Raw genomic sequence first — 72,089 nt, 5'->3', positions numbered from 1 at the left:
GCTTCCACAAGTATAATAATTAAAAATAATTTTATACATCTAAGTCCAATAAAAGAAATTTTTTCCACAAGTGTAATATGGATTTATAACATATAAAGTCATTAATTATTGAAATAAAATGTAAAAAAAATCATTTTCTAGTGATTTAAAAATATGAAATATATTGGATCATACTTAAAAATTATGAAAAATTTATCAAAATTTATTTTAAAACCCAATAAATATGATTATAAAAAAAAATATGCGTATCGGTAAATTTTTTACAAATTGTGCGAAAAATAAAAAAATTCACAGTTCCGGTAACCGCAACCGTTACGCTGCGGCCTTTACACCCCGCAACCGCAACCGCGTCACCGCCACCGTTACGGCGACTGCAACCGCTTTTCATAACCTTGCCTCGGCCGCTTTTGCAATATGATTGAGATTCACAGGTGTATCAGCCGTAGCGGTTTCTATAGCGATCGTAATGGTGTCGTAACGGCCTGTTACGCACCGTCACGTAACGGTTCTGAATTGCTTCTTTTAAAAAAAAAAGGTGAGTTAATGGGGGAACAGAGATAGAGAGAGAAGAGGGAAGATGGGGGAACAAGAGATAGAGAGAGAAAAGAGGGAAGATGAAGAACATGCTATTGATTTATTGAAACTGTAAGACCTATACTATTCTATTCAGCTGCTATCACTCAATCATTTTGTTTGTGTGTCTATCTATATATTGTTTAATAATAATAATAATAATAAGTGTAGTCATTATCTATTTGGCTTGATTAAAAAATATATATATATTTAGACTTTTATTTATTCTTTTACTTTTGTCATTGTTTATCTTATATATAATAGGTAGAGATTGATTTTTTGTATAATATAAAGTCATTAATTATTAAAATAAAATATAAAAAACTCAATTTATAGTGATTTAAAAATATGAAATATATAGGATCAAACTTAAAAATGTATAAAAATTGATCAATATTTATTTTAAAATCCAATAAATATGATCATGGAAAAAAAATGTGTATTGGTAAGTTTTTGTCAAATTGTGAAAAAAAATAAAAAAATTCACGGTTCCGATTACCACAACCGTTACGCTACGGCCTTTACACTCCGCAACCGCAACCGCACCACCGCCACCGTTACGGTGACCACAACCGCTTTTCAGAACCTTGGGGAGGAGCATTTTAAAGGGTTGGGTTGGGTGAGTGTTTGTAGTTGCTATGTATGGTTAATATAGCGACCCCGGTCTTTTCCCATTTGATTATTGTATCCGGACTTAGGTTCCGTATATTCTGTCATTGTATAATTGTTATTGTCGTCCTTTATTTTCTCATTTGGAGTTATAGGATGTGTTGGGCAGGTTTGTTTCAGGTTGGTTGGGTTCGTAAACCAAGTGTTGCTGTCCAGTTTTTGGGTTGGTCGCTCGAGTGAGGGCTTGGTTGCTCGAGCAAGGGTTGTATTTTGTGTCTGGTGGCTCGATCCAGTTTTTCTTCGCTCGAGCGAGCGATTGCGTCTAGTATAGACTTGAGGGCAGTGTTTCTTCGCTCGAGTGAGATTTTCTTCGCTCGAGCGAGCGAGGTGTTTGTTTTTCGAGTTCCTCGCTCGAGCGAGAATTCTGTCGCTCGAGCGTGCTCCTGGGTTGCAGACCTGAAGCATTGCATTCTTGGCTCGAGCGAGCTTTTCTTCGCTCGAGCGAGTTTTTCGTGTGTCTGGTCACTCGTGCGACCAATTGTTCACTCGAGCGAGCCTGTCGGGTTTATATACGCAGCAGCGGTTTTTAAAACATTTTTTTTACATCATTTTGATCCTAAAACCCTAGTTCCGAGTTCTCTCTCCCTCTACTCACCTTCTCTCTTAGGTTTCATCACCTTTTAGGGTGTTTCTACCCTAGTTGCTTTATTAAAAAGATAGAGTGAGTCGAGGGCTTCCATTTAATCTGAACGTTTGGTGGTTTGGAGCACTTTGGAATTTGGGTCTTCATCTCCGTCTTCTCCATTCGGGTTATTTTCTTCGAGGTAGGGATTTCCTACTCCATTTTATAAGTTTTGTTCTAAGTTTTGGTATTTTGATATGTTGGGGGTACTTTGGTAATTTTGGGAAAAACCCTAGTTGTATTAATAAATTAATTTGTATAATTAATTTAAGGAAATTGGGGAATTTGGTTAAATTCATGAAATTGAGGAATTCATTGATTAAATGGTGTAGTTGGATAATTTAAATCACTCGCCTATTGAATTGTTGATATATTTATTTCCAGCCTAGAAATAACTGTTTTGGGCTATCGGTGGAGGATAGTCGTGTTTGTTGTAGACATTGCATGTGGATTAGGGAAAATTGAAACTAATCAATTTGTTTAAGTCATAAATTTAGACTATTGAATTAATATAGAAAATACATGTATTGATTAAGCATTGCATATGCATCTTGTTCGGGAGGAGATAGGGGATGTACTCCACGGTTTAGAGGAAGATAGGGGATGGACCTCTAAACCGGATTTTGTTTGGGAGGAGATAGGGGATGGACTCCATTAGCATCACTATTATGTGTGCTTATTAAATTGAAGTGTTTTTGCATGTCATTGATACAGCACTAAAATGTGTATCAAACGGGAAGTATGAAGTGTTTTGATATGAGCCTGAGTCTCATTTGTTTGTTTGATATTGGAAGTAATGTGAATATAACATATATAGTTCACCGTTGTAAGTTTGGCCAGGTTCTGAGCCATATTGATAATAAAGAAAAGTGAAACGTGTCATAGGCATTAGTGTCATGAAACCATATAATGATGTAATTGATTATCTTGGTTAACCATCTATTGAATGCTATAGCTTTATTCAATGCTTATATTTGGTTTAGTATTTTCCTACTGGGCTGTGGCTCACCCTTTATGGGAACATCATTTTCAGGTCCAGGTGATAAGCTACCTCCAAGGACTTAGCTTAGAAGGAGTTGGATTTTGAAGACTATCTTTAGTTATTTGTTTTTATTTGATAAACATTCAAGCCTAGGGCTTTATTTGTATTTGAGTTAGAACTCATATTTTTGTGTCCAAGTGTTGGCTTGGAAAGATGTAAGCCCATAAGGCATTTAATTTGATGTTACGTGTAATGTTTTCATTTAGTAGTACTCTGATGAATGAGATAATGAATTGTTTTCTTTTAATATTGCATGTCAATGATATATATATAATGGGTTTATTTTGAGGGCGTTACAGTTAAGCAGAGCTGGGAGAGAAAACCAAACTGATTTTTGTTTAGGAGTTTGATGATGGCCTTGTTTGGTTTGATTTTGAGAAGCAAATTTTGGAGAAAATTTTTTAAAATTTTGTTTGGTTTAGTGATTTTGAAAAAAAAAAAAATCAAAATCACTTTCTATCTCTTACACATCAATTAATTACTTTTCTCTCTCCTCTTTCTTTCTTAATCACTTTTTCTCTCACACACATCTACTTAACTACAACAAAATATCAACTCATTTCAAACTCCCACACTCCAAAACTATTTTCAAAATATATAACTAAACAAATCCAAAAAAAATTTAAACTCTTTTCTCAAGATTTTTTTAAAAAATTTATCTCCCTAAAACAAACCAAACACACCCGATATGTTTCTGAAATAAAAATAATTGGAGAGAGCTCTAGATATGGCTGCGAGGAGGGAGGAAAAATAGTTATATATCTCAGACACACTACCAAAACTATTATCTGAGATATTTTAAGAATAAAATTAGACATTTAAGAGTGTCTTTAAAGTGTTTTTTTTTATTTGTTAAATTTAAGTAAAAATTTTATTTAATGTTGAGCATTTCTTGAATTTTTATCAAAGCATTGGTTGATTAAGAGGACGATGGAGAATGTCTGGACGATCAATCGATCAGTGTAAATTGTCCAAATTCTTAAACAGACTTTCTACAGTAAATTGTAAGAAGTGGACGTTTGACCAGTCGTTTGGTACTCCTACATACATGCAAAGCTAACGGCTATCTATAACAATTTGATAAAATATTCCAGACATTCTCAATTTGATAAAAAAAAATTTGAATCATTCTTAATTTTATATTGATTTGATGCTAACATTAAAGTATTAAAATTTAATTTTTTTTCATTAAATTTGAAAAAAGGATAAGCATTGCATATGCTCTAAGATCAATTTCAATGGTCATACTGTACAAAACTATTTTTTCCAATAATTTTTTTTAACATATTATATTTAAATTTTGCATCACTATTATCCATGTATTGTATCATTTCTTTTTCACTGATATCAAAATTTTATTTATTTATTTATTTGAAGATGGATAAGTTGTTATTATTTGTGCAATTTAATTTCTGTAATTATAATTTGTAGTCTTGTTGAATTTTTGTAATTTATAATAAATACATATGCTACATACTTTTTAAACTTTCAAATGCAAGTGATATATATATATATATATATATATATTTCTATAAAATGAAAGAGCTCTATGAAACAGGTTACTAGAATTTAGATTCAGAGGCTTCGTTTGAGAAGTGGGTTAGATTTTTAGTATTTTAATTTTTGACTAAATAAATAAGATTTTTGGTATTTTAATTTTTGACTAAGATCAAGTTTGGCATGATTGAAAAAAGATAAAAAGTCAAAAAGTCGCAATCCTATTTAAGTCACATCATCTTATTTAAGTCACATCGCCTCTCTAACACATCACTTCAAACCCAACCCAAACCCAACTCATATTTCATAAAAAGTCAAAAAGCACACTTATTTAGATCATCCCAAACAATAAACAGGTTAATAGAATTTTAGATTTTAGATTTTTGAGAAGCTAAAAAGTCTCATTTAGGTTAGGTTTTTTGATTTTTTGACTTTCGTGAAAAAAAACTAAACTGATTATATTTTGAATGTGACATTTTGTTTTATTAACTTTTTAACTTATTTTATCTTTTTGTAACTATTTTAACCTTTTAACCCCTAAAATCAACATGCCAAGTATCATGATCCGAACCCGCCCCTATGGATTAAGGTCATAATCGGCCAGTAATCATGAGATTACATACGGCCTCAAACGAGATTAAATGATATCTCCATATAAATAAAGGGGCCAAAACGGAAGCAAACTTAAAAATTTTGTCCAAAGAGCTGTGCTTACATGGCATGACAAACTCATTTCACAAGTACTCATAATAACTCACACATATAAACAGAGTTAACATCTTGTACATCCAGGAACTTTTAGACATGCAATCAGCCAACAAAAGTTTATATACATAGGAGATTCAACGTAATCGCCATGATAACAAAAAGGTAGAACAAAATAACAAAAACAAAGTCTCGTGTGTGAGACGTTCGGACTGACTTCACAAAACTTGGGTTTCTCTCGCATCCATCACTGACGCTAGGTTTGGACTTCTCTTTGCTCACCTACATACATATAAATAAGAGTAAGTAAAAACCCAGTAAATAATATCAAAGTAAAGAGGTTATATGAATAACATTCTCTAATAGATGATATCCTTGACAACACATTAAACGGCCTTAGGCCTATTCATATTTCTATCAAATATATCAAACGGCCTCAAGCCCATCATAACAAACGGCCTCTAGCTCATTACATCAAACGGCCTCTAGCCCAATTCATTCTTATCAAACAGATATAACAAACGCCCTCAAGCCTAAGTGTGACAAACGGCCTTGGGCCCAATGAAGATATACATCAAATGGCCTCAGGCCCAATTCATGTTCTTCACAGACCTTATATAAACTTTAGCATATGGAATATTCATTCATAATTCGACAAATCCCGGAAGCTTAAACAAACGTAGCAATTGGAAAGTAACATACTAAAATATCTTTATTAAGATATTACTCACAGTGTTCTATTGATGAACTTGCCCTTGCGCTTAACCCTACACATTTCATAATACAATAGGTCACAAGCAATTCAATCTGTTCTTAACTTATTTATTTCTTTTAGGCCTCTTCTTTATTCCTTTAGTTCATTTCCAATGCCCAATGCATGCCTAAGAGTGCTTAGAAATGAAAGAGAACGGAAAACGGAACATAGAACAACTTTTCAAAATTTCTGAAACAGGACTATTCGTTCGAGTGACTTGTGAAACTCTGTAAAAGTGCTGGTTGCATGAGTTTTACGCTCGAGCGAGACTTCTGACGCTCGAGTGAGGAGTCTCACAAAACAGGGTTCGCTCGAGCGCGAGGTTTGTCGCTCAAGCCACCGTGCAAATCTCTGCAAAACTTCTGGGAGCTTAAATTTCACGCTCGAGTGAGACTTTCTGCACTCGAGTGGTAGGTCGAATTTTAGAATTTCCAAAATTCTATTTGAAGTTCAAAACACACTCCCAAAGGTCCAAAGCTTACAAATTGGTACCAAACACATGGAAAGACTTTGTCTAACATGTGAACATAGTTAATTTGAAACCAACTGGCTAAAATCATGGTCCATTCCCCAAATCATTTCAAATTCTTCTTACCAATTTCAAAATTCATGCAATCGAACTTCATACCTTCATGAATCATGTATGCATGTAAAGTATAGACTCTAATTCCACCTCAAATGGTACAAATGATTCTCAAAGTCATAAAGCTCAACAAAACCATGCATGTATGTGTGATTTGGCACACAATTCTTCGTATTAAACATGCTACATGCTTGATTATGCAAATTCATGGCAACCCTCTACATGCATGGTTACATTGACTTCAAATTCATTATAATCAACTCAATTCTTGCTCTTAATTGCATATCTTGCTTGAATTCACTTAATTATGAATTTAAACTCATGAATTTGAGTTCAATTACTCACCTAAGAGCTCTAATCTCCCAAATTCTAACTAGTCCTTGAGTTAACCTTCTCAATTTTCAAGCTTCTTGCTTAATTCTCCAATTTTTGCCTTCACCCTCTCTCTAGAACCGTCCCTCTCTCTCTCTAGAGTATAATCTCAACCAAGTTGGAAGAAATGAGCACAAAGGAATAAACTTAAGTGTATATAGGCATATATATATATATATAAGCTTGCCTAATCAAATTGATTAAGGCTAAGTAATAGTGCTTTAATTCAATCATATTTAATCTAATTATTTTGATCCGAATCATTTTTTAATTAAATCTCACCGAAGGCTCTAAAAATCATGTAATCGCAAAGGCACAGACAATTTTAATTCCTGTCGCCTCTAAGGCCTCCAAATTTCAAATTATAACAATAAATTGGACAGATTTTCCTACGGTAAACATATATGACTTCACAAACTCATATAATTAAGCAATTAGCACTCAAAATCATATCAGACACATAATCACAAGCATAATCATGATTTATTAACATAACGCAGGACAGGGTTATCACACCAAGCAAGGGTAGAAACTGATAAAAAAAGAGGGAACAAAACATAATGCTGCAAAGTGAGATAGAAGTAGAGATGACAATAGCCTATTTGGTGTAAATTATTGAAATTTTAAATTTTAAATTAAAATTTTAAATAATTATTTTCTAAAATTTATTTTAAGTTATTTCTGCTTAATAAACTATAAGTTCTTATACAAACTCGTAAATTAAATTAAATTATAATCAGCTCTTTTGAGTTGTAACAGATACTCCTCAATATTTTCCTACTTGTTCCACCTATGCATCTCTCGCTTTGCTTCGCACGAATTTTTTTTGCCTTGATGAACAAATGAGGCTGGGGTGAATTTTGCTTCCCAATCCCATTTTAACCCGCCCCACCCGAATTATATTTATTAAATATGTTTATATATAAATAATATGTATATCATTTGATTTTTTAATATAATAAAATTAAACCACTAAAATAATACACTTACCATTTATTTCCAGTCATTTATTTTTCATCTTACATATTTTAATTTTCATTAGTTATAAATTATTATATATAATATACTCTAATTATTATTACTAATTTTATTTTTTAAATTATAAAATTAATCCACTATTACCCACACCAACACCAAGACACATAAATTACTTAAAATTTCATGACTCTGTGTGTTTTGAAAAGTTAGTAAAAAGTTAATTTTTTGATTTTTTTAATTTATTTTATATTTTTTAAAATAAAAATATAAAGTAATGTAACCTAAATTAAATAAAAAATTAAAAATTAACTTTTTACGGGATTTCCAAAACACTACACTTTCACTTTAGTAAAACATTTGGAGAAACGAACTTGAATGCACATATTTGACGTTGATATGCTTCCATTCAAATTTCTCTGATTGGTACAGTCGGTGAAACATTGGGTAAAAGCAAATAGTTTTACTTACTTTATAAAAAAAAAAGAGTATAAGGATCTGTTTCGTTGATTTTCAAAAATCGTGAGCCTTTTTTAAAAAATTAAAATTAATTTGACATAATATTCACCAACGAATATACTTCTGATTTTTCAGAAATTATTTATACCCAAAGAAATAGGAAATTTTTTGAATAAAATTGATTTTTATTGATTTATTATTTTTTTACCGAACCTGTCTTTATTTTTTATTTTTTTATTGTTATTGTAGAGAACATATTTACAATAGTGAACAAAACATAATATAGATTTTTAGATTAAAAACAAATATAATAAAATTTAACCATTGTGATGATCTGAAGTGGTGGCCGATGATTGGCGATGACTAGATGTGATAGGCCATGGTAGGTAGTGACGAATAATAGGTAGAAGGCTGAGAAAAATAAAAAGTTATTTTTGCAAACAAGTGTAATTATTATTTTTAAATAATTAATAAATTGTGTAAGTTGTTTACAAATTTTTTTTTTAAAAAAAAAAAACACTTTTCATTGTCATCATCGCCACAAATCTATCTATTCCTATCTTTGGTCACCACTACTACTATGATCTCTCCCAATTATCACATCCATTCACCATTTTTTGTGATAGTAAGCCTCAGTTAGGAATAGATTATTTTAGTAATTTTTTGTTTTTTTAGTTAAAATATGAGGTAAAAAAATTAGTATATTTAGGGTAACTTTTTGACCTTTTACAAAAAAATGTGCAAAAAGTAGGAAAAAAAATGAAATCTTTGACTTTTTTATATAAGTTATAGGTTTTTTGATTTTTTTAATAATTTTTTAACTTTTAAACTAAAATAACTACTTGCCAAACAAGGCCTAACTATCTCCTTTGGCCGCTAACCACCTAGGGGTGGTGGAAAAAATGATAAGGATGGTAGTTATGACAAAAAAAGAATGAAAGAAGGCAAGGATGATGGGATAGAAAAAGGCTTAGGAGATGGTAGAATAGGATATGACATTGGTTGCAAGCAGTAATATCATATATGTATATATATATATTATTAAAAGTAATATTTGTTCTTAATTTTTCTCTCTCATATGTGATATTGCACATCTCTCTTTCTTTTTTTTTTATAGGAAAAATTAGTTTAAGGTCTCTCCTTCATTTTTAGTAATGGAATGGATCCACAATATTATTTTGTGATGTCTAAGGTCCCTCAACCACACACTCAGATATCACAAAGAAATTTGACTCTCTCATATCAAACATCATCTCTCTCTCTCTACCTTCTCTATTTCATCTCTCTCTCTCTCTCTAAATCCAAACCTCACTTTACTCCCTTCAATGGCCACCGTCGCCATCACCACCGCAAATACCATCGTTGTCGGAGTCGATTTCATCGTCGTCGGAGTTGCCGCCGATGTAGATCGGCGCAGATCTCTGTCTCTCAATGCTGTCCAATGCCGGAAAATGATGTCCACGCAGCGGAATGTGTTTCGGTTGTTAGCGTAATCTACAAATCGGTACACAGGGTGATTTCGACTGTTAGATGCTTACATCGATTGCAGAAGGTTGGAGATTTATAATAGTATAATCTAATAATAAAAAAAAAACTCTTTAAATTGTTTCAACAGTGCAAGAGGTTTTTATAGCGATGTTTTTATGACTTTGTTGAATCAGTTTTTTTGGCCTTGGATAGTGATGAAACTTTGAAATTCTAGAATCACCAGTATATATGTCTATAATTTTTTTGGAAAATTATTGTGAAAGTTTTTTTAAGTTAATTTTCGGTGAGAAAATTTTGCAGTGTGTCCTTTTTTTGTTTCGAATCCGGTCTGCCATTAGAGTGTGAAAAAAGAACCTTCGGCTTCGATGAGGCAATGCTTTGGTAAGACTATTCCTACTGTTCTTTTTATCCGCTGAACATTCTACATTTGTTATGTTACTATTTTTTGTTCAATTTTCTCTGGTTTGATCAAAAATACAAAGGTTGCGTTTGGTAGAGTTTTGTAATTATGATTTGAAAGTATGAGTTGTATTTTGAGTTTGTGGGGTTTGGAATTATGATTTGAGTGTAGAAAATTTTTTTGGTAAAGAGTTTTGAAAATAGTTTTGAAAAAAGTTTTGATTTGAGTGGAGAATTGTTGATGTGACATTTGATATTTAATATAAAAATTTATAACTCATAACTAAACATACAACTCAAAATTATTTTAAAGCACATAAAAAAAATTTAAAAATTTCAGAAAATGTTTTTTTCGATTATATAAAAATTAACATATCAATTGCAAAAAAAAAAAATCACTATTCTGGTCAACCGGTCGGACGACCGATTAGGTAAAATTTTCAAAAAAAAAAATTCCGAAAAGCGCCGCTGAGACAGAGCTTTCTGCAGAGTTTTGGAAACGTGATTCCAAAACTCCTACCAAACATCATACTTAAATCAAGGTGTAGAATCATTATTTGAGAACACAACCAAACACAGCCAAATTTTCTCTACACAATTTTCTCTAGATAGAACCGCACAAAGCCACAATAATTTTTTTTTAACACAATTTTCTCTGAATAGAGTCACACAAAACTATACAAATTTTCTCTATACAATTTTCTCTAGATAGAGCCATACAAAGCCATACAAATTTTTTCTAACACAATTTTCTCTAGATAGAGTCACACAAAGCCACACAAATTTTCTCTACATAATTTTCTCTAGATAGAGTCACACAAAGCTGCACAAATTTTCTCTAGCACAATTTTCTCTGGATAAAGCCATACAAAGCCACACAAATTTTCTCTACACAATTTTCTCTGAATTTTTTTGGTACTCAGAGAAAATTGGTCAAAATAGTAGCTGTTCAATTTTCTCTAGTTTGTTGTTGTCTAAATGGCTTACAGTCTGGTTTGATAAAAAATATAGAGAAAATTATGAACAAACCAGAGAAAATTGGTAAAAAAACAAAGAGAAATTCTCTGGGAAGTCCAAAGAGAACTTTTCTGGAGGGAATTTCTCTGGAGAGAAAATCTATAGGAGGTTTAGAGAAATTCTCTAGGAAGTACAGAGAAATTTGAAGAAAATCTTTGGGAGGTCCAAAGAAATTCTTCCTCTAGAGAGAAAATCTCTGGGAAGGCCAGAGAAATTCTCTGGGTCGAATTTTCTCTGGATCGATATTGAGAGATCTTAGACATTATAAAAATATTGGGTGTCATTTATGCTATAAAATTTTAATACCAGGGACCTTAAAAAAAATTATTTATTTTATTAAAATGTCACATCAATATATCATTTTACTATTTTTTTAAAAAAATTTAATATTTAAAAGACTTCTATTTAATCTAAATTACCCATAAACAAAACTTAATAGAATTATGCATACTAAAAGTACTTACCAATTAATTTCATTATACTTTTTTCACTTTTTTTATAAATAAAATATTAAAATTATTTCTTATTTTTATGTCTATCTTATTTATAATATTAATTATATTTAATTTCTTAAATAATTAGAATCATTTTTAATTTTATAACAATTATTTCTAATATCAAGTTATAATCATATAAATTTATTTTATATATATATATTTGTTTATTTATTTAAGTTGCATTTTTATAGCACGAAAGGTTAAAATTATCAAATGAATATTTTTTTTTTGTGTTATAATTTAATATAATTTAAAATTATTATACGGATTTATTTAATTTATATTTTTATAGTATGGTAGAGTTAAAATTATTAAAATATACACAAATAATATATTTAAAATTATTATATGTGTTGATTTAAATAAGACTTTTATAAAACGATAGAACTAAGATTATGAAAATAAATAAATAAAAAATATTGTTTACCTTTAACTTTTTTTTTCTCTCTTCTATTTAGCGCATCTCCTTTTTTTTTCTTTTCTTTTTCTTTCTTTTTTTTTATATTAAAAGTCTAGATCAATACTCTTAGCAAAATTCTTTTTAAAATTTAATATTTAAAAGACTTTACTTAATCTAATTACCCATAAACAAAACTTAATAGAATTATACATACCAAAAATATCTTACCAATTAATTTTATTTTACTTTTTTCACTTTTTAAAAGAAATTAAATATTAAAAATATTTATCTTTATAAAATTTATTATATATATTCATGTACGTTACATTTTTTTAACACGATAGATCTAAAATTATTAAAATACACATAAATAATTTATTTAAAATTAGTATATGTGTTAATATAAGTAACACTTTTATGGAACGATACATCTAAAATTATAAAAATAAGTAATTAGAATCATTATTTAGAATTTAAAGTATTGCTTCTTTTTTTTTCTTTCCTCCAATTTAACGATTATTTTAAGTATTTTATATATTCAAAAATATAAATAATTTAATTAAATTTTATATAAAAAAAATTAAAACAAATTTGTTTAGCCTGTGCATCGCATGGGTTCACTACTAGTTAAAAAATATAACATTGAATTTATGTTACTTCTTGGTGCTATCATTTTATTGCAATTTATTTGTTATTAATAATAATAGTTTTTGAAATGTGTTTATGAACTAAGAATAGAGTAAATTATATTTTGACAGTCACGTGATATAATTTTTTTTATTATATGACTGACACCTCTAACACAAATTCAAATTCTAACAATATTTTTTTTTATGTTATATGGTAGTTAACATGGTATTTTCTATATAATTTTCAATAAAAGTTAGTTTTAAAAGTATATTATAAATAATAAAAAAAACTTGAAACATAAAGGGTTAAAGTTAAAAAAAATAAAATATAAAGGCCAAATTAAAAATAGGCAAATATCAAGAGGATAAAGTATAATTATTTTAAGAACAATAATTCCTGAAATTTGAGAAAAAAAATTACAATTCAATGGTGACAAAATGATTACAAATTTATGAGAAAGTTTAAGATTTTAATCATCAATGTACATAAAGTTTAAGATAAATTACAAATACACTCCTTAAGGTTTGATTAAAATACGATTTATTTTTTTAATTTTGGAAATTACATTGAAACCCTTGAAATTTTTAATTTCATAACCAATGGTCTTTTTTTTAATTAATAAGTCATCTAGTCAATTCACAGCTTTCAATGATATCCTAAATTTATTTTAATTAATAATTTAAATAATTTTATTATTGTATAGGAGAGCAGTTAAGAATTTTTTTTCAATTAATTTTGGGAAAAATAAAAATTTTGTGATAAAGGGATATTTGTAATTTTCTAAACTATCGACGATAAATTGTATTTTAAGCAAATTTCAAAGAGCGTATTTATAATTTATCTTAAATTTTACCATCAATCTAAAATTATTTTTCAAAATTTACACTAAGCTCTCGTTTGGGATGTTTGTTGTTTTAAGCTTTTTAGCCAATGAAAAAAAGTTGTGTTTGTGACAATTTGTGATTTTTTTTTAATTTTTTTTTATAATTGAATAGATGATTGTGTGAGAAAAAGTAATTGATTGATGGGTACGATGTAAAATTTTATCTGATTAGTTATTTTAGGTTTTTTTTTTTAATGTTTATTGAGTCTTCTTTTGTGAATAATTTTTTTTAGCCTGACTTTTTGATTATTTTACCCTAACTAAAAAAATTTTGTTTGTAATGAACTTTTGATTTTTTTTTTAAATTTTAAGAAAAAAAAATTAAAAAAATTATAATTTAAATATGATACTTTATTTTATTATTTTTTTAATATATTTTATATTTTTTTTTGTTGCAGGAAAATCCTCCCACTCTCCCGCAGGTCCAAGTGTCACGGCCTTGGATTTTCTGAACCAACCCTCAGTCTTTCCAAGCCAACTGTGCGGCCTTAGATGCTTATAGCAGGCCTTACTTGCACCTAAGTAAGCCTTTTGTGGAAGGGAGCCAGGAGAAGTTTGCACACAAGAGAGTTTTGAGAAACTTATAGAGCTCTTGGGGAATGCTTATGTTGTTATGTTGAATTGCTACTTGGGTGTACTTGGGTTCTTTTGGGGTTGTTTGGCCAAATGAGGGCCTCTCCCTTTTATAGGCTACAAATAAACATTCTATAACTACTAGGGTGGAGAGTGTTCTAGACACTTCCTCCTACTACATCTAATAGACTATTCTAGATTTACATGGATGGAGGGGATTCTAGATCCTTCCCTCATCCTCTCAAGGAGCCTATTCTAGAACATACAAGTATTATGTACATGTTACTAGAGTTATGTACAATTCTCTACAATACTCTATATTGTTCTAGAGTCTTCTAGGCAATTCTCCTGTAGCCTTTCTTCTTGTAGCCATTCTAGAGAGTTCCAGAACTCCCTAGCATCCTTTATGGTCTTCATACTTTCTCATGTCTTCCAGGAGCTTCCAAGCCATTTCAATAGTCTCATTTTCTTGAGATTTCCTCCTGTTGGACAATTTGGTCTGGTCAAGTTGGCGGGTCGTGACATTCTCCCCCACCTATGCTAGCGACGCCCTCGTCACGTCTCCTTCCTTGAAGTCGCAAGTTTTCTCCCTGTCTTGCGCCTTCTTAGATTTGCCTTGTCCCCTTGCCCTGTTGTAATATACATGGCTGACAAAAGTTTGAGTTTAGTATTCGGCTTACTTACCATTGGCACCATGTAAGGACCTCCGTCCATAATGCACATAGTATTTTTGCGAGGTAACAATGCTACATTAAACTTCCACAAGAATTCCATTCCTAGCACCACGCCACAGTCATTGACTTTTTCGCGCCACTTACCAAGGTGCAGCTCAACCCCTTGAGCCATGCCATCTTCGGGCTTTACCTTAGCATTTTCCACCTTCATCAATCCTTGACCCCCATCAAGGTTCAGACCACCCTTCTTGGCCTCTTCCGTATTGATGAAGTTGTACGACGCTCCGGTGTCGACCATGACTTGGGTTGCCTCTCCATCGACTTTGTCATCCCTGTACATTAAACCCTCATCCCCTTGGGTTAATGTAATAGGCTTTGACACGGTGGCACCAAGTTGTTGTAGAGATCCCATGCATGCTTGTTCTTCCTTTTCTAGTTCTTCCAGCATTGCAATGAGACTCCTCCTCTTAGGACAATCCCTTGCCCAATGTAGCTCATGGCAAAAGAAGCAGTTATGCCTGGGCTTCATATCCTTCCTCCAATCTTTGCCTAGTGTTGGCTTTCCTCCAGCTTCTCCGCTTCTTGGAACCTTAGAATCCTTAGCCTCCTTGGCCCATTTGCCCAAATCAGCAGTAATCTCCCTTCCGCAGTTCTCTTCCGTGCTAACAATCTCCAACATGGTGCACTTCCGTCCTTAAGTCACGACGCCTTCGTAACCTTTGGCTCTAATACCAACTGTCACGGCCTTGGATTTTCTGAACCAACCCTCAGTCTTTCCAAGCCAACCGCGTGGCCTTAGATGCTTATAGCACGCCTTGCTTGCACCTAAGTAAGCCTTTTGTGGAAGGGAGCTAGGAGAAGTTTGCACACAAGAGAGTTCTGAGAAACTTAGAGAGCTCTTGGGGAATGCTTATGTTGTTATGTTGAATTGCTACTTGGGTGTACTTGGGTTCTTTTGGGGTTGTTTGGCCAAATGAGGGCCTCTCCCTTTTATAGGCTACAAATGAACATTCTAGAACTACTAGGGTGGAGAGTGTTCTAGACACTTCCTCCTACTACATCTAATAGACTATTCTAGATCTACATGGATGGAGGGGATTCTAAATCCTTCCCTCATCCTCTCAAAGAGCCTATTCTAGAACATACAAGTATTATGTACATGTTACTAGAGTTATGTACAATTCTCTACAATACTCTATATTGTTCTAAAGTCTTCTAGGCAATTCTCCTGTAGCCTTTCTTCTTGTAGCCATTCTAGAGAATTCCAGAACTCCCTAGCATCCTTTATGGTCTTCATACTTTCTCATGTCTTCCAGGAGCTTCCAAGCCATTTCAATAGTCTCCTTTCTTGAGATTTCCTCCTGTTGGACAATTTGGTCTGGTCAAGTTGGCGGATCGTGACACAAGGCAGCGCCTCTTGAGGAGATCACCAGGGTGTCCTGTTGTCCGTTCCGAGTAAGAGACTATATGTCACGACCCCAAACCGCCCCTAATAGTTTGGTGCCGTGATGGCCAGTAATCCGTGATTACCGAAGGCCGTCTTCTAAAATATTAACACAATCAGAGTATAACAAACGAGGCTCACAAATGCGGAAGCAATAAATCAAAATACAAGTGGTCCATAAGAGCAGTGCATAAGTCCAATAAAATGGCATACATCTTTACAACTTGAATACAACAAACCAAAATACGTATTACATCTTGATCAAAAGGCTTCTCGAGTCGACATATACAAAATGACAATGAATACAAGCCAAGAAGCATGATTTTCAAGATTCGCCGACATAAAAGAAATAACATCGCCGACGCGAATACAAACAAAGCCGACAAAATCATGGTTCCAAAACAAGCTTTCAAAAACACATTCTAGGCGTTACCGACGTCCTGCTCATCACCTACATATATATAGAGAGGGTGAGCTTGGATACTCAGTGAATGGTACTAGTAATAAAGGTTTTACATGAATATAGCCGAAGTAACACATCAAAACTTTATCAAAACAAGAGATGAACCGTATTCATATATCAAGTCTTACAAGTCTCAAGGGATGCTCACTGGCATCGGGAAAACACAAGTCAAGCTTTCCGAACAAACAAGTCCACGCGGTAAACCGTCAGTGGCGAAACAAGGACTGCACGATCCGTAATCGATTAGCCAAAGGTACTGCGAAAGTTTATAGTCCTCCAGCACAAGGGACTTGTGTTACTTAAGCCCGTAGCTCTTTTTAACACGATGGTCTTGTGTTACTTAGGCCCGTAGCCCGCTTTAACACGATAGTCTTTCCAAGAAAGGACCGTATCCTTTTATACTTAGTGCTGCGAAAGTTTAGAGTCCTCCAGCACAAGGGACTTTTATACTTGGTACTGCGAAAGTTTAGAGTCCTCCAGTACAAGGGACTTTTCAACAATGACATCAAAACAAAGCTTATACTTGATACATCAAAACAGAGCTATTCATTCATGCTTAACAAATACTTTCGTCAAAACAAAGCAAAGCAAGATTTATCAAAACAGTATAACACAGCTTTATTAAAAATACCACTCACATAGATCTCCTCGGGTGTAGGCTCAAAACAAAGATCAAGGACCTCAAAACTCGAATCTAACGGTCCAAACCTTGAAGATCAAGCTTGAAAGATCTATTCTCACTCAAGAACTTCTCCTCCTTTCTCTTAGAGCTTCTCTCTCTAAAGGCAAAGATTTGAGACAAAATGATTTGTTTCTAGGTCTGTCGGCTGTCTTAACAATCAGCTCGGGACACGTGGCGTTACCGGGTTGGTTCAACTCAAAAGGTGATTGATTGATAAGACAAGTCTATGACAAAGCGTATGCAGCAAGCTAAGACAAGACACATCGGCAAGTAATGACATCGGCTAAAGTCAAAGCTTCGGCAACAGGGTAACAAAGACATCTGCTAGGGAGGACGACACTTGACTAAGCTGTGCCACACCTTGGCCGGGGTGTGCCACACCTCGGTCTAGGCCATACCTGCCCAAGGACAAGGATCACTAAGTGCAAAACATCTCGGTAAACATGCCCGAGGTGAAGATGGGGGCCGACCAAGTGGTTCTAAAGCATTCTAAGTACAAAGATTCAGAGGTGAACTAGGCTCAAGATGACCTCGGCTACACACCAAGCAAGGAACAAAAATCATGCAAGCAATACTTAAACAAAGCAAGACAAGTCAAAACTTGCAAAACAATCATAACAAGACAAGATCATGCATGGATGTATGCAAGTATGACAAGAGTAAGGTGAGGGTTGCTACAGTCTACCCCCCTTAAAGAAGTTTGGTCCCCAAACTTAAATTACCTTGCTCTACAAACAACTCTGGATAATGGATTCTCACATCCTCTTCCTTTTCCCACGTGGCTTCTATGCCATAATGCTCCTTCCATTCGACCTTTACCATTGGTATCGATTTGTTTCTCAACTGCCTCACTTGCCTGTCAATAATCCTCATTGGTTTCTCCTCGTAGCCCAAATCCTCATTAACCTAATCCCAGAATGATCAATTATATGTAGTGGATCTCGGATGTACTTCCTCAACATAGAAACATGAAACACATTGTGGACTTGGCTTAAATCTGGCGGCAAAGCAAGTCGGTAGGCAACGGAGTTAACCTTGTCAAGAATTTCAAATGGCCCAATATAACGAGGTGCTAACTTACCTTTCTTCCCAAATCTGGAAACTCCTTTCATTGGTGAAACTTTCAGGAATACATGATCCCCAACTTCAAATTCTAACTCATTCCTTCTCTGGTCGGCGTAGCTCTTTTGTCGGCTCTAGGCAGTTTTAATCCTCTGTTGGATAAGTTTAATCTTTTCTGTTGTTACTTGAATCAATTCGGGACCAAGCAGAGCTCTGTCTCCAATTTCAGTCCAACATATCGGCGACCTACACTTTCTCCCGTACAAAGCTTCATACGGCGCCATGCCAATGCTAGCTTGATAACTGTTGTTGTAAGCGAATTCCACTAAGGGCAAATGCGCTCCCCAACTTCCTAGGAAGTCCAATACCCAAAGTCTAAGCATATCTTCAAGTGTCTGAATTGTCCTCTCTGTTTGCCCATCCGTCTGGGGATGAAAAGCTGTACTAAATCTCAGCTCGGCTCCGAAGGCCCTCTGTAGACTCTGCCAAAATCTAGAAACAAATTTAGGATCTCGGTCTGACACAATTGACATCGGCACTCCATGAAGTCTAACAATCTCGTTCACATATAACAAGGCAAGTTGATCGGCGTTGAAGGTAGTCTTAACAGGTAAAAAGTGTGCTGACTTAGTTAATCTATCAACAACAACCCAAATCGAATCCATACCTTTCGGTGTCTTTGGTAAACCAATCACAAAATCCATGGAGATGTATTCCCATTTCCACTCAGGAATCGGCAAAGGTTGAAGAAGTCCCGTCGGTCTTTGATGTTCTGCTTTCACTCGTTGACAATGCAAACACTGGGACACGAATTCGGCTATTTCCCTTTTCATGTTTGGCCACCAAAACGTCTGTTTTACATCCTGATACATCTTAGTGTTCCCTGGATGAACAGCAAACTTGGAACCGTGAGCTTCCTGCAAAATTCTCCTTTTCAACTCTGGGATGTCGGCCACGCATAACCTTCCTTCAAACTTGAACACTTGATTTTCGATGGTATATCCTGATCTCGGCTTTGTGACAATCTCCTCGGCTACTTTCTTGAAGAATTTATCCTCCATCTGTCTTGTCTTTACCTCATCAACAATAGTCGGCTCCACTGCTATCATGGTCAAACATGCTAAATTTCCATCTGACTTTCTGCTCAAAGTGTCGGCCACGCTATTGGCTTTACCCGGGTGATATTGAATTTGCATATCATAGTCTTTCAACAACTCGAGCCACCTTCTCTGTCTCAAATTCAATTCCTTCTGAGTGAACAGGTACTTTAAACTCTTATGATCAGTAAAAATGTCACGCCCTACACCTGCCCCTAAAGGTTTGGGCATGACCTAAGCAAGACCTGTCATGAAAACTGGTGTACATACCGTACGGGGCCTTGTCGGAAGCATAAAATATTAATATAACAAAAAATACAAGCATATTCCATTGAGCTATTTCTATATGCCAGGATCTCATGCATTACATACATCATCAAAAGCGGATAAAGTTTAAAACTATATCCTTGGATATAGTGTATAACATATACATTTACAGTCCTAGCCCGATAATTGGGCATAACAAAAGGAATATAAAAGTTAAGTACAACATCCATAGGTGGCTCTCAAAAGCAGACCCATATCTTAGCAGCTTCACAAAAATAAATGGCCTGGTATGGTGCCTGAACATGTAAAGGTTGACAAAAGGGACAGCGTCAAAGTTAGGACTGACCCCCTGACTGATAACCTACAGAAACAGACATAATAAAGAGTGAGCCGAGCTCAATGAGTAGTAATACATAATGAAAGACGTCTGACTTGAAGCTTAAATACATCAATACATAAAATGATGTAGCATGCACATGATTTGTCTGATTCTGCATTTAACTCATAATGGCCCTAGGCCTATTCCCGTGACATAAGCTTGTGGCTAGAAGCCCTTGAAACATGATGGCACGAAGCCCTTGAACATATGGCACGAGGCCCTTGAACATATGGCACGAGGCCCTTGTACATATACTTGAAACTTGTGGCACATGGCCCTTGAAAATGTACTTGAAACTTGTGGCACACGGCCCTTGAAAATGGCATATAGCCCTTGTAAATGCTTTTCTTTACATATAACATTAACATATCTTAAACATGCATAAGAGCATTACATGCTTGAGACATTAACATGATTGCATAACATAACATAAGTACTACTACTCACAGTGTTGAGATGGCGTGTTGCTTCCTTCTGGAATGTGCCCTGCACACAAGTAATACATTAGTCTCTCTTTTTTTTTTTATAAAGCATTTCCTGAGTCTTACACCTTGCATGCTTACAACCACTTTAAAATCATCTGTAAAACATTCTAAAAATACCAGAGAAACAAGCACTCAAAGCTGAACAAACATTTAATTTTTCCTAAAAATGAGTCCTCCGCTCGAGCGTAACTTTGGCCGCTCGAGCGGACTGTAAATTGCACAAAACTGCTGAGAGGTGGTTTTTTCCGCTCGAGCGGGCTTTCCTACGCTCGAGCGGACCAAGCGAATTTTCTGAAATTCTGGACCTTCATTCGAGTCCCAACCAGGTATTCATTCCATTTTTACATACAACCCAAGGTTAGGTTAATGCAATATACTCACCTAACTTCACTATAACATGAATTCTACCTTGAGTATCATAAATTAAGCAAGATTAGGAGCTTTAAAAAGTCATCTCCCTCTCTAATTCCACTCTTGAATTCAAGTTCTTTCATATCTTTGAAACATAACACATGATATATACATAATTCCATGAAGTGATGATAGAAAACCATAGATTGAAGTATACTTTCATACCACACCCAAATCTAGGTGCCTAAGCAACCAAGTAAGAGAAACCCTCATCATTCATGCATGAATTAGACATGAATCAAACATACACATCAATACAAACTCTAAGTGGCCATAGCAAGAAGGATTTGAGCTTACCTTGAATTCAATCCTACACCTCTAACAATTTTGCCAGGCTTCCTTGTGGAATCCCTTCTCCCCCGATTTCTCCTCTTTTCCCCCAAAATGGTATTCACGTTTGTTTATTTTTGATCAAGGCTCCTAAAGGCTTAGATATATATATATATATATAAGTAAGGCATAAGTAAGGCATATAAGACAAAAATGGATCGTTTAATCATTCCAAAATTAAAATTTCACGAACATGCTTAATATTACCTAAAAATTATGCTGATTACGGATATATACTCAATTTCAGCTAATTAAGCTGTTAAGGCTTCCAATTTCTAATTCAAACGCGTTGATGGTGACAGATAGTTTCCTTGTGAGACAGATAGACATTCATAGACATGGATTTCACTTCCTTAATCATAATTTTTTTTTCACGGAACTACACAGTAAGCATTTAAGAAATCATGTACGAGGGTCGGGTTATTACACTCTCCCCCCCTTAAATAAGTTTGGTCCTCCAAACTTGGGTTACCTTAGGGTTGGAACAGGTGTGGGTATTGATGTTGCATTTCCTCCTCTCTTTCCCATGTTGCGTCGGTTCCGTAATGTTCTTGCCACTCAACTTTTACCATTGGAATCTCACGGGTTCGTAATTGTTTTACTTGTCGGTCCAAAATGCGAATTGGTTTTTCCTCATAAGTCAACTTGTCGTTCAACTCAATTTGATGGTAGTCAATAACATGTGACGGATCCGGAAGGTACCCATGAAGCATAGAGACATGAAACACGTTATGCACTTGACTCATATGTGGTGGAAGGGCAACTCGGTAAGCTACCGGACCCACTTTTTCCAGAATTTGAAAAGGACCGACATACCGGGGTGTCAACTTACCTTTCTTTCCGAATCTTGGGTGTCCTTTCATCGGAGTGACTTTCACGAAAACATAGCTATCCAAGTCAAATTCCAAATCTCTCCGTCGGTTATCAGCATAGCTTTTCTGCCTACTTTGAGCAGTTTTCAATCTTTCCTGAATAACGTGAACTTTTTCAGTAGTCAACCGAACAATTTCAGGCCCTAATAAGGATTTATCCCCAACTTCAGCCCAGCACACGGGAGAACGGCATGGTCTTCCATACAAAGCTTCATAAGGTGCCATGTCTATGCTCGAATGGTAACTATTATTATACGCAAATTCTATCAACGGGAGATGGGTTTCCCAACTGTCTTGAAAATCTAGTACACACATTCGGAGCATATCCTCAAGAGTCTGTATCGTCCTCTCGGATTGACCGTCGGTCTGAGGATGGAAAGCTGTGTTGTACTTTAATTCTGTACCCATTGCTTCCTGTAAACTTTGCCAGAATCTAGAAACAAACTTAGGATCTCTGTCTGACACAATCGAGACCGGAACACCATGAAGCCTCACAATTTCATTTACATAAATCTCTGCTAATTTATCTGCGTTATACTGAGTTTTTACTGGCAAAAAGTGGGCGGACTTAGTTAATCGGTCCACAATGACCCAAATTGAATTCATACCTCGAGGAGTCCGTGGTAACCCTATAACAAAATCCATAGTCAAATGTTCCCATTTCCATTCTGGGATGGGAAGAGGTTGCAATAATCCGGCAGGTCTTTGATGCTCCGCTTTTACTTGTTGGCATTGTAAGCACTTAGAAACAAACTCCGCAATCTCCTTCTTCATACTTGGCCACCAAAAATTCTGCTTTAAATCTCGGTACATTTTAGTACTCCCTGGATGCATTGAGAACCTTGAGGTATGCGCGTCCTCCATCAATTTTTGTTTAAGACCCATCACATTGGGAACGCATAGTCGGTTTTGAAATTTGAGCACTGAATCTACCACACTGAATCCCGGTTTTGGTTTTGTTTCGAACTCACCATGTATCTTCCTCAAAGTTTCATCTTCCATTTGGTGCACTTTAATCTCTTCCAATAAGGTTGGTTGTGCTACTATCGCTGCTATTAGGGCTTTTTGACCATGTAACACAAGGTTCAATTCTTCCTTATCCAATTCAATTACTAAGTCCTTTTGTCCTGTAACCATACTCGCCATATCTGCTGAAATCCCCATATTTTTCCGACTGAGCGCATCTGCAACTGTGTTGGCTTTACCAGGATGATAATGAATCTGCAGGTCATAATCTTTCAAAAGTTCCAACCACCGTCGTTGCCGCATATTTAATTCTTTCTGAGTGAAAAGGTACTTGAGACTTTTATGATCAGTGTATACCGCACAGGTGCTACCGTACAAATAATGTCTCCATATCTTTAAAGCAAAGACTACCGCTGCTAATTCCAGATCATGTGTGGGATAATTCTGCTCATGGAGTTTCAGCTGTCTAGATGCATAAGCGATGACTCTTCCGTTCTGCATAAGTACGCAACCAAGCCCTTTGTGTGAAGCGTCACTGTAGATCACAAATCCTTCTGTACCGGATGGTAAGGCCAAAACTGGTGCTGTTGTCAACCTTGTCTTCAATTCCTGGAAAGCAGATTCTCGTTCCTCTGACCATTCGAATGCAACTCCCTTTCGTATTAGTTGTGTAAGTGGCACAGCAATTTTAGAAAAATCTTGAACAAATCTCCTATAATAACCAGCTAACCCCATAAAACTACGCACCTCAGTCACATTAGTGGGAGTTGGCCAATTTACGACTGCCTCAATCTTGTGTGGATCCACAGAAACTCCTTCCTTTGTGATGATATGCCCCAGAAATGCCACCTCTAGTAGCCAAAATTCACATTTCTTCAACTTTGCGTATAATTTCTTTTCCCGGAGGGTTTGAAGGATCAAACGGAGGTGATTCTCGTGAGCATCTGCATTCTTCGAATAGATGAGAATATCGTCAATAAAGACCACTACAAAGTCATCCAAATAGGGCTTGAAAATACGGTTCATCAAATCCATGAAAGCTGCTGGTGCGTTAGTAACTCCGAATGGCATAACCAAAAATTCATAATGACCGTACCGGGTTCGAAAAGCTGTCTTCTCGATATCATCAGCCTTGACCTTTAATTGATGGTACCCAGATCGCAGATCAATCTTGGAAAAGACTTGTGCCCCCTGCAGCTGGTCAAATAGATCATCAATCCTTGGTAATGGATACTTATTCTTGATTGTAACTTTATTAAGTTCTCTATAGTCAATACAAAGCCGGAGTGTTCCATCCTTCTTCTTTACAAACAGAACCGGTGCACCCCACGGAGACACACTCGGACGAACGAACCCCTTGTCCAATAAATCTTGCAACTGCACTTTCAATTCCTTCATCTCAGCTGGCGACATTCTATACGGAGTCCTTGATATGGGTTGAGTTCCCGGTGCTACTTCAATGGTAAACTCAATTTCACGGTCTATTAACTGCCCTGGTAATTCTTCAGGAAAGACGTCCGGAAATTCACACACAATTGGGATCATGTCAATAGTTCCATTCACCACTTGCCCCTCCAAAACACTGCATAAATACCCCTGACCCCCTTTTTGAATTAATTTACATGCTTTTGCTGCCGAGATCAAATAAGGTGGAGAAATTACGCCATGCCCCTGTAAGGTAGACTCTAATTGTCCCGGAGGATGGAAGCTGACTCGTTTAGTTAGACAATCTATAGTTGCACCATATTTACCCAACCAATCCATTCCCAGAATAATATCAAAATAAGTCATGTCGAGAGGCAACAGGTTGGCATATACCCGGACATCCCCAAGTTCGAGTTCGCAACCACAATAAACAGAAGTACAAAGCACAGAATCTCCCATAGGTGAGGATACACATAACATATAAGACAGTGTTTCTTCAGTTTTGTCTAAGTTTTGTGCAAATAATTTTGACACAAAGGAATGAGTAGAGCCAGAGTCAAATAAGATAGAAGCAGAATGACCGTGAACCATAAATGTACCTGACACAACTGTTGCTGCATTCTGCACATCTCCTGGAACCAATGCAAACACCCTGCCTTGTCTCGCTATGTCTTTATTGTTGTTGGGTTTGACCGGCGCCTTGGTATTAGTGGTTGGTGTCGACCCTGCTGAGCTAGTAGCAGTCCTGTTACCATTTCGTTGATTCCTCTGAGGGCAATCCTTTATCAAATGACCCGTTTTTCCGCACTGATAACAGGCTCCAGACTTCCATTGGCATATCCCATGGTGCCTCTTTCCACATTCCAAACAAACAGAAATTGTACCCTGATTAGGGGCAGAAGTATTCGAAGTCCCTGAGTTTTGTTTCTTGTTTGGTGGAGTAGCCACTCCCTTTGACCATTGATTATTTTGTCTCTTTCCCTTCCATTCAGCAATCCGGTTCTGAGCAGCAAGGTTTCCCTCAGCTATAACAGCCCTCTCCAGCACATCTACGTAGGTAGGCAACTTTAACATATTGACTCGATCCAAGATGGCACCCCGTAAGCCCCCTTCAAATTTTCGTGCCTTTTTATAATCCGTATCCACCATATGCGGTGCATACCGGGCTAACTCTGCAAATTGGGCCTCATACTCAGCAACAGTCTTGTTCCCTTGTCTGAGAGTCTCGAATTCTGTCACCTTTTTGTCCCGCATGCTTTGGGGGAAATATTTATCATAAAAAAGCCCCAAAAATCTATCCCATGTTAATTCTGGATGGATTGTCCTCGTAAGCATCCACCACCTCCGTGCCTCGTCTTCAAGAGTGAAGGTCGCTAGTTGTACCTTTTGAGCTTCGGTGCAGGGAAAGACTTCAAATAACTTCTCTATGCCCAATACCCAGGCCTCAGCTTTCATCGGTTCTATTCCTCCTTTGAAGGTTGGCGGTTTCATCTTTTTAAACTCCTTAGTGAGGGTGATAGTTCGGTCTTCAGCATGAAAATCTTGCACTACAGGTGGGGGTATTGGTGGTGGTGGCGGCTGTTGGGGGGGCTGTTGCTGTTGTTACCGTAAGGTCTCTGCCATTTCCATGAGCATCCTTTCCATCCTATCCAGTCGTGCTGAGGTGGCATCTTCCACATCTTATGTCCTTGTTCTCACCATGATCTACACAACAATTAATTCAATACTATAGACATAATGCGACATGGTTAGTATTATCAGAGTACACTTAATGTTGCCATCGAACTTGTCTTATATGTTTAGGATGTCATGCATGAGGCCTAAATCCTTTCTAGACACCCTACAGCTCAATGGATCCGTGTGTGAGATAGCAACTCGTGCTCTGATACCACTGTCACGCCCTACACCTGCCCCTAAAGGTTTGGGCATGACCTAAGCAAGACCTGTCATGAAAACTGGTGTACATACCGTACGGGGCCTTGTCGGAAGCATAAAATATTAATATAACAAAAAATACAAGCATATTCCATTGAGCTATTTCTATATGCCAGGATCTCATGCATTACATACATCATCAAAAGCGGATAAAGTTTAAAACTATATCCTTGGATATAGTGTATAACATATACATTTACAGTCCTAGCCCGATAATTGGGCATAACAAAAGGAATATAAAAGTTAAGTACAACATCCATAGGTGGCTCTCAAAAGCAGACCCATATCTTAGCAGCTTCACAAAAATAAATGGCCTGGTATGGTGCCTGAACATGTAAAGGTTGACAAAAGGGACAGCGTCAAAGTTAGGACTGACCCCCTGACTGATAACCTACAGAAACAGACATAATAAAGAGTGAGCCGAGCTCAATGAGTAGTAATACATAATGAAAGACGTCTGACTTGAAGCTTAAATACATCAATACATAAAATGATGTAGCATGCACATGATTTGTCTGATTCTGCATTTAACTCATAATGGCCCTAGGCCTATTCCCGTGACATAAGCTTGTGGCTAGAAGCCCTTGAAACATGATGGCACGAAGCCCTTGAACATATGGCACGAGGCCCTTGAACATATGGCACGAGGCCCTTGTACATATACTTGAAACTTGTGGCACATGGCCCTTGAAAATGTACTTGAAACTTGTGGCACACGGCCCTTGAAAATGGCATATAGCCCTTGTAAATGCTTTTCTTTACATATAACATTAACATATCTTAAACATGCATAAGAGCATTACATGCTTGAGACATTAACATGATTGCATAACATAACATAAGTACTACTACTCACAGTGTTGAGATGGCGTGTTGCTTCCTTCTGGAATGTGCCCTGCACACAAGTAATACATTAGTCTCTCTTTTTTTTTTTATAAAGCATTTCCTGAGTCTTACACCTTGCATGCTTACAACCACTTTAAAATCATCTGTAAAACATTCTAAAAATACCAGAGAAACAAGCACTCAAAGCTGAACAAACATTTAATTTTTCCTAAAAATGAGTCCTCCGCTCGAGCGTAACTTTGGCCGCTCGAGCGGACTGTAAATTGCACAAAACTGCTGAGAGGTGGTTTTTCCCGCTCGAGCGGGCTTTCCTACGCTCGAGCGGACCAAGCGAATTTTCTGAAATTCTGGACCTTCATTCGAGTCCCAACCAGGTATTCATTCCATTTTTACATGCAACCCAAGGTTAGGTTAATGCAATATACTCACCTAACTTCACTATAACATGAATTCTACCTTGAGTATCATAAATTAAGCAAGATTAGGAGCTTTAAAAAGTCATCTCCCTCTCTAATTCCACTCTTGAATTCAAGTTCTTTCATATCTTTGAAACATAACACATGATATATACATAATTCCATGAAGTGATGATAGAAAACCATAGATTGAAGTATACTTTCATACCACACCCAAATCTAGGTGCCTAAGCAACCAAGTAAGAGAAACCCTCATCATTCATGCATGAATTAGACATGAATCAAACATACACATCAATACAAACTCTAAGTGGCCATAGCAAGAAGGATTTGAGCTTACCTTAAATTCAATCCTACACCTCTAACAATTTTGCCAGGCTTCCTTGTGGAATCCCTTCTCCCCCGATTTCTCCTCTTTTCCCCCAAAATGGTATTCACGTTTGTTTATTTTTGATCAAGGCTCCTAAAGGCTTAGATATATATATATATAAGTAAGGCATAAGTAAGGCATATAAGACAAAAATGGATCGTTTAATTATTCCAAAATTAAAATTTCACGAACATGCTTAATATTACCTAAAAATTATGCTGATTACGGATATATAATCAATTTCAGCTAATTAAGTTGTTAAGGCTTCCAATTTCTAATTCAAACGCGTTGATGGTGACAGATAGTTTCCTTGTGAGACAGATAGACATTCGTAGACATGGATTTCACTTCCTTAATCATAATTTTTTTTTCACGGAACTACACAGTAAGCATTTAAGAAATCATGTACGAGGGTCGGGTTATTACAAAAAACCTGACAAGAAGCTCCATACAAATAGTGACGCCAAATCTTTAAAGCAAATACGACGGCCGCTAATTCTAAATCATGGGTAGGATAGTTCTTCTCGTGGGGTTTCAACTGACGAGATGCATATGCTATGACTTTACCCTTTTGCATCAATACACAACCCAAACCTTTATGCGATGCATCACTATAGATATGAAACTCTTCATTACCTGATGGAAGTATGAGTACTGGTGCTGTAACTAACCTCGTCTTCAGTTCCTGGAAAGCTGACTCCCGATCTTTAGTCCATTCATACAGTGTTCCCTTCTTAGTCAATTGCGTCAATGGAATTGCAATCCTTGAGAAATCCTTCACAAACTTCCTGTAATAACCTGCCAAACCCAGAAAACTACGAATCTCGGACACATTAGTCGGCCTCGGCCAATTTACTACGGCCTCAATTTTGCTAGGATCAACCGAGATACCCTCTTCGTTAATCACATGACCCAAGAGTGAGATAGTAGGAAGCCAAAACTCACACTTGTTAAACTTAGCATACAATTTCCGGTCTCTCAAAATCTGTAAGGCAAGTCTCAAATGATTTTCATGTTCAGCTTTACTCTTGGAATAGATCAATATATCGTCAATGAAGACAACTACAAACTCGTCTAAATATGGCTTGAAGACTCTGTTCATCAAATCCATGAATGCAGCATGGGCATTGGTCACTCCAAAAGGCATTACTAAAAACTCGTAGTGGCCATATCTTGTCCGAAAAGCAGTCCTCTCAACATCTTCGGCTTTAACTTTAAGTTGGTGGTAACCAGACCTAAGGTCAATCTTAGAAAGGACTCGTGCTCCTTGTAATTGATCAAGCAAATCATCAATCCTAGGTAATGGGTACTTGTTCTTAATGGTGACCTTATTAAGTTCTCTGTAATCGATGCAAAGACAGAGTGTGCCATCCTTTTTCTTAACAAATAAAACAGGTGCTCCCCATGGTGAAGTGATCGGCCTAATGAATCCCTTATCCAACAATTCTTGTAATTGCAGTTTCAATTCCCTAAGTTCAACTGGGGCCATCCTGTAGGGTGTTTTGGAGATCGACTGTGTTCCCGGCATGATATCAACAGTAAACTCTATCTCTCTATCGACTAAGTGGCCAAGCAATTCGTTTGGGAAGACGTTGGGGAATTCACTAACAACTGGGATGTCGGCTAAATTAACACTCCCATTCTGATCACTCAGTATACTACACAAGTAGCCTCGGCACCCTTTCCGAATTAACTTACAAGCTTTAATGGACGAAATCAAGTAAGGTGGGGACACTACCCCTTTACCCTAGAAAATAACCTTGGCTAGGTTTGGGGGTCTCAGTGTGACACTTTTCGAAACACAATTAATAGATGTATGATTTGCGACTAACCAATCCATTCCCAGTATAACATCAAAATGAGTTATGTCCAAAGGCATTAAATCTACTCACAGTTCAGCATTCTCAATCACAACAACACATGCTCTATAAATGGATGCAACAATCATAGATCTCCCAGATGGAGTAGACACAGATAATACATAATCTAGGGGTTCTAGTTCTCTATTAATTTTCTCGGCAAACTTAGCAGATACAAACGAATGCGTAGAACCCGAATCAATCAACACATAGGCATTTTGGGAGCAAATTAGGAGTATACCTGACACCACTGTCTCAGCATTGTGAGTGTCCCCTGGTACTAGCGCAAATACTCTGCCCTGTCTCATCTGTCCTTTTCCCACATTACCCTTCTGGACGGAACCCGAGGTATTTTCACCTTTCTTGTTGTTATCAGCCTTTGTCTTAGGGCAATCTTTCACATAATGACCCAATTCGCCACATTCATAACAAGCTCCAGACGTCCGACGACAGACCCCGAAATGTTGCTTCCCACAATCCAAACACGTCGGCTTAGCACTACCTTCTCGCCTTAGGTTACCAGCACTGCCCATGTTCATCTTCTTCTTGGTGCCCTGCTATGCTCGGCGATCGTCATAGTTCTGTCTCTTTCGCTGGTTCTTCCCCGAGCTCTAGTATCGATTCAGGTTAGCTTCGGCCTGAATGGCTTTGTCCAACACTTCGGCATAAGTCGGCATATTGTGCAGGTTAACCCGGTCTTGAATCGGTCCGCGAAGCCCACTCTCGAACTTCCTGGCCTTCATGTATTCGTCGTTGGCCATGTGAGGTGCAAACCTTACCAATTCAGTAAAAGCGCGGTCGTATTCTGCCACTGTTCGGTTGCCCTGCGTCAAAGTCTGAAATTTGGTAGCCTTGCAGTTTCGAACACTTAGGGGAAAGTGTTTGTTGTAGAACAACTCTAAGAATCGAGTCCAAGTCAGATCTGGATTGTTTTCTCGAACCATCATCCATCATCTGCGAGCGTCATCATCTAACGTGAATGCTGCCAACGTCACCTTCTGAGCGTCGGTGCTAGGAAAGATCTCGAACAACTTTTCCATTTCTAAAACCCACGCCTCAGCCTTCATTGGCTCTATACCCCCAGAGAATCTTGGTGGTTTCATTTTCTTGAACTCCCTGATCAAAGCTATCGTGCCATCCCCATATAAGGCTGGCTGTGGAGGAACTTGCGGCACTGGAGGAGGTGGAGGCGGAACTACATTTCGGCCGTTGGTCTGCTCAGCCTGAGTCGACGTAGTGCTAGCGTACTGCTGTCTTGTTTGCCTCAACTCGCGGGCCAAACCTTCAACTAATCTTTCCAGTCTGTCCAGTCTGTCTTCGGCCTGATCCCGGCCAATTGGAGGTCTACCTCTTCTCATGATGCTATGAGCATGCAAAGTGTGACTTTAAAACAAATAAACAAATAACCACGTAGGCAAGTAACAAATAGGTATGTCAAGACAATGCACACCTCGTTCAAATAGCAAGTACCATGATGCAAATCCTAAAATCTTTCTAAGGAACTTGTGCTCTGATACCATTCTGTCACGACCCCAAACCGCCCGTAGTAGTTTGGTGTCGTGATGGCCAGTAATCCGTGATTACCGAAGGCCGTCTTCTAAAATTTTAACACAATCAGAGTATAACAAACGGGGCTTACAAATGCGGAAGCAATAAATCAAAATACAAGTGGTCCATAAGAGCAGTGCATAAGTCCAATGAAATGGCATACATCTTTACAACTTGAATACAACAAACCAAAATACGTATTACATCTTAATCAAAAGGCTTCTCGAGCCGACATATACAAAATGACAATGAATACAAGCCAAGAAGCATGATTTTCAAGATTCGCCGACATAAAAGAAATAACATCGCCGACGCGAATACAAACAAAGCCGACAAAATCATGGTTCCAAAACAAGCTTTCAAAAACACATTCTAGGCGTCGCCGACGTCCTGCTCATCACCTACATATATATAGAGAGGGTGAGCTTGGATACTCAGTGAATGGTACTAGTAATAAAGGTTTTGCATGAATATAGCCGAAGTCTTTCAAAATAAAACATGCCAGAACCATACGAATATTAGCCGAGATCTTTTCAAAGCAAACACATCAAAACTTTATCAAAACAAGAGATGAACCGTATTCATATATCAAGTCTTACAAGTCTCAAGGGATGCTCACTGGCATCGGGAAAACACAAGTCAAGCTTTCAGAACGAACAAGTCCACGCGGTAAACCGTCAGTAGCGAAACAAGGACTGCACGATCCGTAATCGATTAGCCAAAGGTACTGCGAAAGTTTATAGTCCTCCAGCACAAGGGACTTGTGTTACTTAAGCCCGTAGCTCTTTTTAACACGATGGTCTTGTGTTACTTAGGCCCGTAGCCCGCTTTAACACGATAGTCTTTCCAAGAAAGGACCGTATCCTTTTATACTTAGTGCTGCGAAAGTTTAGAGTCCTCCAGCACAAGGGACTTTTATACTTGGTACTGCGAAAGTTTAGAGTCCTCCAGTACAAGGGACTTTTCAACAATGACATCAAAACAAAGCTTATACTTGATACATCAAAACAGAGCTATTCATTCATGCTTAACAAATATTTTCGTCAAAACAAAGCAAAGCAATAACATAGCTTTATTAAAAATACCACTCACATAGATCTCCTCGGGTGTAGGCTCAAAACAAAGATCAAGGACCTTAAAACTCGAATCTAACGGTCCAAACCTTGAAGATCAAGCTTGAAAGATCTATTCTCACTCAAGAACTTCTCCTCCTTTCTCTTAGAGCTTCTCTCTCTAAAGGCAAAGATTTGAGACAAAATGATTTGTTTCTAGGTCTGTCGGCCGTCTTAACAATCAGCTCGGACACGTGGCGTTACCGGGTTGGTTCACCTCAAAAGGTGATTGATTGATAAGACAAGTCTATGACAAAGCGTATGCAGTAAGCTAAGGCAAGACACATCGGCAAGTAATGACATCGGCTAAAGTCAAAGCTTCGGCAATAGGGTAACAAAGACATCGGCTAGGGAGGACGACACTTGACTAAGTTGTGCCACACCTTGGCCGGGGTGTGCCACACCTCGGTCTAGGCCATACCTGTCCAAGGACAAGGATCACTAAGTGCAAAACATCTCGGCAAACATACCCGAGGTGAAGATGGGGGCCGACCAAGTGGTTCCAAAGCATTCTAAGTACAAAGGTTCAGAGGTGAACTAAGCTCAAGATGACCTCGGCTACACACCAAGCAAGGAACAAAAATCATGCAAGCAATACTTAAACAAAGCAAAACCAGGCAAAACTTGCAAAACAATCATAACAAGACAAGATCATGCATGGATGTATGCAAGTATGACAAGAGTAAGGTGAGGGTTGCTACACTATAACCTGGAAGCTTGTCTCGACCTCCCAAGACAAGCTACGCTTAAGTCAGGACTCGCACAGCTGGGGAGCATTAAACCCACACCAAGCTGCTGATTAGGCATCCTGAGGTCAATCTCCTAACAAACTGTGATACGCCCTGGAGATTGGCCCAGAGGGGAATCGAACCCAGGACCTAGGGTCTTAAACCCCAGGCCCTTACTAGGTTGCCACCCAGGTTATAGCCTCTTACTCGGACCTATTTTAACCATTAACCATCATCTGAAACACTATCTAAATAGGTTGGTGAAGCTAGTGGGTCTAAGGTAAGAAAAATTATTAATTGGTGTAAGGGCGAATATGTGATCATACACTTCATTAATCATAATTTATTATTTTTTTATATTTTTAATTATCAAATATAAATTTTTAAACTTTATTTCCTTTACTAATTATAATACTATACTATTCAACGTCACACAATGATACTCAAGATTCATCAATAATTTTTTTGGATTAAGATAGTTACGTAGTAGTAGAGTGGAGCAGGGTACGGATGGAGTCGTGCGTGAACAACTTTTGGGAGAAATTAGTCTTTGTTTAAGAAGAGTTACAATATTCTGATTTTTTTGATTTTTGACTATTTTAGTTCGATTTTTTTAGTCTCGTTTGATTTTTATTTTTAACTTTTTTTATTTTTGTAAAAGAAAAAATATAATAATTATGGTTTGAATGTGACATTTTATATTATTGACTTATATAATCAATTTTGTCTTTTGTGTTTTTTTAGTTAAAAAGTCAAAACTAAACATAGCTTTATTGGTTTAAGGGCACTACACCAATCAAGGAGTGTTTGGGAAAGGTTATTTTTTGATTTTTTGGACTAAAATTTACAAAATGATAAAATAGGTTAAAATAATCAATAAAATAAAATGTTATATTAAATTCATAATTATTTTACTTTTTTCCTCATAAACATAGCATCCAACTATAAAAAAAATTTAACTATCTTTCCAAACAAAAAAAATTTAATCTACTAAAATAACTAAAAATTAAAATAGGCTATTAAAATAGCAGTGTTGCTTCGGACCCCTGTACGGAACGACTCCCAGCACCCACACCTCCACGTGGGAGACTACCAATGGAGAAAAAAAAAAAACAATTTTTGACCAATCAAAAGAGACCCCAGCACCCCCACTGGGGGTCTTATGCATTTTCCTTAAAATAGCAACATCTCAAACACTCACATAATGTGTCATGTGGTGCCACATCAATGCCATGTGTCATGTGTTATGATTAATTACGATTGGTCGTGGTGACCCAACATCAATGAATAATTTCTCGACCCTTTTTGGCTCTAGATGAAACGACTTTGAAAAGACTAGATTAGATGAGTCGAGTCAACGAGCAAGAAAAGAGGAAAGAGAGATATTTTTTTTAAATTGTGAAAAAGAAAAAAAATACCTAGCCAATGGATATATCTATACATAGGGATGGCAATTTAAACCTGACTCGAGTTGTTTTTGAAAATTATTTCCCATAGGGCCAGGATTGGTAGTAAAAAATAGATCCCCGATGATTTTCGGACCGGGGACGGTGATAGGTGCCCCAACCCCAGCCCCGGCCTGGCCCCGAACAGTCCCTGTATATATATATATATATATATTTAGAAATTAGAGTTTGTTTATCTATCTCAACTCTCTCTCACTCTCCCTTTGTGTCTCGTTCTTTGTTCTTCTACCTCTCTCTACTTTGTGACTTGAGATAAGAAAAAAGATCTGAGCCTCCGTTGCCTCATCTCTTCCTCACCTTCACCACCGTCCTCCGTTGCCTCTTCCCCTCCTCCTGTAGTCCATTTCGCTCATCCTTTACCCAAATCTGTTGAGTATAGTTCAGATCTATAGTGACCTCCTCATGAGCAGTGAATTCGCCATCATCGTCGTGATACGGCGGTGGATCGGAGGCAACGTAGCCGTCGATCTCCCTCCCCCTTCGCTGTCTTTGGCGAGAGAAAGCTATTAGGGTTTCTGATCTCGCTGATCTCCTCTTCTCAATAACACCATGGAGATTCTGACATCACTGCGAGAGAAAGTTGTTGTGTTCATTTCTCTTTTTTTGATTTCTTGCAGATCTTACGAGTTGTGTTGATTTCTATCCATCTTTCTGTCTCCATTTTTTTTTTTTTGGGTAGTTGATGTATAGCCAACATTCATTGATGATTTTGTATTTGATGTATAAAATCTAGTGGTACTGAGTACTGATCTGTTGATTTTTGTGCTGATCTGTTGATTTTTGAGGGTTGGTCTGTTGGTCTCCATTTTTTTGTTTTGGTGTCAATCTATTTCTATAAATGATGTTGGTCTCCATTTTTTGTGTTGATATGTTGATTTTTTATTTTATTTTTTTAGACCGGGGAATTTTCAGGATCGGGGAAACCCGATCCTCGTTAGGAGGCAGGGATAATGATAGGTTCCCCGTTGGGGATCGGAGACTGAAAGTGTGGTCCCTGGTATCGGCCCGGCCCGTTGCCATTTCTATCTATACATTGTAGATATAGATATATTATACAGTATCTCCATCATTTCATCTCATATTATATCATATCATCTCATTGTCACGTCTTATGAACGTATAATTCTCATCTTACATTAAAAATTTTCAAATGAAACATATCCGCATTTAGAAACGTAATAAAATAATAATACACATATTATAATGATGTCCCATTTACTACAAGAAAAGTGAGCTTAAAAGACGGAAGTATTTGCGACGGCACACTTGCCGTCTCAAAAAGTGACTTTTTGCGATGACACAACTTGCCGTTGTGAAAAATGTGAGTTTTTGCGACGGCACAACTTGCTATTGTGAAAAATCTGAATTTTTGCGAAAGCACAATTTACCGTCGCGAAAAAGTAAAGTATTTGCGACGGCAGAAAATGCTGTCGCAAAAAAAGAGAGTATTTGCGACGGCAGAGATTGATGTCGTGAAAAAATAGAATTTTTGCAATGGCACCAATTACAGTCGCAAAAAAAAAAAAAAAAATGTGACTGTAATAGGTACCGTTGCAAAAAAAGTAAAAAAAAAAAAATATTGTGCCTTTAAGATGGCTTCGTATATATACAGTCACAAAATAGTTTGAATAAATGCAACGGAATTTTTCTATCGCAAAAAATAAAATAAAATAAAAAAAACGATGTCATCTTACTCTTTTGATATAATATGTCTTTTTTCACCCATTTTTCATCTTCCTGTCTCTCTGTCTGTATCTCTTCTCTTTCTCTCTCTCACTCATCACTCTTATCTCTCTGTCTGTCTATCTTTCTCTCTCTTTCTCTCTGTGTCTCTCGCCCATCTCTCTTCTCTCTATTTCTCTCATCTCTCTTCTCTACCTCTCTCGCTCATCTCTCTTCTTTCTTTGTCTATCTCGCTCATCTCTCTTCTTCCTTTCTCTCTCTATGTCTCTTTCGCTCATCTTTTTTCTCTCTCTGTCTCTTTCTTTTCTATGTCTCTCTCTCTCTCTCTCGTTCATCTCTTTTCGCTCTTTTTCTCTCTCTCTTTGTCTATCTCTCGCTCATCTCTTGTTTATCTCTCTTTTTCTGTCTCTCTCTCTATCTCTTTCTCTATCTATCTCTTCATTTTCTCTCTCTGTCTGCATGTCTATTTGTGTATATGTCTCTCTCTCTCTCTCCCCTACTGTGTTCGCCTTGCTCACTCTTTCCTTCACCTCTTCTCTATTTACCGAGTTCTGTCTTGATTTATTGATCCACTACAAGAAAAAGCACTTTTAGCGACCACTTTGTCTCTCTTTCACTCATCACTTTGTCTCTGTCTCTGTCTCTCTCTCTCTCTATCTCTCTTCTCTATCTGTCTCTTACTTATCTCTCTCTCTTACCACATATCTCCTCTATCACTTTCACCACTACTGCAAATGTCATTCTGTAGACGTCCCTGAACGTCTCGGGAGGAAATCCCCCGTTTTGTTCATTGGGCTCACTACAGTTCAGGACTCAAAGTCATGGTCCTGTATCTAATCTCGCAGAGTGCAATGCAAGACTGATGAATCATCAAAGAGTCCAAATCCGGCAAATCGTTTTTGAAAACAGATTTTTTTGAAAGAAGTGCCAAACATGGACTGCTTTGCCAGATACAGAGTCGCCACCTAAATATTTTATTTTGGAAAATTTAGGAAACCCTGACTCGTTGCCTAAGGCCACGTGTCCGCCATCACCAAAGTTGCCTCGGCTCGGGAACTTGGGTACGATTGGGGAAGGTCACTTCGTGAGCCCCGCTCGCCCGATCAAAGATCGGCCTCTACTAACCATGATATCTAATTTTGAAAACATTATGCGTTCTTATTCCAATTATAAGCCTAGATTTACTATGTGATGCACACAGCGTATAAGTATAGACTGGATCGCCTGAATTGGAACAAAACGTTTCATGTTTATTTTTTAAAGCAGTTTGCTACTCGCAAGTAGGCTAAAAATACAGATTTTGCCACCCTCGGGTGGGCTTAAAAAACATGGTTTTGCCACTATCTAGTGGGCTTAAAACTCACAGTCAATGCATTATTCCAATTCAGATAATCCAACCTTCACCCACAGGTATTCAGACAGTTATATCATATAAGCATATAGCCTCATGGTAAACATGCTATCATGGCAACATTTACACGCATGCAAGATACCAAAGTGTAAAAGCTTACCTAGTACTCCGAGCCAAAATAGAAACTAAGTTAGAAATCCATGCATGATCCTAACTATACAGAAATGTCTAATGCAACACATGCAAAAATACAACCACAATAGGCTCGGCTATTCTAAAATGACATGTGAAATGCTACAGCTAACAAGTATTCAACTCGGAATTGAAATACAAATGCAGTTAGTATGATACGCCGAGTCCGGTGCATGCAAGACAGATGAATGGATGCAAACATGCGAGCATAAGTATGCTAATTGAAACATGCCCTAAACTAATCATCATAAGCTGGTAAATAAAAAAGAGAAAGACGTGGGGTTGGAAGACATACATCACACATACGCACACTTATTACAATTGTGCCCTCGCTCGGAGGGTTCGAAAGAATAATACAGTCCGAATAAATAATTAAATATTACAAAGCCCTAATTAATTAACAAATTACCTAAGAAAGCGGATAAACTAGCATGCAAGCTTATGGACCGCTTCAGCTCTGTTCTGAATGATGAAAGATGCATGCTTGAGTTGCCTGGTTCGAAAATCCATCGTGATGCCCCGATTCGCCTCTGTTTACAATTAATCTCGGAATGCTATGCAAGGCTCTGGAAGGCTGTTGATTTCTGATTTGCTGCAACAGAGAGCAAAAAGGGGCACAGCAAAGTATTTTCACATATGCATGTATGACTACTTTTCAGGGAGTGTAGTCCTCGATCCTCGTGCCACCAATCACGCATCTTGATGCTTGATGGCTGATGAGTCGAATTGCACGACTCGATGTGAAATGAATGCACATGAAAACGCAACAAGACCTAAACTCCATCATGGGTAATCCGGAGTGTCGACGACCGGGAATTGAGACACGTTTCGTCACTCGGAGTACGAAACGTCTCTCGTTTCCCGTGCTTGGGCTAACTCCTATCCCAAACACAATGCAAATGAGATGGCATACACAATGCGACTAACATACAACCTAGCATACGCAATGCTATGAAATGACATACATAATGCTCTAACATGCGACCTAGCATATGCAATGCTATGGACCGAAATGGCATACACAATGCACGATGGACTTACACCAACATGAGTGGACCTCAGCCACACTCACATCAGTGGCCATATGATGGAAATGAGACAACCGAAACACATACAAACATGCACGATGCAAGGGATCGATCCTAAGGCATCGAATGTCACTCTACCAAAGCATGGAAAATAATGCAATATGGCATACAAACACACAAATTCTAGCTCTGAAACATGATACAAAATGGTCCCGAAACATGCAAGCATGGCACACAATGCAAGCTAGGGGGCCCGGGTACCAAAACTAGTGAAGTGCGTTACTCTAGAGGTACCCAAAACAATGCACTAATGGCAAAATCAACCCCAAACAAACCCTAGGCAGGTCTGAAACAGTGGGGAAATGGCCTAAAATGATGGCTCAGAATGCAACGAAATGGAGCTCATTCAATGGTCAGTAAATGATGCATACAAGCCCGACTCTTAAACGCATTTAAAGAGTATAAAACATGACAACATGGCATTCAAACAAGCTCTAAAATGTGATGAATAATAGGCTCAAAACATGAACACACCTCAGTATATGCATGGAATGGATCTCAAAACTCAAAGCTAAGCATGGACCTTGAACTACAAGCATGCAAAACTAACATCATTCAACCACAAGACCCAAAAATAGAGCTAGGGCAGTCCAAAATAAGCACATTATCAGTTTAAGGCATGGCCAAAATATGCTAGAATCAATGGCCTATAAAGCATGCAAAGAAAGCTAGTGAACCATGAGTTGTTCTACAACTATATGAAGCATATGAGGGCTCACCCAACCAGCCAAAAATAGAAGTATTTCATGCCGAAATATGCCCAAATAACCCCTGAAACTCAGTCAACACATGCAAGAATGATGAGCCCCTTTGGAAAGCCATGCGAGGGGTTATTCTACACATACATGATAGACAAACAAAAGATCAAAACCACCTTTGGAAATAAGTTATGACAGCCCTAAAACTCACCAAAAAGAGCCTGAAATTGGTCTAGGAAGCATGCAATGAAAGGCCCCTTTGAAAGGCCTTGAATGGAATTATTTTACACATGCATCATAGACATAAAATATGGCCAAAGAGGCTTCGAACAGAGCTAAGGCAGACCTCAAAACTCACATAATAGGGCCTGAAACAAGACTTCAAAGCATGCAAGATGGAGCCCCTTTGGAAGGCCAAAAAGGCCAACAAACAAGATAAGGAGAGAGAGGGTCACCCCTCTCTGATTTTAGGGTTCAAAGACACATCTAAGCCATTGAAAATCCATTGGATTTCAGTGGCTAAAAGGCCAAACCAAGGCCAATGCAAATGCTTTAATGCATAGCCCCAAGCATGAGGGAATGAAGCATACAAAGGGGAAGGTGACTCCAAACAGAAAAGTGACCTTAAGTAAACATGTTTATAAGCTCAAAAGGAAACTTTTTTAAGTTTATGAAAAATCTTGAAAATGCTCACAAGTAGGGCTAAGATATGATGCAAAACAATGCTTACAAGAGGAAAATGGTGTGTTACCCTTGAAGCTCAAGAAGACAGCAGCAAAAGGGGTCCAAACTCTGAGCTAAAACCAGATTTTGGAGCTCAAAATGATCCTCAAAGAACCTCAGCCCAATGGTAGTTGAGTTTGATCAAGGGTGCCTAGGCAAATGAGAGGTATATCTCAAAGTATAGCTCTTGCTATGCACACAAAGGCAAGAGAAGGAGAGAGACAGAGATTTGGCTCTGGAATTTCTATTGAGAGAGGGATTTTTTAGAGTGAGAAGCTCCCAAAACTTGCTTAGGAAGATTGTCCTTGAAAATGAGAGATATAACTCATATATAGCCATATACAAGAGTTGGTTCAAAAAAATCTGAGTTTGGAACAGCTGGAGGTTGTGGAAGACAGCTGGAGGATAAATATCTGAGTTTGGGACCTGTAGACCACTTTTCTTGTCGGCCAGCCTCTTTTTCTGGTCGGCCGACCACTTTTTCAGGAGAGGGTGGTCGGCCAGCCACCTTTTCGGGTCGGCCAGCTAGTTTAGGAAAATTCTGCTTTCCAAGTTCAACTTCAAATGGCCATAACTCCATCATATGAACTCCTTTTCAGATCATTCTTATGTCCAAATTGAAGCCCCGGAAGTTAGCTTTCCAATGGCACCAGCCTTGCATTAAAATTCCTCCTATGAAAAAAGTTATGTCTTTTTTGGTAAAGCCGCGCAGATTCGATCTAACCGGATTCATGCCGAACTTCTCCTAAACTAGTTTTCTTCTCTCCTTTCCTTTTTTCTTCAACTCCAAACCCCTAAACAAAGTGTTTTGAAAGATTTTTCAAAGATTTCATCTCTCTTTCATTCATTTCTACTTTATCCTTGCTCGGTTTACCAAAAAAGGCAACATTTGACAAAATGCGAGCCTCGGAACATCGTAAAAACTTTATTTCAAAAACATTTTGAAAGAGAGGGTTTTGAGGTCTAAAATCTTTTGATCAAGATTGTTTTGATCAAAAAAGGGGTATAAAGTTGAGATTTGACTCTGTCCTTGCCGAAGAAACTGAACCTTTCCCCTGCACACCTTTCTCCACCATGCAAACCATCAGTCGCGTCCAAATCTTAAAAGCGGTAAAAAATGGGGTGTCTATACATTCCACTACCACCATTATTACCACTGTTGCCACTCCACCTCTACGACTACCATCACTACCACCATCGCCACCACTTCACTACCACTATCACCACTACTACTACTATTATCTTTCATCTACCACCGCCACTCCGTCTCCTCTACCACTATCATAACTTCACCACTAATGTCCATCGCCATCACCACCACCACCAGCATTACCTCTTATCTACCACCTTCATCATTACTGCCGCTCCCTCTCCTCTACCACAAAAAATTAATACCTAATTTTTAGTAATAAAAAAAAATAGACCGCAGAAAATTATTTTTCATTGCCACAAAAAATTAAATTTATTTTAACAGAAAATATTTTTCATTAAAATATTACCTCTATTTCTACCAAATAAAAAAATAATAATTTTTTTTCATTAAAATAAAAATAAAACAAATAAATTTTCATCCTTAGTAACTATAATAAAAAAAAAAAAATCATTAACAAAAAAAAATAAATAAATATTTTAACAAAAAATTTATCGTTTTCCCACTCTTTAACTCCCCTCTCTGACGATCTCAAATCCTCAATCCTCAATCCCTTAAAACACAAAAATCCCCAAACTTCTCTCTCTCTCTTACGACTGCAAGCAGCGGCAGTGGCAGCAGCAGCAAGGGAGGACGACGGCGAGCAGCGAGTGACGACGGCTAGTAGCAGCAGCGGCGGTGACGAGGATTTCATCTAATTGATGTTCATTGATCTCCGACAACGACAATATCTATTCTCTTCGTTCATTCTTCGATTGATCTCCTCTTCTCCTTTTCTCTATATCTGAAACCTTCTCTGGGACTCTATATTTTGTAAATTGTAATCTTCTTTAATTCGCCAAAAAAATTAGGGTTTCTTTTGTTTGTAAATTAAGACGGTGTAAAGCATGATTAGATTCACAATCAGAAGAAATTGCCAAAGCAAATACACAAATCACTCACCCAGCAATCCATGAAATACACAAATCACTCACCCAGCAATCCATCAAGTTCCTAATCGGCAGAAGGTAAGTATCAAAAAAACTCTCTCTATTTATATTTGTATCCTTTTGTTTTCGTTTTTTTAATGGATTTAAAACTAATATGGGTGAGAATATTTTGGTATTTTTGATGGGTTTATGATTAATTTTGTTGGGTTTAATTCACATAAATGCTTTTTAACTCTTGGTTTTTTTAGTGGGTTTATGTTTTTTGTGCTAGTTTTGAATGTTGAGGCAGATGGTGTTTTTTTTCAACTCTGGCAATTTTATTCTGTTATAAGGAAGATGGTGTTCCCAGGAGAAAGCAGTATAAGGTGGTGATTTAGTATAATCCCTCTCCCAGTATAAGGTGGTGATTTAGCATAAGATGGTCCCTCTCCTAGTTTGTCTGTTATAAGGTGTATATTGGATGGTGTTCCCCAGAATTAGACCAATTCCTGCAATGTAGCTTCATTTACATTTTGCATTTTTTTGAGTAACAATTTATGTCTATATTAGCTTAGTAAGCAAATGTCTATTTCCTTTGTTATTGAGTAATACTGGTATTAGTTTTTGGAACTTGGTTGCCTCTTATTGCATTTTTATAATTTTCAGCCCTTAAACTCTGGTATTGGGCATTGTTAAGCTAATTTCAAGAGAATCAATACGCACCTCTATATTTTGTTCATATGATTACTTAGTGGAGAAATTTTTTGACCTTGAATTCTCGTCCACCACTAATCAGAGTTTTTCTCTCTATTTACTCAATTACATTAGTGGGTTTAAACATCACCTAAGTATTGTGTTAAGCTAATGAACCTAACTCTGTGTGGCTGGTGAAAAATAATTCCTCTACTAAACCCAAATAATTTGTATGAGGTCTTCATCATGCTACTGTTGTTGTGAAGGGTCTCTCACAGAAGACAACTGAGGAAGATTTATACCAGATCATTGTACTTTTCTACTCAATATTTTTAATTACTGCATTTGTTAATTCCTGTAGTTTACCACATTGGCTACATCTTATTATTTTTACCATCAATAGGCGGAATGGGGACCACTTCGCCATGTCTGCGTGGAGTTATCCGAAATAGTTTAATATAAAGGTTTTGTTGTGTTGTGTTGACTTAGGCAGTTGAATTATATTTTACATTAAGTATGATGTTCTAATTCAGTGTTGACCATGACATGTTTTTTATATGACAATTTTCCAGGTTGACTTGCAAAATGATGTATCCGTTTTTATTTTTATTTTTATTTTTATTTTCCATTTTTATATATATTATTTTTATATCATTATTTTTATTTTTATGTCCCCCACCCCTAATTGAAAGCTGAAAACTCATTGCACTATTCTTTTATTTTGCAGGTTGATTGCCTTCAGGTAGATGGTGTCTTACAGAAGGAATCTCGTATATTGTGCATCTACTAGGTATTCTTATAGATGGAATTCAAGTTCATATTTATGTTAGACAGGTCTTTAATATATTGCTGTGGTTTCAAAAAGCTTCTCTTTGATAGTGGTAATAGGGGGGGGGGGGGGGGGGGGGGGGAAAGGTTCTATTACTCCACTACGAGGAATTGCATTGTGAAATCTATTCTCTTATTCTCGAATGTCGAGAGTTGCATATCAAAAAAAAAATTAAAAAATTAAAAAAAATGTATTCTCTTATTCCCTCTAGCTTGTTGCATCTGGTACTACTTTATGGTCTTTCATTTCAACCTTCATGGTCCAAAATAAACCAATCTGACAAAGAAGTTGCTCTTTTTTTTTTTTTTTTTTGAATGAATTGTATTCACTATCCAATCCGTGGACAGGTGAGCATTTTGATTTGTTATTTTATATTTATTAGTGATGTTTATTCTTTTTGATGTTTTGTGTTCATTTTTGTTAGAGATTATTTTAGTATGTCTTACATTTCTGGAGCAGTTTCAGTTTAGAATTAATAGTTTACTCTTGTCTATCTTTGAAAATTGAAGTTTCATATATGCCTTGGTCTTGTCTTTGGTTACAAGTTGTCTGTTGTGGAGGAACTTCAGTTGTCTACCACCTTTAAAAATAACAGATAGTTCTATTTGATAATTGGGTGTTTCTACGGTACTTCAAGCATTGCTTAAAGATTGCTAGAAGAGGGTCATGCACATGGTAGCTGCCTTTGATGTTGTCTTTTTTAATTTTTAGTGATGTTCATCAATTACTTCTTGTTTCTTTTTTTAAAATTGTTTTAATGCTTTTATAATCGTAGTAGATTATGAAGATGGTTCTCATCACTGGGGTTTGTTGACAGGTGGGTGATCAGAATAGGGGTTATCTGTTGGAGCTTATGTTGACAAAGCTTCGTTGTGCAGCTGGTGAAGGCAATATACAATCATCTAGTGGAGGAAGTTCAGATACAAGCAGTGGGAAAACTGATCCTTCTCATGGTCTCCAAATTGTTGGTATGACTGCAACCTTGCCAAGTGTGGCTGCTGTTGCTGATTGGCTTCGAGTAAGTGTATAAAATCACATCTCCAAATAATCTTAATTGATTTGACTTAGGGTAAGAGGTGCAAACAAAAAGTTCAATGTATTTGTTGAATTTACTATATCTTATTTGTTACATAGTATCCAAATCAAGTTGATTTAGTTGATTTGGTTTAATTTAACATTAGATCCGTTGTGCCAATTTTGTATGGTGCTGAATCTTAGGACAATGAAGTTATGGGAAGTGGATTTGGTCATAAATGCATTGAAAAGTCAGTCTTAAGAGCATCAGTATCAAACTAGCTAAAATCACTTTTTAGCTAAATTAGTGATACTGTTCATCAAAAATGGACTGCATAGTCTCACCTCTCTCTCTTGCTAATATACGAGCGCTACAGTACCTCTCTGGTAGGTTCATTTTTTATGTCCCACGTGTTGTATAAGTATTTCATTTTTTATGTTCATACATTAACTGTACAGTGGCAATTCTTGTTCGTCTCTTCTTCTTTATTCCTGGTAGGTTCTGTATCTATCAGAATAATATGAATTTACTGTTGGGCAATTATTCTGAAATTAGTTGGTACCATGTTTTTACAAGAACTTGCTCTGGGATTTTTTGAAATTGGTCCTTGTAAATGTGTTTTGTGACTACTTTGATCCTTATTATATAATTTCATTATTCTTGTTGGTACGTGTTGGTCAACTTGAATCTGAAGAGATGTAGGATTGGTTAAGTGACCTCAATGGATGGCAAAAATCAGTATTTCTTTCCAGAAACTTCATGATAGGTTTCTGTCATTTTCCCTTTACAAAGGAAGTAGAGAAATGAAAACAAGCTATGAAACAGGATGAAATAGTTGGTTGTGTTTGTATTTCTCTACCTCTATGTTGGGTCTTCTAATTTCTGCATTAAATCAATCTGAAGAAACAGTTTAACAGATCCTGTTTTGGCTAGTCCTTGTTTGTAGGTGAACTTGAATTGCCTTTTGTAAGTCTACTACTGGTGATTTTGGCTCCTTATCAACTTATGAACCTAAGGTAAGTAATTGCGTAGTACTAGATAGTGGAGACTTGTTTTTTTTCTTTTTCTTTTTCTCCATCTTCTTTGGATATAAAAATGTATCTTTGCATTCTAAGCTAAATTAGTTGGTACCATACACACTACCATCAGAAGATCAGGTATAAAATGTGTCTTTGCATTCTAAGCTAATAATAACCATACATTAACTGTACACAGCCAAATATGATAGAGGCTAATTCCATAATTAGAAAAAGACAAAGGATTTTCCATTGCTAGCACGAAACTTGACACACACGACTTCCTAGGCACAAGAGACTTATGGAAGAAGACGGGACTCGAATCGGGTTCCCGGTTTGGGAGCTAGGGTCGGATTTCACTTTAGGCAAACTAGTTTCTTAAGAAACTTAGAATTGGAGGTGTTAACGTCCCAAAATCATCAAACGGCGTCAGATTAGCACGAAACTTGGCACACAAGACCGCCTTGACACGAGAGACTTGTAGCAGAAGACGGGACTCGAATCGGGTTCCCAATTTGGGAGTTAGAGCCGGATTTCACTTTAGGTAAACTAGTTCTTTAAAAAACTTAGAATTCAAGGTGTTAACGCTTCAAAATCACCAAACGGCGTCGGATTAGTACGGAACTTGGCACACACGACCGCCTTGGCACGAGAGACTTGTGAGAGAAGACAGGACTCAAATCAGGTTCCTGGTTTGGGAGTTAGAGTCGGATTTCGGTCTAGGCACAATTATTTACTTAATTATCTTTCTAATTGTATAGTAGTTAAATTTTTATGTTTTTTTTGTAATTAACATATTAACACATAATTATATTGTCATTAATTATTTTTATTTTTTTTTCTAGATATATTCGGAGTAGAAGTTTGCTTCTTGTGGATTTCATGCCTGTGAAGAATGCCACTAATTTTTGTTTTTGTACCACAGAGAATGCTGAGGAAAACTTTTAATTTTGATTTATGTTATTTTGAATTATGAATAACATTATGTATTTAAATATTATATATGTATTATGGAATATTATGTACTGGGTGAATTTTGTTGATGCATAGTTATGAATGTAAGAATATGTTTATTATGGAGAAATTATTATTTCTATATAGGAATTTTTATATTATTATGCAATTATTGATTTTTTTTAAAATTATTTTTCATTGAATATAGGTAATTTTAATATTTTTAATTAATTTACAATAAGTTTTTTTTTTTTTTTTTTTTTTTTGGGACGGCACCAAACTATCGCAAAAAAACAAGTATTTTATAATTTTTAATAAATATTACATTTTTTGCGACGTCACCACACCGTCGCAAAAAATCAAAAACTTTTTTTGCGACATAATCAATGCCGTGGCAAAAAAAAAAAAAAAATTTGCGACGGTAATTTTTACCGTCTCAAATTATACTTTTGGCGACGGTAAAACAGTACTGTGGCAAAAAGGTCGCTATTTTTATACATTATTGGCAACAGTAAAATGCCGTCGCTAAAAGTTTTTTGAGACGGCATAAAATGCCGGCGCAAAAAATCAAAATTTTTGTAGTGATTGTCAAATTTGATAAAAGTTTAACAAGACAGTACACAAATTTCCTATTGTCACATTTTAAGAAGAATATATTTGGTAAAAGTTTAATAAGATAATAGTGCACACATTAGAATGATGTCACATTTTAATGGTGTACAAATGAAACATGCTCACATTTAAAATCTTTATGAAATATAAGTGAAAGGATCTCATGGTGTATCCTTCCAAATTTAATAAGACTTGATAGTTTACAAGAAAATTCATGAGATTTTCTAGTACATATTTTTCTAAAATGAGACTTCTGGGTAAATTTTCCTAAACTTCATCAATTTTAATAATTTTAAAGTAACAAATTTTTTCATGAATTTATACATATTTTGTGAAGATCACACTGATTTGCAATTTTCTCTAAAATTTTAAATTACTGTTACATTTTATGGATTATTTGGGCTAGTTTTGGGACGTTTGTTAAAAATTGATTTGTTTTATATTTTTTTTTCAAAAAAATGTGTAAAAAAGTAGAAAGATGATGCGACCCAAAATAAATTAAAAACCAAAAGTTAGCTTTTAGCCATATTCCCAAATGAGCGGTTAGTCCCATAAATATTCTTATGAACATATTAGTCTCATCTTACATTAAAACTTTTCAAATGAAACATATTCGTATTTAGAAATGTAATAAAATAATAATACATATATTATAATGATGTCCCGCTGTCAAATTTGATAAAAGTTTAATAAGACAGTACACAAATTTCCTATTGTCACGTTTTAAGAAGAATACATTTGGTAAAAGTTTAATAAGATAATAGTGCATATATTAGAATGATGTCACATTTTAATAATGTATAAATGAAAAATGGTCACATTTAAAATCTTTATGAAATATAAGTGAATGGATCTCATGGTGTATCCTTCCAAATTTAATAAGACTTAATAGTGTACAAGAAAATTCTTGTGACTTTCCCGTACATGTTTTTCTAAGATGACACTTCTAGGTAAATTTTCCTAAACTTTATCAATTTTAATAATTTTAAAGTTACAAATTTTTTCATGAATTTATACATATTTTGTGAAGATCACACTGATTTGCAATTTCTCTGAAATTTTAAATTAGTGGTACATTTTATGGATTATTTGGGCTTGTTTTGGGAAGTTTGTTAAAAATTGATTTATTCATTTATTTATTTTGAAAAAAATGTGTAAACAAATAGAGAGATGATTTGACCCAAAACAAATTAAAAACCAAAATTTAGGTTTTAGCTATCTTCTCAAAAGAGCCCTTACTCCCATAAATATTCTCATGAACATATAAGTCTCATCTCACATTAAAAATTTTCAAATGAAACATATCCGCATTTAGAAACGTAATAAAATAATAATACACATATTATAATGATGTCCCATTGTCAAATTTGATAAAAGTTTAATAAGATAGTACACAAATTTCCTATTGTCACGTTTTAAGAAGAATACATTTGGTAAAAGTAGAATGATGTCACATTGTAATAGTGTATGTGCTCAAATTTAAAATCTTATGAAATATAAGTGAAAGGATCTCATGGTGTATCATTCCAAATTTAATAAGACTTAACAGTTTACAAGAAAATTCATGAGACTTTCTAGTACATATTTTTCTAAGATGAGACTTCTAGGTAAATTTTCCTAAACTTTATCAATTTTAATAATTTTAAAGTTACAATTTTTTTCATGAATTTATGCATATTTTGTGAAGATCACACGGATTTGCAATTTTCTCTAAAATTTTAAATTAGTGGTACATTTTATGGATTATTTTGGGCTTGTTTTGGGAAGTTTGTTAAAAATTTATTTATTTATTTTTTTTGAAAAAAATGTGTAAAAAAGTAGAGAGATGATTTGACCCAAAACAAGTTAAAAACCAAAATTTAGGTTTTAGCCATCTTCCCAAAAGAGCCCTTAGTCCCATAAATATTCTCATGAACATATAAGTTTCATGTCACATTAAAATTTTTCAAATAAAACATATCCGCATTTAGAAACGTAATAAAATAATAATACACATATTATAATGATGTCCCATTGTCAAATTTGATAAAAGTTTAATAAGACAGTACACAAATTTCCTATTGTCACGTTTTAAGAAGAATACATTTGATAAAAGTTTAATAAGATAATAGTGCACACATTAGAATGATGTCACATTTTAATAGTGTATAAATGAAACATGCTCACATTTAAAATCTTTATGAAATATAAGTGAAAGGATCTCATGGTGTATCCTTCCAAATTTAATAAGACTTAATAGTACAAGAAAATTCATGAGACTTTCTAGTACATATTTTTTCTGAGATGAGGCTTCTAGATAAATTTTCCTAAACTTTATCAATTTTATTAATTTTAAAGTTACAAATTTTTTCATGAATTTATAAATATTTTGTGAAGATCACACTAATTTGCAATTTTCTCTAAAATTTATCCTCTTAGCAGGATAGATAGATTATGTAGGATTATTATTGAAAGAGAGACATATAAGGTTTCGTTGGGCAATATGGGTTTTAGTAAAAAAAATGACTATAAATTGTTAAATTACACCTTTTGTTGTTTACACTTATTTTTATATAAAAAGTCAAAATATTAACTAAAATAATCAATTCTTAAACAGGGCCACTATATAATATAAGAGAAAGAGTGTGGTAGTGTTTGGTGTAATTTTTAAATTAACATTTGGATCAAAAAAATCAAAAAAGTATGTTTAATTAACAAATTTTCAAAATTATTTTTTTCTTTCTCCTCTCTTCTTCTCTTTTTTTTATTAATAAATTAATTAATCACTTTTTCTCTCTCATCTCTCTCTCCTCTCTCATTCTACACATCAATCAATCAAATTTTTTCTCATGTCTATCTATTCGACTACAATTTTTTTTTTAAAAACTATAAATTATTTCAAAACTCAGAATCAAATAAAATTTCAATTTTCAAAAACTTATATTTAAAAATATAACTCAAAATTCAAAACTCTTTTCAAAACTAAACCAAACGGAGCCTGTATGCTTGTGGAGAGACAGAGATAGAGGCTCTGTTTGGTTTAGTTTTGAAAGACAACTTTTGAAAAGGGTTTGCAAAATTTGAAAACTTGTTTAGTTGTATATTTTAAAAGGAAAATCCTTCGTAGCTCGAATCTCTTTGCCCCGAATAGCTCGACTGCCCAAAACGACATCGTTTTGGATATATATTTTTTTTCTTCCTCCTTCTATGTCTGAAACAGAGGACAGAAAGAGAAGAGAGAAGAGAGAAGAGAAAAGAAAAGGAAGAGAGAGAGAGAGAAGAGAGAGGAAAAGGGAATAGAGAGAGAAAAGGCCAATCGCCGCCTCCGATCTCCGATTCTTCTTCACTGCCCGGCCTCCGATCTCTGATCTCCGTCTCCGATCTCTGATCTCCGCCTTCGATCTGTGCATGATGATGATGTGTTGAAATTTTTTCAAATTTTTACATTTTTTTTTGGTTGATTTCTATGGTGGGTTTGTTTTTTGGTTGATCTTTATGTGTGATGATAATGATGTGTTTGGTTGATGATGATGCTCCTCTCTCTCTTTCTCCGCTGTGTTGATGATGATGTGTTGGGTGTGTTGGATGGGTTGATTTTTGGTTGATGATGATCTCTCTGCTCCTCTCTTCTTTTCTTCTTCCTTCTTCTTCTTTGTTCTTCACTCAATTATGGAAAGAACAAAAAAAAAAAAAAAAATCGTTTTGAATTCGGGCCAATTTCGAATTCGGATATTTCGAGCTACGTAGCAGAACTGATTTTAAAAATAGTTTTGTGATGATTTGTACTTTTTTTAGTTGAATATAGGTGTGAGAGAAAATTAATTGATTAATGTGTAGAATGTAAGAGAAAGAGAGATAAGAGAGATAAGAGAGAAAAAGTGATTGATTGATATTTGAAAGAGAGGGAGAAGAGACCAAATTTTTTTTTTTTTTTTTTGAAAGATTGTAAACCAAACATGTTTTTAGATTTTTCAATCCCAAAGTTAATTTAAAAAGTAAACCAATCACTGCGGCGTATTTTAGGAAATGAATTTTTTTGGCTTATTGACTTATTATGAAAAAAACATGCAAAAAAATATAGCGGTGATGTAACCCAAATAAGCCAATAAACCAATAGGCTGCCTTTTTTTTTTTTTTTTTTCTATCTTCTCAAAAAAGGCCTGCCAAAGAGCGTGTTTGTGGAGAGAGAAAAGAATAATACTTGAGATATTAAAATTTATATTAAGAATTTTACCAAATGTCTCACATAAATGCGGATCCCACAAAAGGGTGGAACCCACACCTATATATGTGACACATTTGATAAAATTCTTAGTAGAAAATTTAGGACCTCTAGTATTTTTTGAGGGAAAATGGGGTGTGTACTAGCACATGGTCATGTAGTGCTCTTGAAATATTGTGATTGGTGGACGGAGTAGGATTTATTATGGGTTCATTTGGGTTGGTTTGATGTTAGGTGATAAAGAAGTAGTTTAGAACGTGACATTTGATAATTAGGGTTCGTTTGGGTACAATTTTCTTAGCCAGATTTTTTTTGGCTTTTTAGTTAATTTAGTCTAGTTAAATTAGCTTCGTTTGGAAAGAATTTTTTAGATTTTTTGACTTTTTTATTTTTCTATGATAAAAATATAAAATGATTATGGTTTAGATGCGACATTTCATCTTATTGGTTTATTTATGGTTCGTTTGGAAAGAATTTTTTTAAACTGATTTTTTGATTTTTTGACTAATTTAGCCTGGCTAAACTAGTTCTGTTTGGAAAGAATTTTTTGATTTATTTGAAAGAAAAAGTGAAATGATTATGATTTTGATGTGATATTTTATCTTATTGATTTATTTAGTTTATTTTGTCTTTTTATATTTTTTTCGTCCCAACCAAAACCCAACCCACTTGCCAAACGACAACTTAGCTTTCGTTTGGGATGTGGGTTGGTCTTTTAGTTTTTTTACCATTTTAGCCTTGGGTTAAAAAGTTTCGTTTAGGATAGGTTTTTTGACTTTTTTGACTTTTATTAGAGAAAAAATGAAATGATTATGGGTTACATGTGATATTTTATCTTATTCGACTAAAATGACCTATTTTGTCTCATATGATTATTTTAGCCCAAAATAATATCCCAAACAAAGCCTTTTAGTCTATTTTACCTTTTTATATATATATTTTTAATTCCAACCTAAACCGGGCATAGTAGGTATTGGTCTATTTTAGAAAGTAGGTTCAAAGTTGATTTTTTTTTTAATTTTTTTTTTCGAAAAATATACACAAAAAAATAAAATAAATAAATAATAGAGAATTAATGTAAATAAAAAAAAACACTAAAAAGTAAAACTAGTCAAAATAGGCAATTTTCACATATAGTACTTAAAGATTTTTTAATAATTTAGAATAATATTAGTGATATAAAATATTTTATAAAAAAATTAGCTAATACTGGCGATACCCACACCTATGGGAGTTTTTTTTTTTAATATTCCAAAAAAAAAAAATTAGAGAATTGACTCACTTTTTAAACTATTTAAGAAATTAACCTACTTTTTGAAATCGCATTTTCAAAATGTGATTTTGAAATTAAAATTGCATCTTAAACATGCAATTTCACCTTAAAATTGCTAGTTAAAAATGATGATTTCAATTGAAATCACATTTTCAACATGCGATTTCAAGGTGAAATTGCATGTTGAAAATGCAATTTTGAAATTATAATTGCATCTTGAACATGCAATTTCACCTTAAAATTGCTAGTCAAAAATGATGATTTCAATTGAAATCGCATTTTCAAAATGTGATTTCAAAAGCAGGTTAGTTTTCTAAATAGTTTAAAAAACGGGTCAATTCTCTAAATAGTTTCTTTTTTTTGGAATATTAAAAAAAAAATTAGAGAATTGACTCACTTTTCAAACTCTTTAGGAAACTAACCCACTTTTGAAATTGTATTTTGAACATGCACTTTCAAATTAAAATTACATTTTCAACATGAAATTTTAATTGGAAATTGCATGTTCAAAATGCGATTTTTAGTCTACATGGACATATTTCAAGTCTACATGAACAACGACTTGCTGATGTGACAAGTTGAAATTGCGTATTGAAATTGTAATTTCAATTATTTGATTGAAATTGCATTTCCAACATGCAATTTCAATATAAACTCACATTTTGAAAATGCGATTTCCAGTTCACAATCTTCTGTTGCGTTGACATGGGAGGTTGAAGTTGCATTTTTAATATGCAATTTCAATATAAACTCTCATTTTGAAAATGCGATTTCAAATGTTCACAAATACAAAATTCGTTCTAAAAATAACATTTAAAATTGAAATTCAAAGGTTTACACTACTACAAAAATGTTTAAAGATCACACTTAACAAAATTAAAACATGACACTTTTAATGAAAGTGTGATTAAAACAATTAAATTAATATTTTAATCACACCTAATTTAATTAAGTATGATAATATTTTTTTTATCACTTTTTAATTAAATGTGATTATATATTTTTTTTAATCACACATTCTAAATAACATGTGATTATATATATTTTTTAAATTTTATTTTTATAAAGAAAAAATTGACCTTGAAACTCCATCTCATTCTCTCTCTTCACTCTCATTCTCACGACACAGGTAACAAAACTTCCATTTCTCTCTCTCTATTTTTCTGAAATCTGGTTCTTCTCTGAGCTGATGAGTGAAATAGTTTTGAATTCCGTTTTGAGAGCAAGCCACGTCTCCTCTATTTTACATCAGACAAATTTCTGTCCCAAATATTACTCTGCTTTTCCTGAGATGAGAATGAGATATATGAAATTCTACAGACCAATCTCTTGAGTGACTTTTCTCATTCTCACCACCACATTTCCTCAACCAGATTGTTTGGCCAGATCTGCTCAACCTTCTATGTCTGGTTCTTTATGATGTTGTTTTTGCTAAACTCTAAATTTTTTGTTTCTTTCATACTTTGGGGTTTGAAGTAGCAAGGAAACTCCAAGTAATTTCTGCACACAAGCTCTATTGCAGATAGCAACAAAATCTGTTTTTAGTTAGTACACTTTCTTTATTCAGTTTTTAGTATTTCAAGTTGATGGGTTTCTTCAACTTCAAAGACTTATGAAATGGTTTATTAGGATGACTAGAAAGTAGAATTTTGATGTTCCATCGGGTTTATTTTTTTTCTTGTCAATTCTATTATACTGTTTTATATTTTATATGGTTTCATGTTGCTGAGTGCGTTCTTGTTTCTCCTGTTGAAGGGTGGCGCAGGTCAACCACAAAATCTTGGTGTGGGTTATGACGCTTTTAATCGGCAGCCGGATTTCTGCTCATCCCCATTTTAGAGTTGCTTGCATAATCAGTTGTGGAAATTCTGGGAGGTTAGTAACTTAAAATTGGAATTAATTACTGACAATTCCTGCTATCATCCTAGCAGTTCATGTTTAAAATAATTTTATTTTGTTTTGAAAATCTATGTGAAAAATATCACCTTACCTATGTGAAATATATTTCTTCTTTTCCGTTTGGAGGACTTTCACATAGATTTTGATACTTTATGGTGCAAAATATGCATGTTTCGTCACTTTTTAATGTACATAACACATCAAATGCAAACATTGTTAAACTAAGTGTTTCCCTGGTTAGATTTTTGTAATTTATGTGGTTTATTTTTTGTCTGGTTCAACTAAATGCTTTGTTAGCAATTTTTGTCTTCTACTATGACATTCTTTTTTAAGAAATTGGAAAAGCATTTATGACAAATCACCTCGAGTAAACCATTTTTGCGGGCTGTGAATGTTTCGTCTTTAAATGTTAAGAATGCCATTTTGTAGTCTCATATTGTGGCTTTGATTTTATTAGAATCTTCCTTTTGATAGGCTGATATGAACCGAATCAGTAGGAAACAGTCAACACTTTACGTTGTGCAAGAGAGGTTTGAAAGGATAAACCAGCATCCAGTTATGTTTTAGCAACTATAGATGTCATATTATTTGGAATTTAAAAATGCTTGGGAGCACTAATTAGTGATGTGATGTTTTGGTCTTGGAGTTGTATTTTTTTTTTTTTTTACTTTTTTAATGCATTAGTGCTATTAGTGGTGATGTTTTTAGTGGGATGAATCATTGTTGTTTGGAATTTTAATCATTTACTATTACTGTTGTCTGCAGAATTCAGGGAGTCACTCATTCTTCATTGGAATAACTGAAGTTCTTAATACAAATCTCTTGATAGAACTAAGAGCATCTCCAATGGTAGTAGGCATTTTACCTATCTAAATATTACTATAAAGTATGTATTTTATTTTACCTATCAACTGTTTTATGTTTTTACTCCAACCATGCTCTTTATTTTAGCTATTTATCAAAATACTATTAATTTTATAGAATGCCACGTCAACAACAAAGATGGAGGGAAATGATCCTAATGATTGAATACATTTTGCCTAGCGTTGAAGGCTAGCTACATGTAGCTAGTGAATATGAGTTGAGCCAAAATGCCTAATCATATGCCTAGTGCATTGGAATTGAAAAAAGTGAATCACACTAGGCATTTTAACTAACAAGTATTAGAGCATCTCCAATGGTAGTAGGCATTTTACCTATCTAAATATTACTATAAAGTATACAGTTTATTTTGCCTATCAACGATTTCATGTTTCTACCCCAACCATGCTCTTTATTTTAGCTATTCATCCAAATACTATTAACTTTATAGAATGCCACGTCAGCAACAAAGATGGAGGGAAATAATCTTAATGATTAAATACATTTTGCCTAGCCTTGAAGGCTAGCTACATGTAGCTAGTGAATGTGAGCTGAGCCAAAATGCCTAAGCATATGCCTAGTGCATTGGAGTTGAAAAAAGTGAGTCACATTAGGCATTTTGACTAACAAGCATCATATGCCTAGTGGGTTGGAGATGCTCTTATATGCCTAGTGCATTGGAGATGCTCTAAGTGCTGATGACATAAAATATGTCAACCAAAGGTTAGTAGTTTACTCCTTGAGATTAATGCCTTCAGATAATGACATTAATTTTTGGATTTTTTAAATAATTTTTGGATTTTTTAAATATTATTATTATAACCAAAAGCCATGCTTCTGACAATTCATGTATTTAAAAAATCTTAAAATTTAACTATGTAGAGCCAGCTACATGAACAGTATTAAGTAGTAAATAATAATACAAAAATAAAAATCCATATTCTGTTTTTTTTTTTAATCATTCCATTTTACTTAGGTTCATATTGTCTGCTATGTCATAGACCATCATAAACTCAACCTGCATTCTCTTTTTGGCATTCCTCTTTAGCTTGTACTACTGCATGCAACTATTTCAACCCTCTCTTATATAAATGCACTCATTGAAAGGTTCAACTCGATTTTGAAATTAGTGAAAAGTGTGTATTTTTCTTTTTCTTGTGCCCCATGTGCACTTTGTTAGCAATATCCTTTTAGTTATTATATAGAATAATTTCAGTTATTATTATATAGAATAATTTCAGTTATTATATTGAACAAAGTAAGGGCTCTAGCACGATGCGATTTATGCTCCATTTACATATTCTAGTAGAATCCTCTTATGCAATATTGTTAGCTAGTTAGTGTGTTTTTTTTCTTCCTTCGAATGGTCCTTGTTGTATCACATATCTCAATATTTTTGTAGGAGCCCTGGAAAAATTTTAAGCATTACTGTGCCAACTTTTGAAGCCCTCACTCAATTTGGGACTGCTACCATCATTACTAAAAATATTGGTGAAGTGGAAGCATCATACAGCCTTACGGCACCCCCAATGAACCTTTCATACAGCCTAACTGTATCTTTCATGTTCTTTCATGCTATAAAAATATTTCAGTATCTTCCATGCTGAGCCCTATTGCTTGCATGTTGAGTGAGTTTATTTCTCTAAGATGGATTCAGTAATAAGATTTCCTAGTTGGGTAAAATGTGAGGACTTGCTAGATTAATTGTATGCAGTACTAGATTTCGGAATTTCATTTTCAGGAACTATATTATTTCTTGATATTTTCATCTGGTAAATGGGAATAGTTAGTATAATGGAACAATTTTCACCTACAATGTGGAACAATTTGATTTAAAAATATATATATATATATAGATTTATAGAGGAGTCAGATTGGCATTATTGAGGTTGTTTAAATGCTTCTATTTGAGAGTGACTGGATTTTTTCTTTTTCTTTTTCTTATTCTTATTCTTGTAGAATTGTAACATCTGTCAAGGATTGATTTAATTCATTGATTCTTAATTCACTTTCATTGAAGCCAATCAAACACCTAGTTCAGCTACTACAACATAAAAGTTGATTTATCTTTATCTTTTCAGTCTGATGTGAAAATCTTTTCTAAGACTAGAACAGTCTTTACAAATAATTCATTTATTCATATATTTTTAGCGGTCTCTGAATTAATGTGTTTTTATTTTTCAAGTCAGAAATTACTTGGAGAGATGCAAAATATGATCAAGGAATTCAAGAACTTTGTACTTTAAGTTTTTTCATTTTTTAATATATGTAATCATAGTTAAAAACCTTTTATTAATTCCTTTGTATATACTTTTGAATATTCAACTAATGATTATCCAAATTAATTGAACCATGTGTTGTATTTCAATATTAAATGTAATGTTATCAATCTTAAGTTATGTTGTATGTCGTATCATATTTTTTAATATAAAAATGTGTTATAACATTTGATGATGCAGTTATGATGTAAGGGGTTCCAGACAGAACGGGTCGGAATGATCCACGCTTCTCGAGCCGGTATTCGGGTGATCAAGCCCATCAGAGAACCTGCACAAGAGTTCAACGGGGAACGCGGAGTCCCCTAGCGAACTCTCTGACGAGCAAGTTAGAGAGAAGTGGAGTGTAGAGATGGAATAGAGATAGAAAAGCTTAACCTTCTACATGTTTTCGACGTCTGCTTATATCCTTTGGTAATCATTGCATTGTCTCTTTCGACTTGTCACCTTGGCCGAAAGTCTATGCTGTAGCTTACCTTGTTCAGGATGAGGGCGTGTTGTCCCGACGGAGAAGGGTTATTGCAACAAATACTGTGAGGGGGCCTCATTAATGGCGATATGCAGTGACAATAACTTTGCAGATCTTTGTCTACTGATGTGGCTTGTCCTTTTCTTGCCATGTGTCTTGATGTCATTGGTTCTAATTGCTACATGGGGCTTCGACAGTGCTGGGCTTCAGCGTTTGAGATATGTGTTGGGCCCTAAATGGTGGGCTCTAATCTTTATGGGCATACCCATGTCAACATTTATATTTTTATGAGTAAAATGAAGTAAATGATAAACATTACAATTGACATAGTTATAGTTTTATGTAGATAGTTGATTCAAAGAGTTGTAAATTAACATAGTTGTCACCAACGATGTGGAATTTCAAAAGAAATACATTAAGCCTCACATATTTCATATAATGATGCTAATCTCCCTTTTAGTAAAGTTAAATAGATCGAAACTAATGTAAATATTGTGTAAGTACAAAATAAATACCGTAAAATATGCAATTTTGTTTTAAAATGATGATAATATATTTTTTTTATCCATATAACAAAAAAAATTATTGATGAAAATTAAGTATTATTCAATTAAAAAACAAAAGGATGAAAATTAACTAGTGGTGATATAACACATTTTTGAATTCTTGCATCCAGACCTTGATCCCTGTTCTTTGGTTAGATATGCTATTTTTCAAGCCAAACTGCTCTTTAATGGTTCTACTATAGTCCTAAAGATAACAAATCAACTAATTACCATTCATTAATTTTATTTACCGTCTTAGAACAACGTTGAAATTGTCTTTTTAATGCTTTATATTGTTCTCTAGTGTTTGATTGCTAGCTGGTGAGGAGAATCATATTTTTCCTTGTAGGGCTCACATTTGCTGATGAGTGGGAAGTAACAAATAAACCTTTGAATTTCAATTATAAATGTTATTGTTAGAATGAGCTTTGCAATTGCGAAAATTTGAAATCGCATTTTCAAAATGAGAGTTTATATTGAAATTGCATGTTGAAAATACAACTTCAACTTGTCATGCGAGTTTATATTGAAATGCAACAGAAGATTGTCAACTTGAAATCGAATTTTCAAAATGCGAGTTTATATTGAAATGTAACAGAAGATTGTCAACTTGAAATCGAATTTTCAAAATGCGAGTTTATATTGAAATTGCATGTTGAAAATGCAATTTCAAGTAGTTGGAATTGCATTTTTAACATGTTGTGTGGGTGATTTTCTGACCACACCGCTCGCTTAGTAACCAGCTGGAGAGCACCGGCAGAATAGATGGCACCTGGCTAATCTGCAACAGCAAGAGAAGATTCCGGCAGTGGTTCGTCCACCCGGGGGCACTCCGACGATTAAGTCAGTATATCTCTCAAAGATAAATCAAGTGCTAAACTCACAAGCTTGAGTATCAAAAGCATACCTTAGACCCATGGCGGTGCCTCTCTTTTATAGCCAACATAAACCTAGTCCCCATAGAAGCCTAACTTCTATGGACTCAGGATTACTGTTAATCTTGGACTCCCAGTAAGATTAGGATAAACTCTCTAAGAGTCTTATCTTAATACAAACTGAAGTCTTCTCTCATTCTAAGACTCTTGCCCCTCATCCGCTTATCTCGGATTCTGATATCTTCAGAGGTAACCTCGGCCTATCCGAGATGTCCTCGGCATAACAACCAGGATACGTGGCACCTCGGCTGACACGTCGGCGTCACCTTGGCCACGTGTTGGTACTCAGAAAATATATCCCCACAACTGCCCCTAGGTTCTATTACCTCGGCATTGTGAGGTGATGGAACCTACACTGTTCGTTCATTCGTGCCCCTCTGTTCGAGATCAAACTCGTCGACCTCAAAGTTCCCTGGACTTTACTGTCCACTTCTGTTAAGTATCAAGCTTCATGCTTTCCAAGCTGCTCGAGATCACACCTCCTAGCCGAGGTTCTTGTTCCATTAATTTGTAAACTCCAAGAGCTTTGCAACTGCTCCACTCACATTCTTCGGTGGGTTCTCGACTTCCAGTCATCTATTTGACTCCGGCGATCTTCATATCGGCGTTCATTTCTCTTGGTAGGTTCATAAACTCTTTTATTAAGCTCAATCTTTCATAACTCTTCTGAATCCGTTTACTTGCCCTTTGTTGTCTTCTATTTTCGTTTGTTTTCAAGTTTTGAATTGTTTGAACGCCTGGCACTGTTCTGTCCATATCCGCTTTCTGTTGCTAGCATTGTGTCTGGGTCATTACTTTCTTATTCTTCATATACTTACTTAGTGCCTGTGCACTTGGCTTTATTCTTGAACTTTGTCGTCTTCTTGACTCTGATTTTTCTCTTTTTTCATTCAATCCTCTGTTTTTTTCTCTTTCTAGCTCTTTTGCTTAAATCCGTCATTGTTCCAAGCTTTCAAGCTCTGCAACTGTTTTCGTTCCTCTCCTCCGGTGAAGCTTACGTCATTCTGTCATTTTCGCATCCGTCGTCAGACTTCGACAATTCTTATTCCGGCTTCCCTCTTTCTAGTAAGCCACTGTTCCTCCTGGTTTTATTTCTTGCTGCTTTCCAAGAAGCTCTGCTTCTTTGTTAATCACCATTGTTGTTTTACCCGTTGTTTCCAAATCATCTTCTTGAATACACACTGTTCACACATCTGTTGATTTCTGCCACTGTTCTTGGCTTAACACACCTGTGCAATCTTTTTGTCTTGATTTCCTGATAACTTCATCACCATTCTTGATTACGAATTACATTCTTGTTTCTGTTTTCTGTGTCTTTTTCCAGATTCTTGCTTTCAATCCTTGCCTTCAAACTCCGAGGTGCCAATCGCCGAGAAAAGCTTTGATCAAACTCTTCGGGAGATCGATACTGAGCTCGAGGCCGAGAAGGCTACTGAGAAGTCTTCCCAACTGTCTTCTATATCCTGCCATTGATGCTGAGTAGTTTTGTTTCCTTCTTTTATTCCTTGTACCTTGTACCTTATACTTTGTCCTTCTTTGTATGCTTTTAATCCGGCCGACGTGCCATTTTTGTAGTCTGAATAATTTATTTTTCAATATTCAGGCCGAAGTGCCTTCTTTCTTCTTTAAATGTATTTTTCTAATTTCTTCTTTTGAATGAATGTCTTCTTTTTTCTGCTCTTGTATGATTCTACACTTAGAATAATTTGCATGTCTTCAAAGTACACCTTGACTGTGCAATCTCTTCGGGTAAAATACCTCTGTCACAACTTCTAATCTTCCTCATCTCGGCCTTGTCCTAACACTTGAAAATGTTGTAACAAATATTCTCACAAGTGTTGCTTAGGACTTGTCACTTTCTCAATGTCTTCTATCAAGACTTCAGTTTTCCATATTTCAAGTTTTGACAACCTGGTAGTCTCGGCAAGTACGCAGATATTGCTTGAGCTTGACTTTAACTTGTAAATTTTTCTCAAAAATTTCAACAAGTGTTTTTAACCATCATCCTTTATCATAACCTCGGCTTAATTTCAGCTTGTAAATTTTTTTCGAAAATTTTAACAAGTGTTAAACCATCTTCCTTTCGATACGACCTCGGTTTAACTATAACTTGTAAATTCACACAGAATTTCAACAAGTGTTTAAACCAATCTTCTTCCGATACGACCTCGGTTTTACTTCAACTTGCAAATTCACACAGAATTTCAACAAGTGTTAAATAATGATTTCAACTTAACTTCAACTTGTAAATTGTCCACAAATTTCAACAAGTGTTAAACAATGATTTCGGTTTAACTTCAACTTGTAAATTCACACAGAATTTCAACAAGTGTTAAATATGACCTTGGTTTAACTTCAACTTGTAAATTCACACAGAATTTCAACAAGTGTTAAACATCAGCTCGGTTTAACTTCAACTTGTAAATTCACACAGAATTTCAATAAGTGTTAAATATCACATCGGTTTAACTTCAACTTGTAAATTCACACAGAATTTCAACAAGTGTTAAATATCACATTGATTTAACTTCAACTTGTAAATTCATACAGAATTTCAATAAGTATTAAACATCATCTCAATTTAACTTCAACTTGTAAATTCACACAGAATTTCAACAAGTGTTAAATATCATATCGGTTTAACTTCAACTTGTAAATTCACACAGAATTTCAACAAGTGTTAAACAATGATTTCGGCTTAACTTCAACTTGTAAATTGTCCACAAATTTCAACAAGTGTTAAACAATGATTTCGGTTTAACTTCAGCTTGTAAATTGTCCACAAATTTCAACAAGTGTTAAACAATGATTTCGGTTTAACTTAACTTGTAAATTGTCCACAAATTTCAACAAGTATTAAACAATGATTTCGGGTTAACTTAACTTGTAAATTGTCCACAAATTTCAACAAGTGGTAAACATCATATCGGTTTAACCAACTTGTAAATTGCTACAAATTTCAACAAGTGGTAAACATATTTTTCTTCTTTCTGCCCCCTGCATGGCTTCCACATACTCCTTTGCGAACCTTATAAAAGGTCTTCAACCTGGCTAGCTGCAGTCCAACCTTGTGTGTTTTCTTTTTTTATCTTCTGGGATCTGAGATCTGCTTACTGAGCTCTTCTCTTCTCGGACTTAAGTGCCGAGACCTTGTCTACTAGAATCTTGGACTCAGGTTGAGCTCTTCTCTTCTCAGACCTACTCATCTAGGCCGAGATCATGTATTCTAGGATCCGGGATCCAGGATTTGGAATCCAGGATCTGCTCACTTAGGATGAGTTCTTCTATACTTGAATGTTATCTCCTTAGGAGCGCTCATGCCCCCTGTCTTTACATTCCTTCTGGAAGGGTCTTCGTTCCTCCGCAGATATCTATCCTTCCATACCTAGAGGTCATCTTTGTTGTAGTATCCGCTTTGATCTGTTGTCTTTGGTGCGTCACCTTTCGGGCCGGCGTCTTTCACTCCGTGACTCTGGTCACGAGTTTCTGTGTTGCGGTCGTCCCCTTTAACGTCGAGGTTGATAGGTCTCCCACTCCCAGTAGGAGTGTTGTCTCCAATCTGATCCTTCTGTCCGTCATTGGCCATCTATTCTTCTTTCTTTCATTGGCCATCTATTCTTATTTCTTTCCCACAGACGGCGCCAAATTGTGTAGGTGATTTTCTGACCACACCGCCCGCTTAGTAACCAGCTGGAGAGCACCGGTAGAATAGATGACACCTGGCTGATTAGCAACAGAAAGAGAAGATTCCGGCAGTGGTTCGTCTACCCGGGGGCACTCCGACGATCAAGTCAGTATATCTCTCAAAGATAAATCAAGTACTAAACTCACAAGCTTGAGTATCAAAAGCATACCTTAGACCCATGAGGGTGCCTCTCTTTTATAGCCAATATAAACCTAATCCCAATAGAAGCCTAACTTCTATGGACTCAGGATTACTGCTAATCTTGGACTCCCAGTAAGATTAGGATAAACTCTCTAAGAGTCTTATCTTAATACAAACTGAAGTCTTCTCTCATTTTAGGACTCTTGCCCCTCATCCGCTTATCTCGGATTCTGATATCTTTGGAGGTAACCTCGGCCTATCTGAGATGTCCTCGGCATAACAACCAGACCACGCGGCACCTCGGCTAACACGTCGGCGTCACCTTGGCCACATGTTAGTACTCAGAAAATATATCCCCACATATGTAATTTTAACTTGCCACATCAGCGAGTTGTTGTCCATGTAGATTTTAAATGTAGACTTGAAATCTGTTCATGTAAACATGAAATCGCATTTTGAACATGCAACTTCAAGTTGAAATTGCATGTTAAAAATGTGATTTCAATTTAAAAGTGTATGTTCAAAATACAATTTCAAAAATGAGTTAGTTTCCCAACTAATTTTAAAAATAGGTCAATTCTTTAAATTTTTTTTATTTTTTTATTTTTTTTATTTTTTATTTTTTAAAACTCATGGAACCACACCTTTGTAAATGTTAGATAATATTTTTAATCTGTAGTATGACGTAAACTTGTCAAGGGCCGGTTGCATTGGTATTTGGTGCCACGTGGGCCCACACCAAGATATGGAGTAAGGATTCTCTTATTATGGGCTAGTTTGACCTGTACTAAATAAGTCAAAAAGTCAAAAAATCACTATCTTATTTAAGTCACATCATCTTATTTAAATTACATCACATCTCTAACACATCACATCAAACCCAACCCAAACCCATCAATAAGTCAAAAAGTGCACTTTTTTAGGACATCCCAAACCAACCCTAAATCTTTTTCTTTTCTTATTTGGTGGGTCATTCAACTCACTTTTAGGTTTAATTTTAATGATATGAAATATTTATATTTTAAAATTTATTGAATATATCATACATATAAAATATCAAATTGATCGAATTAAAAATCGTTATTAAAAAAAATTTAATAAATAGTTTTATTTTTTAATAAAACTTTTAGTTCAATAATTTGAACATGTGATTTTTGATATTTAATCGATTTAATTTTTTACAAATATAATATATTTGACAAATTTTAAAATATAAATAATTTAAATCATCAAAATTGAACCTAAAAATAGACAAAATCACCTATCAAATTGGAAGTCGAAAGGATTTTGCCCAAGATGTGGACCATCTCAACAATCAACCACAACACCAAGTTGGGATGGATGGTCGTATATCTTTAGTTTTTATTTTTTTAAGATAAATTATACTAACACGTTTGAAGTTTCTATTTAATATAAAAGTTCTTCACATTTTTGAAAAATCTCTTTTTGAGATTCGTAATTTCATTAAAAATTACTCCTTGAATTGTTGATGTTATACTCTAAATTTTTTTAAATAACTATTTTATCCTTTTTCTTATCATTTTTTCTTCTTATCATCATAATTAGATTCTGTAACTTTTCATCATTAAATTCTATTTGAATATATTCTTATTGAATGATGATATATAAATATAAATTTCATATAAATTTTCACACACAATGATATAGCTTAGTGATGACCTTTCACTTTAAAAACAAAACACCTATAAACATGATTTATATTTATAACATCACTATCACAACATTTTTATGATTTTTTTTTTGGTATAAGTTTTTATATATGAATAGAATTTTTTATTTTTATTTTCACCATCATTTTTCTTTCTCATCTACTCACCCACATATATTACAGCATCAACAAACACTATCATTTACATTCATTACAATATTACTGATTTTTTTTAAAATATTTTTGTATTTGGTGAATTGAAAAAAATCACAAAATATTATACTTCTTAAGTATATCTAGATTAGGTGTATCTAAAAAATAAAATGAAAAAATTACTTAAAATATTTTTAAAAATTTAGTAAAAAAAAAATAATTTAATTTTTTGGTATGAGTTAAACCAATGAAGATGATTATTATTTCTCTTGAAATGACATGAACACAATATCATTATTATTTTATTACTTTATATGTATAATAGTTAAGGGATAAATATGTCATTTTAATCTGACAGAGAGGTAAGTGTAATTTGTTTAATGTCAGGAGGAATCTGTATTAAAAGAAACCTCAAGGGATGTTAGTGTAATTTACCTTTTTTTTTCTTTTTTTTTTTTTAACACCTTTTTAAGGGGTGTTTGGATATAGGGTATTTTAGTTTGATTTTTGATTTTTTATGAAAAATATGTAAAAAACTAACAGGAGTAATGCAATTGAATATTTTGACTTAATGATTATTTTAGCCTTAATCATAAGTCTTGTTTGAGAATTTATTATTTTAATTAATTATTTTAATTTTTTATAAAAAAAATATGTAAAAAAATTAAAAATAATATGATTACTTATAATAATTTTTTGACTTATTAACTTAAAATCATAATTCTCAAACGTTTTTGACTTATAGTTCCCAAACGGGGTTTTAGTATGAGTCGCGCTTCATTTAATTTTTAAACGCAATAAAATATTTGATAGGCTGTTAAATGGGGTTGGGGCACTGCTGTGCCCTACTCTCGGTCGGATTATTTTGAAAATTAAAATTGTTTAAATTGTAGAATTTATTGGGTAAAGTGTTCATGACAAAAATCAAGTTAATTAAAAATTCATAATTATATAATCAAGGCCTTAAAAATACATGATTTATTATTACATTTTTGTTTATTGTTATTTTTTTTAAAACAAATGTGATATTGTTATATAGTTATAAATGTCTAATTGACATGATTTTTTTATAGATGATCTACTTAACAAATACTACAATATGAACGGTTTGAATTATCGACATAGGCTCGGTATTTTCCCCCACAAGGGCACAATAGTATCCCCTTGTCCTTATGAATTTTTTTATGAATTTTGATTTGATAAGTTGTTTATTTTTACAATTTTTAATATATATTATTCATACAAATAATTAAATTATCATAATATTTTTATTTTATTATGTTTATTTTAATAAGGGTTTTTTTATTGATAAATCTCATTTAAAGGTGTTCTATCCCAATAAATTCACAAAGGAAAATTATAACCTAATTAGTCCCATATGTTTATACTTTTATTCCATAAGGTCCTTTTTTTCTGATTTATATTTTTTGTTAGACTATTATACCCTTATGTCTATTATAGATATATATTATATACAAGAATGATATACACGTTTCCATCTGTTTTTGTTGTGGTAGGGTTTCATTCCTATAGAAGAGAAGACGACAACACAGAGTTCGTGGTAGTATTTCGTTACGGTACGGTTTCATTCATGTAGAAGAGAAGATGACGATTCAAAGTTTGTGCTCTATTTTTTTTTTCTTTCTACCATAGTTATGATTTCAACCGGAAATCAAAGAAAGAGATGAGGATTTGAATCAAAAGAACAGAGGTGATGGATTACAAACTTGTTCAGTAGATTGATTGAAATCCACATTCTACTGGATTGAATCAAAGGGAAAGAGGAGATGGATTTGAATCGCAATTATTTTTGTATCCAGTCTATGTTGTTAAATTTTTTTCCAACTTCATTTTCTGGAATTGATGGACATGCAAGTTTTATTTGGTTGAATGGGGTTATGAGTTTTGGCTGGTTATGTGGTTGAGATATGACTTTATTTTTTGAATGTGGTGAATATTCACATCGCAGGAAGAATGTGAATGTATATGAAGGATTGTATGCTCTATTTCTTGTTTTTAACATTATTATCTAGATTAAATTTTGGTTGGTTGATTGTATGGAGTTCTTGGTTTTGGCTGATCATGTGTTTGAGTTTTGATTTAAATTTTTAAATATGGTGAATATTCACATCTCATGAACAATGTGAATGTTCATAAAGTGTTCGATTTTGGGATTAGTTGCGCAAAATATAGACTTAGCTATTTTTTTGCATGATGTGATCAGTGTTAATATTCACATTAATTTGAATTGAAAATTTATCATTGTGTTATCAATTGGTGTTAATATTATTCACACAACAATATAATATTGAATGATGAATATGTTTTCACGGTGTTCATTACCACTGTGACAAGGTGATATGAAGGTTCACATAAACATTGCATCAACTTACACAACGACAAACCTCAGTTTTCATTTTGAATACAAACATGATGTGAATATTCATACTAAAATATACGAATGTAAAGGTTCACATGAATTCTGGAATATAGATGAAGACACTATGGTTTCAAAGTACTAATTACTAATATGGAATGGTGATATTAAAAAGTTCACATCAAAATTTCATTGCTCACAAATAACATTAAGCCAATGATTATGTATACACAATTGTAAAGCAGTTGACAACAATGTAAAGGTTTACATTGATTTTTTAATCTCTAAAAATATGACTACATCAACATTGCATTAAGCACAAACCATCATTTTTGTATGTACACAAACATGAAGTGTATGTTTATGCACAATCAGATTATTAATGTGAATGTTAACATCACGAATAAAACATCAAATGAATTAATTTAGTCACATTAAGCCAATTGTTATGTGTACATAATTATAAAATGACATAAACCAATATGAATATTAACATTAACTTTCTAGTAACAAATATTATGACAACATACACAATCAAAATAACTAATTATGGTTCTTTTGTCTAATGTATTCTAATATTTACAAAATCACAAAGGATGTTGATTCCATATTCAGATTTTTCTCGTCGATGTAAAATGTGTCTTTGGATGCCTTGTATGTCTCTAGCACACATACGATGACATCATTGAACTTCAAGCATTTGTTGAGGTCAACTTTACTGATCCTTAACACATTAAACAACTGCCAAAATGGCGTTTTCTTCAAACAATCCAGCTGAAGATCCAAGAACTTGGTACTCATCATCAATTTCACTAACCCAATGATGTTAGATCAGTAGTTGACCTTTTTCATATTCACTTTTCAGGGGGGGGGGGGCTAGCTATTTGTTCAAGTTTGTCTTTGACGTGGAATTGTTCTCTTTTTATTTTGCCATGAAATCTATCAGGAACATTTGTTTGTTCAATTAAAAACAAATTTACTATTAATGGTCGAAAATGGTAAATAATAACAAGTACAAACTATATGTGCTGTGAACAGTGGAATGATGTGACCATGGTTGCATTGAGCAAAACCATGATGTGAATATTCATATAAACACAGTACAACATAGGATAAAACAATAAAAGTCAAATACATGGTGTGAACATTCACATTGATCAGATACATGATGTGAACATTCAAAAAATAAATTGAGTCTGCTATTTCCTACAATGAAAACACTAATGCGAACATTTGAAATATTGATGTGAACATTCACATATCTAAGCACAAGTGTGAACATTCACATCTTTGGGCACTGATGTGAATGTTCGCATCAATGGACAATGATGTAAACATTTACATCTAATAAGAGATTGAATGGATTGGAGATGGATTATGCATTTGTGTTGGCATTAACACAAATTTATTTGGCATGTATTTCACATCAGTTCGTTACAATCAAACGTGAAAGGGGAAACACAACAACGATAATATCAAATAGTTGTTTTGGAATTCATATTGAACCAAAAAGAAAGGGAGGGGGAGTGTGAATATTCATAATAACTACATACTATCAAACACCATGACAATATCACCAATTCATCAACAACAAACTATAAAGTTTTGCTTCATACCCAAACATGATGTGAATATTAAGTTGACAAATATGGACAACATTAAGTGAGAATGGATAATTGTCAGTGGTATTTTTCACATTATATTCACATACACATGTTAATTCACAATGTTAATGTGGAGATTGACATTAACATTGCATCATATTACACAACCACAAAAACAAGCCTTGTTTTGAATATAAGAATGATGGGGATGTTCACATTTATAGCTTACAAAGTACAAAAAAATTGACAGCATTAGCAATAGATTAACCACCCACCACAATTTTTGTGGAAATGAAAACATATTGTGAATATTCACATTGGTATGAATGTTAATATCAGAAAACAATAGTTTTATCCATATATCACATAACAAGTCCAAGAAATGAGGCTTTTCATAGGTATTAGCTTAATGTAAATCTTCACAATGTAACATACAAATTGACATGGATAGGCCCATAAGGCTTACAGCCCACAGCAAACAACCCCAAACCCATCGCTTGGGACCCATAGCATAACTCGGCTGGCAAAGCTCAGGACAGCTGGAGGCCATCTGGGCATGGAGGGCCAATGACATTCGGGCACATGGCAGGTGAAACACAGGCCACATCAGCAGACAAAAATCTGCAGAGTTATTGCCACAACACATCACCATTAATGCAGCCCATCACAGTATTTATTACGACAACACCTCCCCGTCAGAATAGAGCCCCCTCACCCTGAACAAGGTAAGCTACGGCACAGGCTTTCGGCGGAAGGGGGCACGCAAGGGACAGTGAAATGATTACCAAAGGATATAAGCAAGAATCGAAGACAAGAGGAAGGTTAAGCTTTTCTATCTCTCTCTCTATATATATATATATATATATTTTTCCTTCTTCTACTGATTTGCTCGCCGGAGGGTTCACTGGGGGACTACCCCGTTCCCCTTTGGACTTGCTTGCAGGTCATCTGGTGGAATCATCTGCCTGGATCGGAACTTGAAGAGCTTGGACCAGCCCGACCCATCCACCCAGGATGAATTGTATCATCAGTTGGCGCCGTCTATGGGAAGTTGTGGTTTATTCGTGCGCTAGTTGTGTTCACTATCGCCGGAGCCCCCCATTCTCCCCGTTACCTTTTCCTCTCACCCGTCCAGGTGTATGGTCACGACTAGATCCATGGCTTCTCACCATAATTGTCACGACCCGAACCCGCCCCCATGGGTTAAGGACGTAACCGGCCAGTAATCCTAAGATTACCTACGACATCAAACCAAAACAGACTTAACACATCAGAGTAAAGGGGGCCAAAAGGGAAGCAAAAATTTAAAACTTTGTCCACAGAGCCGTGCTTACATGCACATCAACAGACCATATTCAGTTACGTTAATAACCCACATCAAAAGTACAGTTTCACAAAATTCATTACAGACAGGATCATCCAAAGCGAGTCAACCTATGACGGATTATTTACAGATATACATAAAGTCCTTGCCGACAAGACAAAATATAATTACAAAACACAAAAGGCAAGGGTAGGTCTCAAGAGTGAGACACAAGGCTGACTTTCTCAAAACTCGGATTTTTCCTAGCAGACTTCACTGGGGCTAGGTTTGGACTTCCCTTGGCTCACCTACAAACACATAAATGAGCGTGAGCGATAGCCCAGTGAATAATATCAAATGCAGAAATTACATAACAATGTAAAACAACATGTTCCAAACGGCCTTTGGCCCAATTCACATTTCTACTTAACACATATATATATATACTCATACAAAATTTAGATCAAGTGACTGTAGTTCCAACATACTGGCCTTTGGCCCATTCAGGTTTCCTTCCTTGTCAAAACGGCTTTCGGCCCATTCATTTATGTCGAAACGGCTTCGGCCCATTCATTTTTGTCAAAATGGCCTTTAGCCCATTCATTCACGTCAAAACGGCCTCCGGCCCACTCATTCATGACAGAACGACCTTCGGTCCATTCATATAGGTCAAAACGACCTTTGGCCCGCTCATTTACATCAAAACGACCTTTGGTCCATTCATTTACATCAAAACGACCTTTGGTCCATTCATTTGCATCAAAATGACCTTCGGTCCATTCATTCTTATCAAAACGACCTTTGGTCCATT

At 35.1% G+C, this 72,089-nt stretch overlaps 1 protein-coding gene and 3 long non-coding RNA genes across 9 annotated transcripts; 2 read left to right on the top strand and 2 right to left on the bottom strand.

Moving 5' to 3' along the window:
- Window positions 1–19,933: 19,933 nt before the first annotated feature.
- LOC145794675 (uncharacterized) lies at window positions 19,934–20,782 on the bottom strand. Its single transcript, XR_014334605.1, has 2 exons — window positions 20,654–20,782; window positions 19,934–20,188 (listed from the first exon to the last, which is right to left on the bottom strand). It is a non-coding gene; the product is annotated as an uncharacterized LOC145794675 (long non-coding RNA).
- A 5,984-nt stretch (window positions 20,783–26,766) lies between these two features.
- LOC145794674 (uncharacterized) lies at window positions 26,767–27,615 on the bottom strand. The gene is made up of 2 exons (XR_014334604.1): window positions 27,487–27,615; window positions 26,767–27,021 (listed from the first exon to the last, which is right to left on the bottom strand). It is a non-coding gene; the product is annotated as an uncharacterized LOC145794674 (long non-coding RNA).
- Window positions 27,616–42,328: 14,713 nt separating this feature from the next.
- On the top strand, window positions 42,329–47,405 carry LOC114291264 (uncharacterized). 4 transcript variants are annotated; one of them, XR_003639330.2, is made up of 5 exons: window positions 42,357–42,867; window positions 44,189–44,251; window positions 45,108–45,308; window positions 46,252–46,321; window positions 47,167–47,405. XR_003639330.2 is itself a non-coding variant. In XM_082878068.1 (5 exons), exons 3-5 carry the CDS (start codon window positions 45,144–45,146, stop codon window positions 47,267–47,269), a joined length of 351 nt encoding a protein of 116 aa, XP_082734194.1. In that variant the 5' UTR covers window positions 42,357–42,867; window positions 44,189–44,251; window positions 45,108–45,143; the 3' UTR covers window positions 47,270–47,405. The 4 variants fall into 4 exon arrangements, 3 of the variants coding, with proteins under 3 accessions (XP_082734193.1, XP_082734194.1, XP_082734195.1); XM_082878068.1 differs by having other exon boundaries at window positions 46,239–46,321; XM_082878069.1 differs by having other exon boundaries at window positions 44,189–44,295; window positions 46,239–46,321.
- A 7,052-nt stretch (window positions 47,406–54,457) lies between these two features.
- LOC114291269 (uncharacterized) lies at window positions 54,458–59,301 on the top strand. Of its 3 annotated transcripts, none has more exons than XR_014335421.1 (4): window positions 54,458–54,905; window positions 55,117–55,236; window positions 56,026–56,109; window positions 58,581–59,301. It is a non-coding gene; the product is annotated as an uncharacterized LOC114291269 (long non-coding RNA). The 3 variants fall into 3 exon arrangements; XR_014335419.1 differs by having other exon boundaries at window positions 54,462–54,854; XR_014335420.1 differs by lacking the exon at window positions 58,581–59,301 and adding an exon at window positions 57,524–58,471 and having other exon boundaries at window positions 54,462–54,854.
- The last annotated feature ends 12,788 nt before the right edge of the window (window positions 59,302–72,089 follow it).

Source organism: Camellia sinensis, chromosome 7, assembly GCF_055761805.1.
Source record: "Camellia sinensis isolate YWXY chromosome 7, ASM5576180v1, whole genome shotgun sequence".
NCBI lineage: Eukaryota > Viridiplantae > Streptophyta > Magnoliopsida > Ericales > Theaceae > Camellia > Camellia sinensis.
This window is presented reverse-complemented; position numbering and strand designations above follow the sequence as displayed.

Excerpts from the sequence above, each read along its gene's own strand:
- LOC114291264 (XM_082878067.1), top strand. The coding sequence starts at position 45,144 with ATGTTGACAAAGCTTCGTTGTGCAGCTGGTGAAGGCAATATACAATCA. Across the intron at positions 45,309-46,238 it reads CTGTTGCTGATTGGCTTCGA|TCCTTGTTTGTAGGTGAACT; the intron begins GTAAGTGTATAA and ends TGTTTTGGCTAG. Across the intron at positions 46,322-47,166 it reads TATCAACTTATGAACCTAAG|ATATATTCGGAGTAGAAGTT; the intron begins GTAAGTAATTGC and ends TTTTTTTTCTAG.